Here is a 62,739-nt window from a genome sequence, read left to right on the forward strand (position 1 = left end):
CGGGCACTAAGAAGTTGCCAGACTATCCAGATGTCCTATGGTAACAGTCCATAAGATGCTGTACCAGATTATCCATGGTATCAACTAGTAAAATGCTGCATCGGGTGTCCCATGTTGCCAGCCCAACCATATGGATTTTTCACTCACAAATCTCCACACACATACAACCCTACATATCTAGGTGAACTCCCACCCCCTATAATCATACTCTTTCACAACTTTAGCTACTTATACACCTTTCCACAACATATATATATATATATCTATTGAAATCAATAACTTTTCAAATTCATTTCACAATATAGAGTTCATGCTAAAACTCATAAATTCACAATTTAACATTTAACATTCACTTTTACACAGTTATAATAGTTAATAAACATGATAAACTATATAGTTACCTCAACCCTTCTGTTCATTAGAAAGGGTTACCCGTGTAACTTTAACCCTTATTCAAGCTCTTCTCTTATAATTCGTGTATCACACACTAGAATCTACATAGAATTGGCATTCAGAGTCAATTCCTATGTTGACCAAAAGTGCCAATTATCGCAATTAAACACTTAATTGCTACCAAAATCACATTTCACACTTGATTATGCACCTTACCACTAATCACCTCTCATTTCAAGCTTTAACATTGTTTAGCAATTTTTCTCTCACTACTCTCTCTCTCTTTAGATTAGGGCAATTCTTGCCTAAAGCTTCAAAACTTATCATTTCGACTTTAACTAGTTACAAAGCACTAGCTTAACTCCAGAGAACCCTTTTCTTACTATTGGGTAAAAAATCAATTCCTTAAAACTCTCCAAATTCACTTTCTCCTTGATTAAGACTAAGAGAAAATAGGGTAGATTCAGAGGTTAAAGCAGTACATGACTTACTCGATAAGTAACGAGTCAAAAACACCATCCTTGCTCCTGATTTAACTTGCCTTAGCACAGCCTTAGATCTTCTCCACACTAGACCTCTCCTCCCACATTTCTCCCTTCTATTTTTCAAGCTGGACACGTCCCTATTAATCTAATTTCTACTCCATGCACTGTGGCGCATCTGCCACCCATCCGGCACATAGCACAGTGAGGAAAATCCTTACTATACTCACACTCTCTACTTCAAGACCCTGCTCTCCTACTCATATCTGTTCATATAACATCCTAATGAGTCAATATATCACTTCACTACTCAGAACTCTAATCCCTACATTAAATCACGATTCATCCCTAATCAGTCATTAACACAGGATTAGAAATTCGGGATATTACAACACATAATAATCTATACAATTAAGGCACTCAGAGTTAATTTCATTATTGACTAAAAGTTGTAATTATAACAATTTAGGTATGTAACGATCCTAACAATCAGTTCTAAGTTCATTTCCACTGATTGGACCCAATTACTTCTCATTTCAAGTCTTAACATGTCTCTTTTAAACTTTTACCCATTTCTCTCTCTCTCTTTAAAGCTAATTGATTTAAGCTTAAAGTTTCAAAGCTTTATCATTCCAACTTAAACTAGTCACAAAGTCCAAGTTCAATTTTAGAAAATCTTTATATTACTAAAGGGTAAGAAATCATCTCCTTAAAACTTCTAGGTACAATTTCTCACTAGTTAAAACTAAGAGAAAATAAGGTAGAATCAAAGGTTAAGGTAGTACAAGACTTACTCAATAAGTAACAAGTTAAAAACGTCGTCTTTGTTCCTGAGATCGCTTTCCCTAATAGATCTTCTGTTCGTCTCCACCCACATACTCTCTTTTTCTTCATTTTCTTTTTATTTTCTTGAGCAAGACACGGCCTTATTCAATAAATTTATGCACCATAAACCGTAACGCATCTAGTTTTAGTTGCAGTGCGTGGCACAGTAAGGAATTCCTCATCGCGCTCATACGCTTTGCTTTGCAATGCGTTTTGCCACTTAAATTTGTTCATTTTTCATTCTAAAATTTCAAAATAACATTCTACTATCCAAAATCCTAACCTCGCATTAAATTACTAATTGACCTCTTAATTAGCATTAATGCAAGAGTCAGAAATTCAAGATGTTACAACTAGCTGAGAAGAAAATCATGAGAACTTGACACCCCTACTTGATCAACTTCTTTGCTTAAACCAAAGATAAAAATCTAGACTGCTTGAAAGAATTTACTTTTATAGAAAGTATAGGCAAAGAAATTATCTTCCTGTCATAATCCTATATAACATTATTAGCCATTAACCAATCCATGCCAATGATCACATCTATGCCTTTCATTGAAATACAAATCAAATCAATAACTTATACCTTATTCTTAAACGTTATCTCCATATTCATACTGGTTTGCTTGTTATGTTAGAAGATCTCGATGGCATTGATACTTTGTAATAACTAGTAATTCTTGCAAAGATAATCTCAATCTATATACACATTCTTCAAACACAAAATAATGCAAAGCACTAGAATCAAACAAAGACTCTATTTCTTGATTATGAATTAGAATTATACCTTGAATTAGGTTCGACAATGCTATGGCTTCCTCCTTAAGTCAACAAATACTCTTCCAGGAATGGTAGATCACTACTCAGCAATCTTGACTCTACCCTCTAGACACTATCTAGCTAGATGACCTATCTTGCCACATTTATAGCATGCTCAACAGTTGCCCATATGAAATCTACTATAAATGTTACACTGTGGCAATCATCCCATATTTAATATAGGAGAAGGTATATTGGGAGTTTGCCTCAAAGGTTGTGGAAATCTAATGCTTATTCCACTACTTCTTTAAACTAAACCTCTGTAAACTAGTTGAGACTGAGATCTTTTAGTAAAGCGTTTTGTAGAGTTTCTTTTTTCACCTCGCACTTTACTTACACATCCATACTTTATATTACAATTACAGCACAATTATAAAGATATAAGCCCTTTATTTGTTTTTAAAATGTGGGATATCAATTTTGTTTAAAAATATGTTTAACATAAGTTCATAATATAATAAGAAGGGCTTACAGAAGCATAGATACCAATCCACGCATCAAAGAATACATAAAAAATTTTTCTAAAAAATGTGCCATGCGCTGCGACATGTGGTATAGAGCTATGAGTCCTTGCTTTGTGTCATGCACTACGGCTAGCATACCATATGCTGCGGCACATGTATCAAATCTTCTATCACAATATATTTTTTATATGAACTTCTGCCATGCTCCATTTCCACGTCCAATGTTTGATTGGAGTAATTTAAGTGCTCACACAAAGCTTATAGCATAATCTTTTGATTAGACAAGTTCATAAATGATTCAATAGTCCATTCATAAATTAGACATCTACATGTAAAAAGTTACTTTTTTTTTTCAAAACTTGGCATCCTAGGTGTTCAATTCCTACAACTTGCCTCATTAGACCATTTTAGGTCCATAACCAAGTCCAAAAGGACTGAATATTGGATAGGGGGAATTCAGTAAAAATGTTAAAATCAAAATTTAGAACCCTGATCATGACCACAAATCAATCGAATTAATTTAAGTAAAAATGGATAGAAGAAATACCTTTTCTAGCATTGAATTTCTCAAGTTTTCTTCAAGAGTTTGGACCTTAGAAGCTAACAATGTAGATTGGCTTCCTCTATCAGTATCTACACGAATAGGTTTCTAATACAAACAGTGTGCTAATGCTTCCAACTTCTATCTATCAACCGGACACTCCTTTTATTTTCTAGGGCATTTTTTAAGCTCTTAAAGTTTTACCATCAAGAGACTCTCCCTAACTCTATTCTCTTAAGAAGCATGTCCTTCTTTATAGATTATAGAGATTAGGGTTTTTATTGTCCTTTATGAATTTTTGAAAGTAATCATAATTATTTTGAAAATCAAATATTGAGCCAACAAAATAAAATTTAATTTATCTGATAAATTAAATCTATGATATTATATCTCATTTAAATTTATCTCATAAATTCAAATTACATAATTGATATGATATCCTTTCATATCATGTTAGTTATTAAATTTAATTTATCATATAAAACTAAATTTAAAACTAACATAACATAACATAGCATAATATATTATAATACATATACACATATATCAAATATATATACACAAATACATATATTTTGAATATATATATAATAATATATTTTGAATTTTATATTTCATATGCATAAATATATATAAATATTTAGTAGATAAATATTCAAATACATTTATATATATATATATAATTCGTTCACCCTAAATAAATTATTATATTCATTAAATCTAGAGACATTCCAAATTTAATGAATTGGGACATATAACTAAAGCTGGGCTGTTCTTATGTGTGACCCTATAAGCCCATATGATGTTGGCAGTAGGCCAATAATGCTATTAATGCTATTATCCCACAAGTCACAAGTGGCATTTAGTAAGACATTGTGACCATGCAATTCATTTGGGGATCAATGATTCAATGTAACTTATCATATAATCATATCACATCCATATTGTCACGCAATATTTCGGTCAAGTGTGAGACATGGGATTGCCATTCTCCTTTACCTGACCATTACTTACACAATCTCTAAGTAGACTAACTATAACAATGGAAAAAACCTTTTTCATTGTAGTATGACTATACATTTTCTCAGTCTTCCTCATCGAGAGGCCAACAATATCTCTCAATTAATATGAGGGATAAATTCTATCTTGACCATTCATATTCCTTTGCATGAATATCACTAAACTCAATCATAGCCTTTATGATCACTTAGTTAAAGGTGACTTTTGATTAGGTCAAAGTTTAATGGTCATCATGTAGGAATCCATGATGATCTTAGGTCAAAGGGCTTAGTAATATAGTTACATATGATATTAGTTTATGACTTATACAATGCAGCTTTCTCATAGTGGGTCGGTCCAACACCTAGAACCCTTTCAAGTGCATATGACTTTGATTTATATCTCTATAATTAATCAAAGTCATACTAATCTTGTTTCATGTATGATCCCTTATAGATGACCAATTAGGGACAATTAGGACAATTGTAACACTTGCCTTGAGTGTTATCCAAAAATCACGCAATTCAAATAAATTAAGTGTGGTTAAAGAGTTGATTCAAAAACCAACTTAGGAAACAAATCATTTAAATCACTAAATAGATACACCATCATAAAATAAATATTTAAAACCTTTAGAAAATTTATAGGCTCTACCTATAGCGCACAGAAGCAAGCTAGGCAAAAGTGAGGTAAAAAATTGCTATCATGACAACCCTCCTAAGCAATTTTTGAGAGGTACTATTTCATCGTCCAGCCTCCAATCGAAGTAATTTTAAAGCTCACACATCCTTCTTAATGATTACTTGTCGTGCACGAAATTTCAAAAAGATCTAATAGTCAGATTAAAAATTGGACACGTTACAATTTTGTCATTTTTGCCGTCATGATAGCACATTCAGACTAACTTTTAGAGTGTGCCATTTCATCATCTGACCTCGGATCAGAGTGATTCTAGAGCCCACATGTCACATTCAAAGGGTACTACAAGTGTACAAAAGTTCAAGAAGATCCAAAAATTAGATCAAAATTCATGCATGTTACAAATTCAGCAACTTTGTTGTCATGACAGCATTAAATAACTATTATGACAACACCTCCGAACTAACTTCTGGAGTGCACTGTTTCTCTATATGATGTCTGATCGAGGTGATTATAAAGCCCACATAAAGATTATAAAAATTTTTACTTATGACCTAAATCTCAAGAAAATCCAACAGTTAGATTAAAATTTAGACACCCAGATGTAAAAGTGCTGCTTTTTTAGTAAAAACCATTTTCAAAATTATCCAAATCTTATCATAAAGGTTATAAACTTGGGGGAATACTTTGGACATGTCAAATAAGACTAAGAATACCTAATAGAAAATTCAAATGATGAAAAGGCCCCATACATTAAAATTTGACCACCCGGATGCCATTTCCTAAAATGAACTCTAAACCCCCAAAATGCACAAATCATACAAGAGTGGTCAAAAATCAATCCAAATACCATGTATTCATATAAATGCACATGCAAAACATTTTCACTTGGCTTAGAGCTCCCCCATGGGGTCCACGCACCCACTCTCTCTATCCAACGTGCATGTATGCCTATAGTACACTATTTGCAATGTAATTACTTTGCGTTTGCTTGTAGAATCACATATATACCAAAATAAATATTTTCTTATAGTGGAAGCTTAGTCTACTAATTAAATCCATCAAAACCACACACCATAATCAAGTTTCCTAGCCACGAGTCTACAAGCAAACAAAAATTCATACACAAGCCATACAATCCACACATACTCATACACATATATACATAATCACATCCTACTAGCACCCTAACCCTAAATACATTACAATAGATTTGCTAAAAAAAAGGGTTGCAGTTCTTTACGATCTACAAACAACTCTTAGCTCTGTTCTTTTCCCCTTCCACCACTCGTTCCTTCACCTAAACTTGAAAATATTGAAAAGAAAAGGGTGAGACAACCATAGTCTCAGTAATAGAGAAATCTACATTAAGTATTACCAAGTAAGCCATAATCGAATAAACAAATAATAGATTCAACATAGTATATAATTTAACCATTTTAAATGCATGAATGCATGACATAGGCCAGTATGGCCTTTTCTAACTAACAGAATGCCCCCTAGCACTCTTTAGCTCGTAGGTAAACCTTATACCTACTTGTACCTCCATAGGCACAAAAAATAATCTAAGGCATGATCGAATCCCCCTAATTGCTTGTGCTCCTTCAACGTGAATCCTAAGCAGCCGAAGCTAACTCCTTCCTAGAGCTAGCCCAACTTACTTTCCATGTGAGGGCTACCTTGACTTAAGCACTCAACCTCACACTTTATATGTCAAATTCTCTCCCCTACTAAGAGGTATCAAACACTCAATCCACTAACTACTTTAGTGCATTAAGCCCACAATACGAAAGGCAATATTGAGTACTGGTAGTATACCATAAAATATCACAAGTTCACATCTCCTTATTGGTAAACTCCCACCGAGATCATGTCTTTCACTCTTGTCTACCTTTACCAAGTATTGACCACTTTAACACTCTAAGGTAATATATCAAATATCACTCCTCTCTTAAGCGGTTCCTTAGCCTCTCTAAGGTACCTAATTCAATTACACTTCCTTAAGTGTAACTTCCATTCTCTATAATTTTAATGCATGTAAACAACCTCGTTTCTATAAAAACAATATTGTTAAATGAATAGAAAACATATATGCATTATTATCCAAGTAATCCCCATAACTCTTTATAAAACACAATTAATTGCATTTAATTATTTAAAACATGTAATGCATGATAGCTAGTAATATTTATTCAAAAATAGCTAAACAAAGTAATAAGAAATACAAATTCCCTTGTTACCTCAACCCTTCATACCAAAAGGATTTTCCCTTGTACAGAATGAAACTTAGCTTGTTCTTTTTCCTCCAATTAAGTTCCACTAATAATTTCCTACAACATATAAGTGATCCATATCACTTTTCATAACAAACAGCATTAATGAAGACTATAACTCATACCACACAACTTAGGTCAATAAGCCATAATCTATCCTAATGGTCCATATATTAAACTAACCATTCATATAGTATCACTTAACCACCAAAATCATTTATTAGCCACCACTAGGCCAATTTATCATTCAAGTTTCATTATAGTCTACACCATGAGTTTGGGTGAATTCTTTTATAACCAATTGTTCCTTAAAGATGTTTACTTTATCATCCAGGTTAGTTTTCTCCTTAAAAACTTATTTATACCCAATGGTTTTTATACCTTTAGGTAGATTGACAAAGGTCCACACCTTATTATCATATATGGATTGCATTTCAGAATTTATGGCATTGAGCCATTTCTTAGAATTTAGTCCTACTATGGCTTCTTTAGTAAGTAGTTACCTCATTGAGTTCAATGAACAACACATCATGACATTTATTGATAAGAAAATCCATATCTCTAAGCCTGATGCCTTATCCTATCAGACCTTCATGGGCCTTGTGTTACTTAAGTATGCTCAATTACTTTTTGTGAGTCTTCTCAATTTTCTATCTATGGTTCTATGCTATTTTGTGGTTCTCAAATTTTTTCAAGATGTATCTTGCTCCTATTGGTCCTCTTAGAGATAAATTCTCTTTCTAGAAAGATACCATTTTAAATTACAACTAATTTGTTATCGGTGGTATTGTAGACATAATATTCCTTTGTTTCTTTAGAATACCCCATAAAAGGCACTTTGTAGATTTGGGTGCTAACTTGTTAAAGGCTTTTTTCTTAACATATAGCCCACATCCTCAAATCTTGAGAAAAGACAAACTAGATTTCTTCTCAGTCCACATCTCAAATTGTGTCTTTTCAGCTGCCTTAGATAGAGCATGGTTCAGTGTGAATGCAGCTATTTCTAGTGCATAGCCTTAAAAGGATGATAGAAGATTTATTTAATTCATCATGAATCAAACCATATCTCTTAGCTTTCCATTTACTATCTTCCTGCTTGTGTAAATAAGTCACAAACTTGGAGAGCTAGTTAAACTTCTTCATAAATAACTCCTCATCCATGTCTTCCTGTTAGAAAGCATAAAATTTTGCTTCCTTCTCATCTCTGAATGCCATAGGTAAGTGATAGTCAAAGAATTTTTCTTTCAATTGTAACTAGTTGAGCTGACTACCACTAGAGGGTCTCATCGAATGCCACTAATGCTTAGCATCTTCAATCAGTTACACTGTGGCCAATATCACTTTCTGCTCAGAGGAACAAAGAGTAACCTCAAAAATGGTCTCTATTCTCTTTATCTAGTCCTCTGCATCTCCCTCTCTTATATTACCATTGAAGGTTAGTAGATTCAACCTCGAAAAAGTCCTCCAAACCCTATCCATAGGAATCTACTAATCTTTCATATCGATCATTGGCCTACTTCCAAAAGGATGGGAGGTCACTAGCCTACTAAGCTGTGCCTCAAGTTATTGCTCAAGCTCTATTCTCTCTTCAACCTCAAGCCTTACCTCTTGTTCTGGCCTTAGCTCCTCATGATCCCTATTACAATTCAGGGCATCATGCTAGCTAGATTCTGTTAAATATTTAGCATAACCTCCAGCATATGTGAAATGGAATTCAAATTCAAAATCTTAATAGAAGATTTTTTTGATTATCAAATTCAATCAATTCCATTTTGAAATTTAGAAATATATAAATATTAATTCAATATTCAATATTCAATATATAGAAATAATTCTAAATAATAGAAACAATCTTATTTAATATATTTTCTTAAAATGAAATTTATTAAAATAAATTTGTTTTTATTAAAATAAAAATAATGATATACATTTTGAATATACAATAACATGAACATGGAAAAAAAAATAAGTTCTTTTGAATCTACATTTTCAAAGTGACTCGATTTAGAGACGAATCATTAAAAAAAAAGAAGAATCACATTCTACCCAATATAATATTATATACTCTTAAACAAAAGATTTCTCAAAAAAGGGAAGGGCAATCTTTATTATGATATAAAAAATTTTATTTTCTATTCAATCTATTTAATGACTATTTAATGAAAAATTGTAAAAAAAAATGCAAGTATGAAATTTTTTTGAAAATTCCCTTCTTCTAGGCATTATATACGGATAAGCTACCCAATTAGATAATATCTGTGTAACAATTTATGTTCTAGGGTTTACGTATACTGGTAATTGCTGTTATAATTGAAATGAGATTTTTTTCTTGAAAAATAAATACTGATTAGTTATGTCTCAATTTGGATTTTCTTATCTCATTAGAAAAAAACCATTTTTTCTAATAATATATCGAATCGTGGTGGGACTTTTTGAGATTTCATCTAATTTATTGGCTTATTGGAAATTTGTATATCTTGTTTTGGTATATAACTAAATAAGTATTCTTTTTACAAATATTATTTTTCTATTATAGACAATTCTTGTTATCTAGATAGAAATAGATAATATTGTTTTCTTATGTTATAAGGTTCTATTATAAGGTCATTACCCTAAGGTTGTTTGATGGCACCTCCAGATCTTGCACATCTTAAGCATTCTGAGCCCATGTATGCCCTGGAATTCTACCACACCTCTCATAGCTACTGTTAAATAACTATAGCTTCAAGTACCTTTCTCCCCTCCTAAGGAGTAAAGTTAGATGAAGTTAGTAAATAGGTGGTTAAACGTTACAAAAGAGTAATGAACGTATAAAAGTTGCCAATTAACATGATGCAATGCATGAAGAGACCAAAACCAAAGAAAACTAATACAAACTGTAAAGTCCCTACTCAATCCAAACTTCACCATTCCCAACACACACATCACTATACAATCACAATAACATATCAAAGTAATAGCCCTCAATTCACTTTTAAAATGTAGGATCTTAACTTTGTAAAACATATGTTTAAACATGAGGCCTAATGGAAGCGTAATACAATTCTATAACTTAAAAAGCACACATTTTTCTCTTGGAAAAAGTGCCATATACCATGGCTCACACCACCATCTGTTGTAACATGTGGTACAGAGCCATGATTTTGTTCTTTTTTGTTCCATGTGGCACGGCGCATATGATAGCAATGGCAATTCAAAGGGCAAATTTCTGCTGCACACCATTTCCACATCTGATATTCGATCAGAGTGATTCAAGCCCCCACATGAAGCTTACAATGTAATCTATCTAATGAGATAAGTTTGGACTGAATCTGATGGTCTGATTTAAAATTGACACCCGGGTGCAGGAAGCTACTTTTCTTTTAAAAACTTGTATAAGTGCTCAATTCCTTGTCCCACTAGACCACTTCGAGCCTTAAACTAAGTCCAAAAGGACATATACACCTGATTGACACTTATAATCGCATATATCACATCAATTACTCAATTTGACCTCTTAATGCCATATTACACACTTGTGGACTTATATGATGAAAAATCTATATAACACATATGTACATAGACCTGTTCCATTTTAACCATCTGACTCTTACATATCAATGCGTTATGGTGCATGCAACTTCTGCTGCAGCGCATAGCATAATGAGGTCAATCTCACTTGTGCTCGCACGTTAGTCTCGAATTTCCATTCTATCCTCCAATCCTATCAATGTAACAACCAACCAACACAAACTATCAACTCAACATCCAAAACATAATCAATTCACTAATTACTAATTTACCCTAGATTAGTAACTAGTTTTTTGGATTAAAATTCAAGATGTTACAACGTACAACAAAAATTGACAAAGTACATTTTATGTCTAGAAGATGAGTGGTCAGTTAGATTTTTGACATTCATTTTAGTTTGGGAGCAATTAAATAATAAGTCAATATTTTCTTAAGTGTCTTAGTTTGACTTAGTTTTTAGTTTACCTTTATGTGAAAATTTTTATATAATTTTGTGCAACCTGAAACTTGGTTATTTTAATAAATTCTGCCTTCTAGTTATGAATTTAATTATGGATTTTAATTAGATTTTATAATGTTACAAGCTATTTAATTGAATTATGTGATTTATGTGACACAGGTAGTATATGACTTGTGCATCAATTGAACAATTGAAGTCAACATTCCTTAAGGTAAGGCCGATGCTTAGATGTGTTTTAGGATATTTTTTGTGGACTAAATTATTTTAAAATGTGGATGACACATGGGATTAATTTAACACACATTGGAATTGTCTACAAGTAAATAGAAGGGTGCCACCTTGCAAGTATGACAAGGCTCCCATTTTTCTTTTTATTTTATTCTTATTTTTTAATTAGAATTTAGCTAATGGAAAACAAGTGAATCACACCATTTCACTCTAATTTCATATCATCCATCCCAATTCATTCATCTCCCATATTCTCTCTCTCTTTCTTGTTCATAGTGTTCTTCATTTGCTCTCCATTATTCTTCATTTTCTAGCACTATATCTCCTATTTCTAGCCACCAAACCTCCAAAAACACACCATTATTCTTCTCTCCTCAAGCATGCCCAATCCTTTCCATTTTCACAAGGTTTCGAGCTCATTTTCTTCATCGTAAGTGCTATGGATTTCGACCACCAAGCTATTCTCCTAGGGTTCTTAAAGATGACGAAGATCAGCTAAGTTTCTTGGTGGAATCCTAGAGAGATAAACATAGATAATGACTCTTAAGCTTCAAATTGGCTAAGTTCTTTTGTTTCCTATCCTTTTCTCTTTTTACTAGATGATTAGATTCCTTAATATAGGGTTTAATCATCTTAACTTGTAAATTCTAATTTGAATTTGATGTTGATGTAAAGAGAGAGGATTGTTTCCTTTAATTTCTTTCTTTGGGCAATCATGACTGATTCGGTCACTTCTTAACTAGAACATAATTTTGTATTTTTCATTTAGTGATTTACCCGTGTTAATGTTAAAATAATTTTGTGACCTTAATGTTTGAGTTGTTAAGTAGCTTGACATAATCTTGCAGTTACTTAATTCATGACTTGTCTTTGGCACTTAAAGGAGAATTTTGAGTGATTCACTTGACTAATTTTTACACCAATTGGTTAATTGAACTAGGAAATTTAATCTAAGACCTAAAGAAATTAGCTAATTAGGTTAATTGGCTAAGGATAATCTTCTTAGGTCAAGAGAGCTTTAGTTAAGAGGAAAGGCAACCTTAGTTTAGCCTAATCATAAGAGGATAATGAGGCTAAAATCAACCAATCTCTAAGGTTCCACTCTTTGAAAAATGAAAGTTTATTTTACTCAATTTAGCTAGCATTTTAATTGCTTGTTAATTAGGCAACTAGTTTGGCAATTAGGTAATCAAATTTTCAACTTGGGTGACTTATTACATTAGGTAACCTTTAATTAGACTAATACTATTCCTTGATAGATGACCTAGGGTTGGCCCCAATCATTAGGGTTAACTTAAGTTTAATTTTAAGGGTAAGTGACTAATCCCGATCACCTAGTGGAGCTAAGCTCTTCCTCCTATCCTTCGTGCTTCTTTCCCTTTTTCTCCTCTACCTTCATATGCTAATCCACGTATAATTAATCAAAATTATGTGCCATGCACCATGGTGCATGCAGTGTATGTTGTGGCACATGGAAAAAGGAGAGCATTCTCATTGTAACTCATATGCTTCAAGCTAGATTGCAATTCTTCCACTCTATCCTATTCATCCAACATTCCAAAAGGTCAAAATGTCAATTCACCATCTAAAATCCTTATCATTCAATTAATCCACTAATTTACTAATTTATCCCTCATTAACAATTTGTTTTTTGGATTACGAATTTGGGATGTTACAGGTGACATGAAAACATTTCCCTAAAATCTAAAAGACATGTAAATATTTCTATTACAAAAAATCATTTTTATCTAGTACAATAAAAAAATGAGACTTCGCAAACATGAACATATAGTATAAATATCCGAAGAAATAAGAACGTAAGACAAGAGCTTTTCAATAAATATACTAAACTATAATCAAATCAAAACATCCAAATATTTATAAATTTGGAACATAAAATGAAAAGCTCAGATAAAAGAAAAATCCTCAATGTTAGATAGCCAAATCTTTTGTGATCAAGATCTCAAAGCATTTGTGGCATAGCAATTTATGTGGTCCATAAAATATAATTCAAAAAACTACAACTTATAAAATTGAATACAACAAATGCCAACTTTTGAAAATAAAAATCATTAATATAAGAACAAACAACAAAAGTCATTTTCAATATCATCCACCTTCCTACTTGTGCCAAAATAAGCTTTGAAACATTTTCATCATACGTTTAAGTAATATCTAATATGACTCTAGCATAATTATAACAAAATGCAGTAAATTAAATAGTTTTGCCAAGCGAAGTGATGGCTAACCATTTCATGTGCTTGTTTAGTCATTGTGAAATAACATTTATTTCCCTAAAATATGCCAAATAAAATTTATTTGTTCTAGTTCTAGGTAATTTAGGATGTGATTTGATGAAATATAATATGCTAAAACCAAAAGTAAATAAATCCTCACCTCTATGGTCTTTCCATATGAAGTTGTGACAATGTCTTCAGGCTTCATATCAATTCAAGTAATCATATTCTTGCAAGCAGCAACTACAAAAGGAACTTGCACATGCAAGTGTACACCTATCATTTAGGAAAAATTACATTTAAGAAACATGGCATTTTGCTTGTGAACCTTTAAACTTTTCAAGTACTTAGAGATTAAATTTTAAACATTTGAGCATAAAATAAGATATCAAATGCAAGGAAACACAAATGAATGAGATACCAAAATTGTGTTGGACATAATAGTTTGTGACATTATGTTTAGCTTAAGTTTTAATGATGACAAATATAGATGAGTTAACTACTTATGCCTAATTCTTTTCATATATATAGTAGTTAATTATGACTATAAAACAAGTGCTTTAAAGTGTTTCTACTTATGATATTTCATATTACATGAGATTTGAAAAAATGATTTGTGTGCATGAAAGTTATTTTATGCTATCATATTTTTTCTTATCTTAAATTGATTCTATATCTAAGAGTGATTCATAGTATTATCTTTTACAACTTGGATATATGCTTATTGACACTTGGACTAACCATCTTGTTCATGGTATATCATTTAATGTTATCCAGAGTAAAGATGAGAGTAAGCATGAAAAAGAATAAATTTGAAGTCATTATTTGCATGTTATACTCATTATTGAAGAACATAAAGATAAAGAGACGGATGATCCAAAAAGAGCTTAAGAAGAATGAAGACATCCTAAGAGCCTGGATATACCTTGGAAGCCCTAGACTTGATAGGTATAATATAATTAAGCTATAAGTCTTTATATTAAACTCAGTAACTTAGATATGAAGTATTGGCTAAAGAAATCTTAAATCAAAACATGTATTTTAGCTCTTAAGAGAAAGTGTGAGATATAATTTTTTATAATAATGGTTTTCATCTTTCATCACATATGTCTCATAAAGATTGAAATGTTTTGTTTACTAACTCCATAAAGTTTTTAAAGTTGTTTTATTTACTCAAAATGGAGTTAAGTTGAAAAATTCATGAATACTTAAAGTCTAAGTTTTGAAATGTGAATTGTGCAGAAAATTAATTTTGACCTTTGATCATATTTCATATCATATCTCTTACTATAAAGATCATTTTAATATAAAACATATCTTATTTGAAAATAGACTCTAATAGCTTTTCAATGATAGTTTATTTATTCAACATGGAGTTCTATTGAGAAAATATAAACTTTTGAATTTGAGTATTGAGATATCAATTTTGTATAGCCTCCAGTCTTGACCTTTATACACTCTTTTAAGGGAGAATGACAATTAAGGACCTGCTAAGAATATTAATCCCAATTACGGACCGTGAAATTTTGAAATCCGAGTTAAGGACCATGGTCCTTAATTGTGATAAAAAAATGAAATTTGTGAGGTGGGATTCACTAACGCGACTTGGGAATTCACTAACCCAACTTGAGAAAATTACTAACGTATATTGTGAAAACATGAAAGCTCACTTGGAAATGGAATGTTTAAAAAAGCACCACTTGAAAATTCACTAACTAGACTTGGAAAAATTTCTAACGTATATTGTGAAAACATGAAACTTCACTTGGGAATCGATTGTTTAATAAAAAAACACCAATTTGGATAAGTCACTTTTTATTAATGATTCTCAAGTGGGGTTTATTTTTTCACAATATACGTTAGAAATTTTTTCAAGTCTAGTTAGTGGATTCTCAAGTGACGCTTTTTGTTAAACATTCCATTTCCAAGTGGGGTTTCATGTTTTCACAATATACGTTAGTAATTTTCTCAAGTTGGGTTAGTGAATTCCCAAGTCGCGTTAGTGAATCCCACCTCACAAATTTCATTTTTTTTATCACAATTAAGGACCATGGTCCTTAACTCGAATTTCAAAATTTCACGGTTTGTAATTGGGATTAATGTTCTTAGCAGGTCCTTAATTGTCATTCTCCCCTCTTTTAATCACATCTCAAAATATATGTTGAATTTGAATGTGAAATTTTTCATTGAAAACTAAATTTCAAGACCTTTCCAATGGTATATAATTTTTCACATTTGGAGTTGTATTAAGTGAGTTAGGACATTATGAAGTTTTGCACAGTAAAGTCACAGAATCATGTATGAGAGCTGCAGTCAACCACATGTGATTTTGCACCACTGTAAAAAATCATGTGAGAACACTTCTTGACCACACGTGAAAATGCACCCAAAATTTTATTTTCACACTGAGTAGCTTTTGAACGCTCAATCATGTGTGAAACTACTTATGCACACGCAAGAAATGACCTCCAAAAGCCTTATTTTCATTGAATAAGTTCTATAAGTCAAATCATGCCTGAGGAACTTCCAAAACTCACGTGATATGTCATTTTTAATTGAGAAACCTCTAAAACATGTGTGAATTAGCACTAGTCACTCACAAGAAAATGGTCATTTTTTGTGTAACATCTATAAATGGTCATTTAATGTCTCTAACAGTTATTTCACTCCATAAGCTATAAATTTAACACTCAAAACTAATCTAAATGTGAGATTAACCTCAAAAATCATTGAGTTATGAAGTTGATGATCATATTACTCTTGTTATATAAAAATTATTGTTCTTGAGCCAATATCATCTATATCTTCATTATTTGAGTATTAGAGCTTCATTGTACTCATCATTGCTCTTAGAGAGAGTTTCAATTGAGTGATTCACATACACAAAACTTTTGTAAAGGTGAGGAAGAGATTTTTCTTGGAATCAAGAAAGGTTGTTTTTTTTTGGGAAAAGAATCTTACTAGAAAAGTGAGTTATTGTAAAGGCTCATAAATGCCTAAATTGAACTTGTGAATGTACCAAGGTGGCAAGTACCCGCTCAAGCTTTTGTTTTAGTGAAGAAATCTCAAGTAGTTACTTGGAGACCAGATGTAGGCTCAAGAGTTTTGGTGAAAATATCTGCTAATTACTTGGTAGTGGGCATAAATTCCAACATGATATCCTTCTTTTGCATATGATCTCTTAAGAAGTGATGCCTTATATCAATGTGCTTGGTTCTTAAGTGTTGAACATGATTCTTTGCCAAGTTGATGGTGCTAGTATTGTAACATCTGATTGGAATCTCTTTGAAATGAACTCCCAAATCTTTCAATTATTGTTTTAACCACATAATTTGCACACAACAACTTCTAGCTACCAAGTATTCTGCTTTACAAAAGGATAAGGACACATTATCCTATTTCTTACTAAACCATGATATTAGTGAGCCACCAAAAAACTGATAAGTTTTACTTGTGCTCTTCCTACCTGTCTTGTATCCTTCATGATTAGCATCTAAATAAGTGTTCAATTTAGCCTTTTCTCCTTTAAAAAACCAAAGTCCTAGCTATAGAGTTCCATTCAAATACTTGAAGATTCTTTTCACAAGCTTTAAATAAGATTCTCTTGGATTAGCTTGAAATCTTGCACACATGCAAACATTAAACATGATATCAGGTTTGCTGGCAGTTAAGTAGAGAAGTGACCTAATCATTTGCTTAAATTTTGATTGATCTTCCTTTTTCCCTTTTTCATCTTTATCCATCTTGATAGATGCATTCATAGGTATATTACTTGGATTTCAATTATCAAAGATACCATTCCTCATTTGCTTAATTTGTAATTCGAGAAAGAAGTTCAACTCTCCCATCATAGACATATCAAATTCACCTTGTAAAACATTAGCAAATTTCTCACAAAGAACCTTAATAGTATCTCAAAAAATAATATTATCAACATAAATTTGAACTACAATGATATCAATTCCTTTAGTTTGATAGAATATAGTTTTATCCACCATTCCTATTTTGAAGTTATTATTTAATAAGCAAGTACTTAACCTATCATACCAAACTCTTAGTGCTTGCTTTAATCTATACAATGCCTTCTTTAATGCAGATATGATTTGGCATTGATGGATCCTCAAATCATAGAGGTTGCTTTGCATAAACTTCTTCGATGATTAGTCCATTCAAGAAAGCACTTTTAACATCCATTTGATAAAGCTTAAAATCTTCAATGCATGTAAAAGCAAGTAAAAGTCTAATGGCTTCCAGTCTAGCAATAGGAGCAAAGGTTTCATTATAATCAATGCCTTCTTTTGATTATAACCTTTAACTACTAGGCTAGCCTTATTTCTTACTACATTACCAGTTTTATCAAGTTTGTTTCTAAAGACCCATTTCACCTTAATTACAGGATGATCACTTAGTCTAGGCACTAAGTCCCAAACTTAACTTCTTTGAAACTAGTTTAACTCTTCTTGCATTGCTATAAGCCAATATTTATCAGGTAAGGCTTCTTTAATATTAGAAGGTTCAATATTAGAAAGTGCACTGAAATGGCATACTTCTCTAAGTAAACCTCTTGTTTTAACTCTATCACTGACTTCTCTAATGATTTGATCAATACGATGTTACTTACTATATCTCCAACTCTTTAGAAGATAATTTGTTTCTCCATTTTGATCATTAGTTATGGTATTATTGTTGGTTTTATTTTCTTTCTTTTCTTTTAGTGAGAGATCATCAAGAGGAAGATTTATAGTTTCTTCTTCCTTATTCTCGCTTAATAAGGATTCATCAAATCTAACATGAATTAACTCTTCAAGTGGTAAGGTTCTTTTGTTAAAGACTTTATAAGCTTTACTTCTATTGGAATAACTAAGAAATACAGCTTCATCACTTTTAGCATCAAATTTGTCTAAATACATGTTGATGAGAGACATTAGGCTTTCTTCCCTTATAGAGCTCATATTGGGTTTTATTCAAAATAGGTTGAATGTATGCTCTGTTTGTGATATAACATGTTGTGCTCATGGAATCTATCCAAAAATATTCTAGGAGTTTCTTCTCATTCAACATGGTTCTTGCCATTTCCTCTAAGGTTCTATTCTTTCTCTCAATAATGCCATTTTGTTAAGGTGTTCTAGAAGCTAAGAATTCATGACTAATTCCTTATTCTTCACAAAAGTCAATGAAGTTAAAATTGTCAAATTCTCCACCATGGCCATTTCTTATCTTCACAATTTTCAAACCCTTTTCATTTTGTACTTTGGTTATAAATACCATAAAATAATCAAATGTTTGATCCTTGTGAGACATGAAAATAGTCCATATGAATCTAGAATAATCATCAACAATAACAAAAGTATAAAGATTACCCCTTAGGCCTTTTACCCTTGAATGACCAATTAAATCCATATGAAGCAACTCAAGAGGCCTTGATGTAGAAATTATAGTTTTACTTTGAAATGTAGTCTTGATTTGTTTTCCCTTCATACAATTGTCATATAGATTGTCAGCTTTGAATTTTATCTTTGTCATCCCAATGACAAGTTCCTTCTTTACTAGCTTGTTCAATTGCTTTATCTTTACACGAGCTAATCTTTTGTGCCACAGCTAGCTATTGTCATTTATAGAAATGAGACATTTTGTGTCCAATAAGTCATCATCACAGATTGATTGAGTATACATTATAAACTCTCTTCCCTTCTAGGATGGTTTTTGCTATTTGTTCATCTCCCACAATGCAACACACAACATTAAATATAACCTCATAAGCTTTGTCATATAATTGACTTATGCTCAAGAGGTTATGTCTTAAACCATTAACTAAGGAAATATTATCAATACATAGAGAGTTGGATGAATTCTTACCAACGTTACCTATACCAAGAATTCTTTCCTTTTTATTGTTTCCAAAGGTGATAGTTTCACTATTTTTGGTTTTTGCCATGTATAGGAACATTGAGCTATCACCAGTCATGTGCTTAGAGCAGTCATTGTCTAGATACTATTTTTCATTTGTGACTCTCCTTATTACATGCATAATGATCATATTTTCTTAGGTACCCAAATCTATTTAGGTCTTGATAGGTTAGTAAACCACTTTGGAATCTACTTCATATTTTTACTCAACCCTTACTTCCTATGGATATATGACTTAATCATGTGCCCTTTCTTGTTACAGTAGGAATAAGTGGATTTTAGTAAGTTAGACATAGTGGTAGGAATAAAGAAGTTCTTATAATACTTTTGCTTTTTATTCAGTTTATAGCTTATGCCAGCTTTATCAAATACACTTCTTTTTTAGCTCAAAATTTTGTTCAAGTTATTTCTACCATTAACAAATTTCCCAAGAGTATTTTTCAAATCTTCCTTTTCTAAAACATAAAGAGGACAATTAGCACATTGAGTTTCTTTTTCTAAAACAGAAATATTCTTTTTCAAAGAATCATTCTCAGTTTCAAGAAATATATTTTCCTTTTCAGAAATTGCTAGCTTCTTCTTGACTTGGGAATTTTTTTCATAAGAAGATAATTCTTAAAAAGCAATTCTTCAAAAGCAGTTTTTAATTCTTAAAAAGTGAAATCAAATTTAGAGTTAGAGTCTAAATCATTTACCTTATCAAAATTACTTTTGGCTATTAGATAGAGATTTGCCTTTTCTTCTTCTGTGGACTTCTTATTGCTATTACCCCAGATTGAAGAGAGATAAGCTTTAAACTTCTTCTTATCATATTTGTAACTCTTACTCTCTCATTTCAAAGGACAATCAGCCTTAATGTGTCTGGGCTTTTTGCACTTATAGCAAATTATTTCTTTTTCTTTCTTATTTGAGAATTTCTTTCCAAACTTCTTCTTCCCAAAGAATTTACCAAACTTCTTGACAAATATAGACATTTCTCCATCAAAATCTTTACTATTACTAGCCTTAGAATCGGATTCTTCCTTTGTCACTTCTAAAGCTAGTGACTTCGTCTTCTTGTCTGCATCTTCCTTTAGCATGGATAGTCTTCCTTCATGCTCAACAAAACTTTCAAATAGTATTGCCACAGATCTCATGGAGTCACTTTTTGCTTCTTCAATGGAAATAATTTTAGGTTGCTAATAACCTATCGAAATTAATGTCAATTCAACACATTTTCCTACAACTTATTTGATAAATTAGATTAATTATGAATATTTTGGGTTTAAATATAGGAAAATGAGCTTTAATTCAGATTGACCTAGAAAATAGAATTTATTGAGAATTTTGCATAGACTCTTACCTTGATTTTAAACTTTAAAAGGTCTCATAGCTGTATCTACCATTTCAGGTAATTTATTTTAGGTAATTTTGAAGATAGATAGCCATTGATGATTGAAGATGCATATGGAAACATAACAGCAGAAGAATTGAAGCCAAAGGCAAAGATTAGAGGCTTTGTATCATTTGCGGCAGTGCATGCAAAGTGCGCCATGGTATGTGGTATAGAGACAGAGTTCTTGAAGATGCAAGAGCTTCGCGGTGCAATTCCAAATTTTACTATATGCACTTCGGTGCACTGACAACACGCCATAGTGCATGGCCTAAATTTTGCTGTGTGTTTTGAGTTGCAAAATGGAAAAATCAAGGTACATAAGTAATAAACACGCCTCCAGACAATGGGCTGTGATTTTTAGAGATTCTTTAAAGCTTACTCTGCTATAATTTAGGCTTCTTGAAGGAGATTTGGCTAAAGATTGAAGATTTGAAGAGCTTCAAGTAGATTTCCTTTGGTTTTTCTTCTTCTCTTCCCTTTTCTCTCTTTGTTTCTGATATGGATGCTATACATTGTGACATTTATGGCTCTTTTTTCAACATAGGTAGCTAGTTCTCTTGTTCTAGGATTATTTCAACCCTTTGTATGGATTAAAACTTGAATATTCTTCTCGTTATTTTATATAGTTAATGATATATATGTATTTATTCTATCCTATGCTTAATGCTTTTAAGTGTTTGATCACCATTTAATTATTTTGTTCACTTGAGTTGTGCTTGAGAGAGCTAATTTAGGTGTAGAACTTGAATAAAATAGTGTTGGACTTGAAATTTATAAAGATAAATGGATGGTTTTTTTGGTAAAATAGAGATATTTTACTAACCCTTTATAATCACATTAAAATTGGAGCTTAAAATTTGTTTTCACTAATTATTTTCTAGAGATTGCAAAATTTTAGTATTTTCAAATATACTTGATTTTAACTTGGGAAAACTTTTTCAAGTGAATTGGAATCTCAGACTAACATTTATTTTAATTAAAAATCTATTTAAGAGGAATTAATTTAAGTTTTATAAAATACAAAGGGGAGAGATAATCCTAGATCCTTACCTCTGAAAGTCAAGGTTTTAACAAGTTTTAATTGCTTTAAAATAATTTTAATCCAATTTTCATTAATTTCACACAAACTCTTGATTTTGCTCAAGCTTCATAGTAAATTTTAACCCTTATTTGCACAAATCCTTGTAGGAATGATAACTTTGGAATATTCTACACTTGTGATAACCCATACACTTACGGTAATGCTTGACGGCAAACAATTGCCATTCAGCCAGGAGACCTCTCATAACTTTTACTGAAGCATCTTATGAGTGGCAAAACAAAAAATAAAAAATATTCAAACATCAAAGAAGAGCATGGCAATGCTCCGATATCTCCTAGGTCATAATCCTTCTTTATTATAAAATCAACCTAATATTCAGTTAGTGATGTGCAGACTATTATATAAACAACAAAGCAAGAATGCTTTGCAAAAAGAGAAAAAGAAAAACAAAACATCAGCTAAACAGTTCTTTTAAAACAACAAAACTAAACAAAAGGAAAATAAAACCTAATTTAAAGTAGGTAAATAAAGGACCAAATTAAAATAGAGAAGGGAGATATTAGAAAATTTCATATGATGTGCCAAAAACATGTCAATAAAAGATAACTTATAATGATCTCAAGAATGGATAAATGAGCTACATCTATATGCAGTTTATGTAAGCACAAAGTATAGGGTTTAAAACATAATTAGGTCTCATGTAGATTGGCAACATACTATTTAAGGATTAATGACAGTGAATCAAATGTGTAAAAATGAAAATGAAATGTAACCTTTGTACATGAAATCACACAAATGCAAATAAGCATAAAACATAATCAACATAATGGAGACAAGCCAAATCCAGGGGTGTGTAGGCAAAGCTACAAAGAAACTAATAGCAATAGTAAGCCATACCATAGAGAAAATTCCTATAGCAAGTTTTGAGATTTTCTAGCTTCAATGCTATACAGACAAGTCACTAAGTTAAGGGAAATTTAGAATTTAACTAATAAAAAAGCATAAATAATAAGTCCACTACTTACATCATAGACCACAATTTTAAACAGGGTAATTGTAGTGAGTAACAAGCATAGGCTAAGTAAGCAACATCTTTGCTACCACAAGTATCATTCTAAAATCAAGAGATATGAAAATAAAATATTATCATCACTTAAATCTTCTATATCATACAGAGGGTCTAAAAAATAAGCTATGGTACTTGTTATAAATTTTATTTATTATATTTATTTGTTATACTGTTTTTTTAAGCTGGGCATATAATAAATTTAAAAATCAAAACAACATTATAGAGAAGAAAAAATTATGAGGAAAATGATGAAGATAAGAAAGAAAAAAGAAGAATTATTGTCTTATACACTATTACATATTTCCTACTTATCAAGCTCACTTGCATAAATTCTACTAATGATTTTCACTTACCATACCTTGGAAAACAAGTATCAAGTTCATAGTCATTTTCTTTCATTTTTGTGTGGCAAAACCATACTGATATGCCTAATCATTACCCTAAGAACAATGTTTCAACAATCAAGAGTGGAATATGAGGGATAGTTACATAAGAAAGTTTTCAAGTTCTCAATTAATCCTTTATGCATGATATTATAGAGAAGATCAAGTTTGATACTAAGTCTCATGTTATTATCCTAGATCCATGCTATCATAGAAGAAATTCTTCTATTTTAAAATGATCAACTATCATTTGCAAAAACAAACATCTATCTTAAAATTACCACAATAGACAATGCCAGTGCAAATCTGTATATGAATCTAGCAAATACTTTTCAACCAATTTATCATATAATGTTAGGAATTAGAAAATCCTATGGGGCTATAAATATTCGTACAACCAAGTTTCAAGAAGGGATTCAAGGACTATTTGGCCGTGCTACACAAGCAATACCATTAATACCTATAGAAAATCTTGCAGCTCTTTCAATTCAAAGGGGCATTTATGTTCAAAAATTATTCATATCTACTTATTATGATTTTGTTTTATAACAAAAGCACAAATTCCTTGTTTATCTCTTAAAAAAATATTTAATTTCTTGTGATGGGAAAATGCAAATGGTACTCAAGAAACAACATTTATTCTTGGCAGCATGGCCAAAATAGGCATTATGAAATATAGTTATTCATTTGTATACACAAAAATAAATAAATCATCATTACAATTTTTTGTTTTGTCTATACTGTACTAATTAGTGAAATAAGTTAAGTGAATATCACATAACTAATAGAGAGCTCAAAAAAGTACCCACAAACATTGAAAAAGTACAAATTATCATACCACCAAAAGTTAGAATTATATACATATTGTTTGTATTGGTTCGGCAAGCACCTCCCATCATAGGTTCAAGTCTTCACTCAAGCAAGCTTCATTGACCTAAATTGGCACAAAAAACTTTAAAATAATTCTAACTATAAGAAGAAAAGCTAGTGCAAAGGAAAAAGAAGAAAAAGCCTATTTTGACATTGTCTTTTCTCAAGGATTATTCAAAAACAGTAGAAATTTACTCTATGGGCTTCCAAGCAGCAATTAACTTCAGAATTATATAAACACTTTCCTAGATAACCTACGATGAATTAACAGATGAAAGAACTAAAATTTTAACACTTTACTTATTTTCATTCCAACAAGAAAAAGAAAAACACATCCTAAGAAACCACCGATGTATGTCAAGTTATACTTAATACCTAAAGCTTTCTTGGATAAGCATGCTTTTATAGGCTAGAAGAGAATGGCCTATTCCTACACCCATGTTCCTTAATATAGTTGAATTAGTCAAGTACCACTAAAAAAGTTTTTTTTTTAAAAAAAAGATTGTTACTTCTAATGGCAACTTAAAATCAAACTATCAATGCATGGTTCACTGCTATTTAAGGGTACTAAGAGATTGATAGACCAATGTAGCTAACACAAACATGTTTTTCACAGCATGATCAAACAACATATACAAGTGTTATAATATGCGCACATACCACAATTCACACTTGTTGCGAACCAAAATCCAAAAAATTAAATAGGTAAACTGATATAAAAAGTAGAAAATGTTGGATCAAAAAAAGTAAATTGATATACATGTGTTCTATTATCTACATACCACCATAGCTTATATTGATTCCAATAAGCCTAACTAAACCCTGAAAAGTCTCAAAGAGACTGACTTGAATGCAACTACGACAAAATTTTAAGACGGATTTTTACCAATTTTTTTTATCAAAACCATATGTAAGCTAAAAATCAATCTAGAAGTTAAACGTATTCATCAAATTCCTCCAAAGCAAACACAAGTTAAAGATGATTGGAGTTCAAAACCTCAAGGTTTCTAGTTTAGTGAGATTTAATAATAGGGTAGAATCTAAACCTTGTAAACCTCCTTCATTGATGATGTTGACAGAGGGGACGACAATGTTCTATTAGCAAAAATGATGAGGATGGCAGAGGGTCTGTAGGGGTAAACCTCCTTCCACTTCTTTAGGAACTATAGCACTAGAATGGAATGAAAAAAGTTCCAAGAGAAAACATTATTAGCAGACAAGGAGAGGGACAATTTCAATTAGGGCTGCAAAATGCAGAAGCTTGGAGACCAAGATAAGGAAATGAAACCACTATGAAGCAAATAAGAACATGGAGAGGGTGAAGATGTGGAGAGGAATATAAATTTAGGTGTGAAGATAAAGGAAAATAGATGCAACTCACAACATCATCGGGATCTGATAAGAGGGCATTTTTTATATGTGCAAGTCATATATACAGCTATTCAAGTACTATTCATGGTTATCTAAAGTTTAGATAAGAAATTGATGATGATGATGATTTCCTTTCAACAACCCCATTCATGACAATTGAACCAGGGGACGTAACGCTTTGATTAGGTACCTACTCATTGCATGTGCTTAACTAAGAGACCAAAGAAATTTGGAAAAAGAAGACAACCAGTGACATGAATTTCAACATCTAAAGTGTATCAGCACTTTAGATACAACAATTTAAAATTATAGTAAAACTAAGAATTTCTAAAATTCACACAAATACCAATAGAGGGGTAGACATTTCAAATATAAATCCATTTCTTAGAATTAAAAAGAGGACCTGGGCAAGTAGAATTGGAATGAGGTGAGCAGCTTCAATCTCGACTTTTGCAACTTCAAACTTTAAGAGAGAGAGATAAAGGGAGGGGACGAATGGTGAGGAGTTATAAAATGTTCTAGTCGAATGACAAAAGGCGGGAGGGGGAATGAAAGAGTAAAATGGGTGAAGGTTAGAAAATAAAAACTTCAAATTAGGAGGCGGGAACCTAAATTGCCCTAGAAAGAATTTCTAGACGCGTGCTTAATTTTTTCTTATCTTCTGGTAAAAGCCAGACTCCAATAAAAGAAAAAAAAGAAGTTGGATTCCAGCCATTGAGGCACTTTTATCTAAAAAATTTTTACATACGGTACCATATAAGTAGAAAATGACAATTATTAGGAATAATTTTATCAGTGCACCATTCAAATAGTGTATTTAGTTTTTTAACTTTTAGATATAGAATTCACTAGAATTGATGATTGCAAATATCAAAATTTCTCTCACATTCATCGTCATATGGTTTAATCTAATAATAAACGAGGAGAATGATAGAGAGGTCTCAAAAAGACTAATTAATTAAGTTAGATCCCAAGTATTAAAATTTATGAATTTACAATTCAATCTCTCAATTTTACAATTCTGTTATGATAAATTTATAACCTATTGTTTGGGCTAAATATGAAACATTGCTCAAATAGATCACAGGGCTAATTGGGCTGAGTAATTAAAGCGTTAGACCCAATATAAACGAAAGGGGCTGGCCCCAAGCCTCAATAAAGGCCATAATAAGTAAACATGCCAAAATTTCATTAGCTACAAATATTAGACCGTTGGCATGAAAGACACGATTTTAAGTAATGCCGAAATCTACGCCCAAGTATCTTGGTGAAACGAGTGCATACCTTCTTTACTGCCTCAGATGCTCCTTATATGGAAAGGAGAAGAGGTAAAAGTGGTCTAGATTGAAGATAAGCCATTCACAGCAGTCATTAACTTTGTGGATGCAAGGTATTACAATGCTAATGTGAGCCCATTTACATTTCGAAAGGCTCAAGGAATCCTTTCATGCAAAACAACAACGAACATTGTAGTTCCTCTAACATCGCAAAGATGCAAGCCCATCATAGAACTAGTTGATGACTGAGACAAACAAAAGAAAGGCCATAACAGCCGCGGCCATTCAAAAGCTATGGTTGCATAATATACAAGAGAAACTAGAAGATTACGGACCTAAAACCTTTGTGGCCAAAGTCGTGTATGAAGGTGAAACCCAAAGGGTAACACAATTGCACAAGCTAGACCCTGTACATCTAAAATTTAAGGACATAGCTCCAAAGGTCCAAGATCTACTAGAAGAAGTAAACCTTAGATCTCCAAAAGAGTTGAGGATCACTTTTATTAGATCATTACTAGATGAAGAACAAAAGAATGCTATCAAGCAAGTACTATTGGAATTCAAGAATTACTTCGCATGGGACTATGATGAAATGCCAGGGCAGGTGAGACAACTGGTTGAACATAGGCTTCCTATAAAGTCAAACTATAGACCATACCAACAACCCACTAGGAGAATGTCAGTCGAAGTAAAGTTACAAGTAAAGGAGGAGATCAAATGCCTCCTATGGGCCAGATTGATACGGCCTTACAAGTATACTCAGTGGCTCTCAAATATAGTTCCAATAATCAATAAGAATGGGAAACTGTGACTTTACATAGATTTTTGAAACATAAACATGGCCACACCTAAAGACGTGTATGCAATGCCTATTGTAGATAGGTTAATAGATGATGGGGCTGAAAATGCTTTATTATCATTTATGGATTGCTTCTCCGGATATAATCAAATATTTATCACAAAAGAAGACATTCACAAGACTACTTTCAGGTGCCCAAGCTCCATTGGAATATTCAAATGGGTAGTCATGCCATTCGGTCTGAAAAATGTTAAGGCCACCTATCAGCGGGCTATAAATGCCATCTTCCACGATATGATAGGAAAACATCTAGAAGTGTATATAAATGATATAATGATTAATCTATAAAGGCACATGATCATATTTAGCATTTAAGGATGAGTTTCCTCCAAATGAAGGAAGTCGGCCTTAAATTAAACCCACTTAAGTATGGTTTCAATGTAACTGCAGGTAATTTCCTTGGATTCCTAGTCTACAGAAAGGGGGATTGAAGTAGATTGGAATAAAGCACAGGCTATCTTAGAGGCAAAGGCACCAAGCAACAAGAAAGAGCTTCAAAAGTTCTTGGGATAGGTCAATTATCTCAAGCGCTTTATCCCGAATCTTGCAGGGAAGATGAAAGAATTTTCTGAGTTCCTAAAACTTAAAAGCACTGAGGAATTCACCTGGACCAGACATCATCAGGCAACCTTTGAAAAAATTGAAGAACACTTGACAAAACCTCCAGTCTTAGTAACGTCGAGGGAAAACACCCTATTTTATTGTATTTAGCTTCTACCGCCATATCCATAGGTTGTATGTTAGCTCAAAATATTGATGAGGGACATGAACAGGTGGTCTATTATTTGAGTAAGTGTTTAACTCCTATAGAGACCAGATACTCACTATGGAAATAGCGTGTTTGGTGCTATATTATGCTTGAACCAAGTTAATGTATTATATAATAAATGCAGTTGTGTATGTGGTTTCTCATTCTGATTTAATTAAATACATGCTTAATTGACCAATCATGACAGGCCGTATAGGGAAGTAAAGCTTGACCTCGACAGAATTCTTATTAATATTTTTGCCTCAAAAATCAGTAAAGGGCCAACGTTAGCAGATTTTCTGGCTGATCACCCCTCAACCGGGTTCCCTGAAAAGGAGCAAGAACTTATGTGCTTAAGTTTGATGGATCTAGTACTGAATAGGCATTTAGGGCCGGGATAGTAATAACCTCTCCTCCTAGGATAAAAATGATATTATCTCTTTAATTAAATTTCAAGTATACTAACAATCAGGTAGAATATGAAGCACTACTCACAAGGCTTAGGATTCTTCAAGAAATGAAAGCTTGTGATGTGCTCATAGAAGGAGATTCTCAGTTAGTCATCAAACAATTAACTGGCGAGTATAAGTGTACGAGCCCAACTCTAGTAATGTATTATGCTGGGGCTTCTCAGATTCTAGAAGAGTTTGAGATGATATTGTTGACTCACATTCCTCAAGCTCAAAATTGGGAGGCCAATGAACTGGCTCAAGTAGCATCAGGGCTAAGGTTGTCACATAAACTTACCAAAAAGGTAATTATGGTGGAATGGAAAGAACATCCTTCAGTTGCTCAGCGTGGTTTGATAGTATAATGTGGCACGGTCTCACAAAGGTTAGCTCAGGATTAGCAAGATGATTTTAAGAGTTATGTACAAGAGCCTAGTCAATGATACCCTTACAAAATGAGGATATGCACTCAACACTTCATTTTAATTAGAGATGAATTATACAGGAAAGGTCTCAATGGGTTATTACTTAGATGTTTGGCCTTCACTGGCTATATGGAGGTCTTAAGACAAGTGCATGAAGTAGTATGTGGAGCCCATCAATTAGGGCAAAAGATGTAATAGTTCGTGCATAGGCATGGATATTATTGGCCATCAATAAAGAGAGATTGCATCGAATATGCTAGAAGGTGCAAGAAGTGGCCGACTCACGGGCCAACACAACAAGTGCTAGCATCAGACATGCATCCAATTATCAAACCATGGCCTTTCTAAAAATAAGCTATGGACGTAATAGGGAAGATCTATTTGGCCTCATCCAAGGGCCACTCATTCATCTTAGTAGCCACAGATTATTTCACTGAGTAGGTAGAGGCCATCCCTATAAAGAAAGTAGAGCAGGACGACATCATCAACTTCATGCTTGAATTAATCATGTTTTAGTTTAGGATTCCTCCAACGATTATAATAGACTAAGGGACAATGTTCACTGGAAGTGACTTCAAAGCCTTCACTAAGGAAAGTAGGATTAAATTATTGACATCCTTGCCATATTACCCTTAGGAAAATGGATAGGCTAAAGCTCCTAATAAGATCATCCTCAAAATTTTAAAGAAGACAATCAAAGAGAATCCTAGAGAATGGCATGTATGATTGCTTGAGACACTATGGGCGTATCGAACATCTAAGAGGGAGGCTACGAGCACAAGCCTATATGTGTTAACATATGGGCATGAGGCCGTTTTGCCTATGGAAATAGCAGTCCCTTCATTACACATTGCGAGGAGTCTTGGAAGATTGTCTGATGACTACAACGATGCTATGATGATGAGCTAATTTAGTTAGATGAAATTCATTTACAAGCACTGGATCATATGATTGCCTAAAAGAAAGAGGTTTCAAGGATATAAAATAAAAGAATAAGAAGGAAACACTCTCAGGTGGACGAGCTCATGTGGAAACTTGTGTTGCCACCTAGTTCTAAAGACCGAATGCTTGGTAAGTTTTCACCTAACTGGGAAGAACCATTCAGGGTAAATGAAGTACTTAAAGGGAACGCGTATGTGTTAGCTAGCATCAACGGGATTCCGTATAAATGAGCCATAAATGGAAAATATTTGAAGTGGTATTGGCTGTCATTATAGTGAAAAGCAATAAAGGACCCAAGGTCTAGAATGGCTCAAGGCATACAAAAGATGCACAATAATAGAAAATTGTTTACTCTTTATTACATTTGAATCGTGTTACAAAGGGTATAGAGTACAGGAGTAAAGAATAAAGAATAAAGAATAAACAATGAAAAAATAAGATACATTATTTACAAAGGCTATATATGGTCTCCCACATGGCCAAAGCTGAGTCCAGCTCTTCAGAAAGGGTCTGATGGTGAGTAAGGGCCACCTCGAACTCAAACATAGAATGAAGCTTTTCATCCAAAACGGCTTGTTTCTCATCTAGAGCCTTAGTTGCAACCTCTAGTTTAGACTCAATTGGACCATCTTCAGCTTTAGCTTGCGCCAACTCATCTCCAACTATTGCTAGTTGGCGCCTTAAGTCCACCACTTTAGCTTGTATTGCCTGGAGGTGATCCACACAAGGGGCAATCTCCTAAACCCTATCTATAGCAACAGTCGTTTAGGTCTTGGCAGCAAGACGCTTGTCCCTCACAGAACAATTATGTTTTTAAATATTCTGATAGGAAGGGAAGTTCTTTGCGGCATCGGCTGATGATGCTATAACATGTTAGGACTTGAGCTTGAAGGAGTGCCAACTTAGATATGGAGACTGCCTTCTCCACAGCCTCAAGAGCCTAGATCATCTCCTCGTAATTCTATTGAGGAATGAGGAGTGGATCTCGACTGAGTTGGAACTACACAACCCTCTAAGCATTCTACACCATGTCTATTTTGGGGACACGAATGCGAGCTAGAAGGGTATCAGTAGGTACCGCCTCCAATGAAGCCAGCTGAAGAAAACAAAGTGAGGTCAGTAACGAGAGATAAAAAGAAGGAACTAGAGGGATAAGAGCAAACAAGCCAATACCTGAATTGGGTCTATGAGTACTTTGTTTTTGCTTGTGGATATGTGCAAACCACACTACTGAGCGCAGGGCCTTCTCCACATGGCTTGTAAGAGTGGATGAATTAGTTTGACCCCTCACCGAGACGCCTTAAGTGGAGGCCAAGGCAACTAAGGCATTATTCACAATTATTGCCTGAAATCCCTTCAGGGACCTCTCAGAGCCCCTGACTTCTTGAGCGCTTGATGAGGTGGGGGGTGGGATCAAGTTGATGGGGGAGACTATCCTGGGACCTTTGGTGGAAGCAAGACCTTAGACTTCAAGCTCCAACTCACCACTCGGGGCTACAACAAAAGCCTCTTCTTGGTCAATTGCAGCCCCGATGTCTTCCAAACCAGTAGTACCACCTGGCACTACAGTAGACATAGCAACTTCCAGATCTTCAGCATGCTCCATCACCTTTCGGGCTACCTTTTGAGCAACTTCAGTCAGATCCATAGGTATTGGCTTAGGATTGGCAAAGGTGGGGGAAGTGATCACTTGGGGATCTAGGGGCTAGGTCTTCATTTCCTCATATTGAAGAGGACTCACCCTACCATCATTAAAATCTGCTAACAAGATCATCATTCGTCGATGCTTGTGCGTGCGCTTTTCCTTCTAGGGAGTGGGGCTAGATAGGAGCGAAGCAGAGGAAGGTTGGTCGAGGGAAAGAGGTATTGTCTTCTTCCTCCTCTTAGCATCAGGTGAAAGAATGGAGCTCGCTTCCTCTTGTTAGGACCATCCCCTTTGTTGGGACGACTTGAGGAGATCTTCTTAGCCCCAAGCTTCCTGGGGATTGAGGGGCCGAGACTTGAGATGAGGCATCATCGTGCTAAATCCCTTGGACTATAGTCCTCAATGAGGGGACCTAAAAGTAGCGAGGGCGTCAATATTTCCCCTTAGGAACATCATTAACACATGAGATTACGTCCAATCATGGCCTACAAAAATAAAAATAGGATTAGACTTGGGTATGGGGTAAAAGAAAGAAAACTAAGACAAACACAAGAGGTAATACTTACTGGTGTGGATCTTTATTATGCACCTAAAACACTAGGGCCACCATTTATTGAAGTAGAGGCAGGCATCTTTATTTACAAGTTTCACCTTGCATTGCCTTTGAGTGGTGTATGGAACGGCTATTTGGTAGATAGCTTCCCTATTTAGCAGCTCCACACTGATCTAGGGGGACAGGCCTTAAGGGATGCACTGGCTCAGTCTAAACTAGCCCGCCACCAGTTGAGGATGATAGGACTCTAAGTAGACCCTTAAAGACTTGGAGGAAGAGCCAGTGTATGGCAGCAACATCTTCCTAAGAGTAGTAGCCGAGAGGAAAACCTCATCCCTTAGTAGCTTAGCAGGCTTATTCTTCTGGTCCACCATGTGCTTGTACCAGGTGGGGAGGCGACGGTTCAAAATATTAAAGGCCTTTAAGGTCCTCCCCAAGGACTAGCTTTGCTTACAAAAGAACTCGAAGAAGTTCTTCGAGTCAGTCAATAGATGACCATTAAGGAGATAAGTGAAAGGGTGGTTGGTGCGGGAATCATCTGGGAAAGGCTCTCGCCATAGAAGTAGAAAGTAGGCCGTCGTCTATAACTTTAGAAATTAGATGAGCCCATAGAAGTTGTTGAAAGGTTTCTTCATTAGTGACTCCCTCATGCCGTCATAGAGGCGACATAGAAACATCATTCTTAGGGCCATTTGATTGTCGCAGATCATGGACTGGGCGATCCTTAAGTACAACTATACAGGCTTCCCTCCCCTCGAGGCTAGGATCTATTAGCTTAAAAGGATCCATATGAAGACCAGGTGCTCCGTGGCAGTGATAGGCTCAGTGACTGGTTTCTTGGAGAATAACTTTATAATCTTCATGTAGGAGCCCGCACTCCTGATCTTGTTCTCCAAATCGGTTAAGAGGGTGGTGTAGGAGTCATGCTTATCGAGGATTGCATAGAAGTTCTCCTCCTCGGTGATGGGTAGCCCCAGGAACATGAAAACGTCCCATAGCATGAGGGACACAGGGCTGAGCTCGAAGATGAAGGCGTTACAACTCGGAGCCCATAAGCTTAAAAGGGCCGTTAGAAGCTCAACTGGGACGTTAACATCAGTTAGAGATAGTTGGATCAGGTTGTAAAGACCCATCTCCTTCCACTGAGGCGCATACTCTGACTTCAAGCGCTCACCCAATTGACCCAAGTGTGAGGAGATCGGGGCCAGTTCTTGAGTTTTCTATAGGATGGCTTGGGGAAGGGTGAAGTTATCCGAGCCAAGACCAAGTTACGAATGGAGGTCAATGGTCATGGATTTGGCTAAGTAGGGGCTATGACTTTGGACAAGTCGAGATAGATGGTCAGGTATCCAATATTGCTTTTATTGGAGATTTGAAAGCTCCAAGGAGAATTGTTAGAGAAAAGCAAAGCATAGTTAGTGTACTTCTCCAATAAAACAGAACAGCTAAAACATGAGAAGCGAGAAACTTACCAGAAAGCCTCTGATTTGTGGAATGAATAATCCTCTTGTAAAGAAAACGAACAACTATTAGAATGAGAAACCAATCTAAGGAAAAGAAGAGTTTTCAGACCATTGAATATGTACCATCACAAACCCGTTAAGTGGGGTTACGAGATTTCGAATAGTTGCCAAAAAATCAGGTAGACTCTTAGCGGAGGTGGAAGATGGAGCGGCAATAGAAGTGGCAAAAGTGGAGAAAGCCATTTGAGAGCTAAGGTAAAAGGAATGCAGAAGAGTGAATGCTTGAAGTTTAAGAAATGGTAGAAAGGGCAAGAGAAGTAACCAAAAGAAAGAAATGAGTTTATATTAGCAAAAGGGTGCTAAAAAATGAAGCGACGTTTCAATTTTTTCAAACGTGCCACGTGGCTTACATTATCAGCTATTGGCATGCGGGGGGCATTCTTTGGGCTAAATATAAAACGTCGCTCAAATAGGCCATAAGGTTAGTTGGGTTGAGTAATTGAAGCGTCAGGCCCAATATAAATGAAAGGGTTAGCCCCGAGGCTTAATAAGGGCCACAATAAGTAAACATGCCAAAATCTCGTTAGCTGCAAATATTAGACTGTTAGCACGAAAGACACAATTTTAAGTAATGTCGAAATCTATGCCTAAGTATCTCGGTGAAACAGGCTGGTTACCAAAATGAAGAGCATGGAATAAAGACCATGTCATGAGTTTTGTGAGATTGCAGATTCTTTGGCAAAACATGCTAGGTTTCAAGAAGAAGCTACTGCTACTTTGACACTATAAATAGAAAAAGAAAATACAGAAGAAACTAGTCAACACTCAATCATAGACTTGCAATTTTACATTTGTTAGTCCTTTTTAGTTTTCAATTTTAGGTCTATAATCTTTTCATATTTCAATAACAATCAAACACTTATTCTACCAATGTCTTGTATCTTTTTACATTCAAATAAACTGTGGTAAGGGAATTCGGAATCCTTTTATTATCAATTGAGACTCAGCGTCTTTGACACACTTGGTATTTGTTATTGACCACGAACACTTATATTTTGAATTTTAATGAAAAAAATAATTTTTATTTTTTTATATGTTAAAATTTAAAAAATAAATTATAAATTTATTTAAATATAATTACAAAGTTAAAAGATTAAATTATAAATTTTTTATATTTAACATTTAAACTTAACTTCAATTATTTCATCGCGTTTGTCATTCTCCCTGACAAACGTGGCCGGCACCACGGACTTCCGCAACTAGTCTTCTACACCATTTGAGGCTGGATCAGAGCCATTTCCCTCAACAACCCACACCGCTCGCATTCCAGCCGCATCGAATCCCAGATGGCTCCACCGTCCGGTCCTTCCAACCAGTAAGGCCGATCACTTAGTCTAATTGGATCAGATAATTTTACATTTAATATCATTGATGAGTTCATCTCTCTAATGGTTGTTCTTCTTTTGGATTTTCTGTGATGGCGTTAATTTCTCGTTAAAAGGGAAGATGCTGTAAGGCGGCAAACCAAGAGAGCCCCTTTCAAATTTCTGGTTCCTCTCATATACGCCCCCGTTCTTCCTTTAAGTGGGTTTTTTCTTTTGACTATCCCCTTCGCCTTCGCCAATTTCATTCATTTTTTTTTTAATTAGGTTTTCAATCTGGGTTTTGTATTTTTCAATATTTAAATTCAATTTTCGCTCTTTGCTTTTGTTTGTTTTTCAGTTCGTCTTTCGCTCCGGCATAGACCCGTTTTAAGAGATCGTTTGTTCACTGCTGTGCTGGCGGGGGCGTTTGCTCATGGCTTTTATCTAGTGTATCCTTTTTTGACTTGCGTTGTATTGTTATCTTTCTATAGCTGGGACTGGAATATTTTTATTAAAATCATGTTAAGTATAACTCATATGTTATGAGAAGATCATTTGCTACAGATCTGTGCCATAATCATCCTTAGTCCCACAACATCAATTATATTTAGAATGTGTAGCTATATGTACTGTTATTCTTCCTTTCCTTCTAAGTCCACTTACTCCCCCGGTTTTTTGGGGTTGAAGTTAGTTTTGAAAGTTGGTCTAACATCTACTGTTAATTACAAGCTCCAATTACTTAGCTCAAATTGGAATGGAAGGGCATTAGTAATTTACTATAGAGAAATGAGGTTGAGAAAATTGGGGAGTTGATTGAGTTGAGTTCCATGTAAGCCCTGCAAGCTGGGTTAATGTGATCTGATTATGGTATTTGTAAGGATAATCATCAGCTTAGGTTATATTTTTTAGAGGATATCCTGTTTGATACTCGAAGCCTTAATGTTCTGCTCTTAAGGATTTTACAATTTTGGGATTTTGTATATTTACTGAATTTCTTAATTATTGTCTAGGGTTCTTGAGGCTGCTTCATTTCTAGCTAACGACACATGTTTCAAAGCTTTTATTCTATCATATAATATGATAAACTATATATCGTGCTGGTTATATCTGACAAATGATGACTATTGATTGCAAATGATTTTGATGACCTAGATTTCACAAGTTAATGTTCATTTGACCTGACTTGAAGCATAAAGCATTTGCCCTGTTGTGTATGGTGAAGTCTGGGCAAGTTTGATGGGTTGTGATTATTGATGACAGGTACAATTGATTTGAAAATTTTGTATAATTAGACAGACTAACATTTATTTGACTTGACTTGGAGCAAAGCGTGGGTACTATGAACTTTGGCAAATTTGATATCCATGGACATTTATTGGCTCTTTCTGTCTATGGAAAGGTTGTTTTTGTGAATGTTTAGGCATATTGGTAAAGATATTATTAAGATCTATGGTTTTAGAGGAAGGACAAGCAGAAAGTGAGTATTGTGAGGGAGAGACTCTAGCCTCTTAAACGCTAGGGAACTAGTGAGGGTGTCTGTATTTTCTATCATTTTTTCCCTTTTCGTAATTTTCTTATTAAACTTGCACATTTATACTGTCAGATTGTTGCTGGTTTTAATATCAAGTTGAGATTGTTTTCCATCAGGAGCTTGCTCCCTATGCATTTCTCCTTCTAAAATCTTATTATAATCTAATTCGGTGCTGCAAAAATCACCAGTAGTCCAAGTTAATGCTTTTGAAACTTAAAATAAGGAAGGCTAGTGTTATTTATTTCTCTATTTATTTGAGTGAATTTGTGGGGGAAGCGAGGTGTTTGTAATTGTATGTTTTATAAATTTCATTTGAGGTTCTGGTGTAAATTCAAACCTAAAGGGGTTTGACACTTTGAATTCATGGAGAATACAAATATAATACCGGGAAGGACATATTCCAACTAGAGAGATGCATAGGATACTAGATGTGTCACTTAAACTAACATGTGTACAATGCATTACAATCACTTTGTAATGCACACAGCGCCACTTATGCAAATAGAGATAAAATGGGACAGCGAATAGAAACAGGGAGGGAGAGAAGGGGAATGAAGAACAGAGAAGGAGGGGGAAGAGAAAGAGACATAGTGAAAGATCTGGAGGGGAAGCTATCAGAAAATCACTCAAACTGTTTTGTTCATCCAAGTCTACCTTCAAAATACAAGAGAGCTTCTATTTATAAGCTATGGTTTCCTTCCCACCACCCACTTGCTGTTAAAATAATTAGAAACATACCACTTGCATAGGTTTCTTTTACAAGAAGGAAGCTTACAGTCTTTTTATACAAAGCGTAATTAAAACACAGACCTAGAGTTGACCTTACTCTTCTTACTATTAAGGAGAAAGCTATACAGACTTAGAGTTGACTCAGGATGGTGTTAGGTCTGTTTTAGCAGAAAGTAATGTTGGATATTGTGCAAGGTGCTTTTGGGGTTTATAGTAGTTGTTAGTGTCATTTGTAAGGTAGGTCATATTTTGTATTCTGGGTGAGGGGGGACTGGCCTCTCAGAAGCATAGTGAGCATTGCTGTGTTCTTGTTGTTTGATTGTTGTTATGGGACATTTCATTGTAACAGGGAATAGGGTTTGATTTAAATCACTGGAGAGTCTTTGTAATGACTGGTTCAGTTTTTCAGTTTCAGATGTAGGCAAGGGAGGTAAAGTGCTTTCAGGTTTTGTTTGGGGCTCATTTTGGAACTGCTGAAACTAGAACAGAGCTGTTGGGTTATGATTGCAAGAAGGATACGAACATCATGTATGTTTAGCAACAGGCAGGTTTCACTTAGAAGTTGTGAAATATCTTTATTAGAGAATTGGGGGTTACAAAATCTTCATGTAATCAACATTCAAATAATCAGAAGGTAATTGCAAAAGCTTAAATTTGTAAATCACAGATTCTGTAGCTGGCTAACTGCTGCTTATACGATTATTCTGTGCTCCTTGTTGTCTTGTTTGTGTGAATGTGATATAATTCATCCACTTCTTTTCATCTGCCAATCATCCTCCCCATCCTCAAGTCCTAAAACACAGAAAGAGGCAAAGCCAGGGATGCTAGTGGCAAAGCCAGCTACTGTACCTATGGATGCTGCTACCAAATTCGAATATACCCAAGATAGGTCACCAAGGGTGAATTCTGTCGTGTCAATTGTTCTTCAGGACATCAAAGTCCGTAAGCTACAGTACACATGAACTTCATTAAATCTCATATCAGCATAGTTGTAATCCTCATCACTCAATTCAGCTGCTGTTCAATTCCTAAGTGAGCTTATCTTGATCAATTTCAGTTGCCTGTTCAATGAGCCTTGCTGGAATTGGAAGCTGAGTGCTTTTCTGTGTGTTACTGATCTATATAACTGATGAATATGGATTATTCAGGATCAACCTTCTAAAAGAGCCTAATTTGGTTAGGTGTTTGTCCATTCTGCTAGCCTTTTGTGACTTATGCTCCACTTGACCTATTTACTCACCCTCTGCCCTTAGTATCTTCCTCCTCTTCTGTTAACTATTATTGTGGACCCTTGCTCCTTTGGCCTCCCCAGCAGTTCTCTCTCTCATGATATTCTTCTCCATCCTCTTTTGCCCTTTTGCGTTGAGGAGTTAAATTTCATTCTAGTCTTCTGAGGCTCAGCTCCATCAATGGTGGTTGGGTTTGCCTCTTCTGATTCGTTCTTGCTAGCAAGTACAGCTACAAGATCGGTTTCAAGATCATCTCCTCCAGAATTATCTTCTCCAAACTTCCTTCCGTAGTTGTTACTGATCTTTATTGGCTTCCAACTCATTCAGGACTACACAAAATGATGATAAATCTGATTGATGGTTTCTGGTAAGTCCCAACGACTTTTCCTCATGGACCCTCATGTCCGCTAAACTGAGGTGGTTCGGACATCATAAATCCCCTTCCCTCTCTTCTATCATCTTTCCTTATTTGTTTCTATTATACTCCTCACTAGGCCAGGATTCGATGGACATGGATTTACCAAAGTATAATATTGTAATTGTTCTCATAGAAAGTGGAAGGTCCTGTTTTGCTGAATTCAATAGATCTCTCTCTTTGATATCTGTGTAATTGTTTTTATCCTTAATTGATTATATCCAGAACTGATCTTTACGACATTGAGAGCAAGTGATTCTGTGGGGAATAGTTCATACATCTGGGCCGGCATTATCCACATAATTTCAATAAGTTTTTGACCACATTGCTGCTAAACCATTCAGGTAGCGCCTTAATTAGCATTGGTCAATTTTGGTTTTGTATTATTATTTTTCAATTTGTTATGGACAGTGCTGTGCTTTGTTGTATTTTTTTGAGAATTGAATTCTTCGTTGGCGCTTAAATTTTCATTGGTTGTATAAGTAAACAAAGTTGATTAGTTTTGGAAGATTATCCTGTCAAACTGAAGTTTGATGGACCAGCCTTAGATTTAATTTTTAAAGGTTATCATAAATCTATCTATTTATCACATATAAGGATTTGTAAATCAACTCATTTAAAAAAAAAAAAATCTTGTAACGGCCAATAATCTAGGTTGGGCAATGTCACTTCTAATTTTTTACCCAAAGCTTGAGCACAATGAGACTAGCACGTTCTTATTAAAAAGAACATGTTAATCAATTTAATTTAGGAATCTGTTTACATGTTTATTGCACCAGCACTAGGTATTAAAACAGGGAGAATTTCAGTAAAGAACTAGGAATGTAACTTATCTTCAAATCATGCTCAATAAAATTTGAAATTACATTGCAGGACGTAGACTAAATTGAAATTGTTTTTGAAAAGAAATGATCCAAAAGTTTTTCATTTATTTAAAAGGAAAAAAAAAAAAAACCAACCATTATTGCTGAAGTGCCACCATTGGTGACAGAACTCTCGTTGCGACAATATTCAATGGATCTTTGTAGTTAAAGCTTTGATTGTCAGCTAGTGGTGCTAAGAAGATTAAATTTTTCAAAGGTGGCTAAGGGTGGGTTTAAAACCCATAACCAGGCTCACTAAAAAAAGAAAAAAAATGGGCCTCCAAGTTATTGGACTCATTTAATTATATAATGTATAAAATTATATATATATATATATATAAATTTTATTTGCAAACCACTTGATTATTATGTTACTTGGTCATGTTATAACTTTACTTGTTAATATTTTAATAGGCTTGGCTAATTATTCAACTTTTCTTGTTAAGTCAATGATTCCCGCAACAGAATTATATTGTTAATCGTATAATTTTACTTGTTAACACTTTAATAGGATTTGTCAATTATTTAACTTTTCTCGTCAAGTTTATGACTCCCACAACAAAATTTCATTACTTGTTAATTATATAATTTTACTTATTAACACCTTAATAGGATTTGTCAGTTACTTAACTTTTCTTGTTAAGTCCGTAACTCTCGCAAAAGAACTACATTATTTGTTAATTGCATAATTTTACTTGTTAATTCCTCAAAGATATTTATTAATTACTTAACTTTACTTGTTAATTTCATAACTCCCATAATAAAACTACATTACTTGTTAATCATATAAATTTACTTATTAATTTTTCAACAGGACTTATTAATTACTTGAATTTACTTATGAAATCTGTGACTCTTTTAATTGAACTGCATTACAAATCACATAAATTTATTTGTTAATTTTGTAACTCCCTTAAAATTATATGTATAATAAGTAGACTTGTTAAAAGTCTTATGTAGCTCGTCATTTATTTAATTTTACTTGTTAATATTATTTGTTTTTGGGTATTGCTCTCTCTCTCTATATATACATATATATATATATATATATAATTGAGTATCCAATTTGATGAATAGTGATAAGAAAAACCCAAACAAACTCAATTTTTTATGTAAATTATATGTTCATTTAACTAGTGAAAATAGGCATTTAACAATTATTGTTGAGGAATTAACAAGTAAAACTTGTTATGGTATTAACAATGGTTAAACAAATCTTATTATGTTATTAATAAGTCAAGCTATGCAATTAACAAGTATGGCTACGAAATTAACAAGTAAAGTTATGCAATTTTAACAAGTAATGTAGTTCTATTGTGAGAGTCATGAACTTAACAAGTAAAGTTAAGTAATTAACAAGTTCATTTAAGAAATTAATAAGTAAAGTTATATGATTAACAAGTAATGTAGTTCTGTTATGAGAGTAACGGACTTAACAAGGAAAGTTAAATAATTAACAAGTTCTATTAAGGTACTCACAAGTGTAGTTATGCGATTAACAAATAATATTAGTTTTGTTGTGGAGTCATGGATTTAACAAGAAAGTTAAGTAATTGATAGGTTCTGTTAATATGTTAACAAGTAAAGTTATGTAATTAACAAGTAATGTAGTTTTGTTGCGGGAGTTAGGGGCTTGATAAGGAAAGTTAAGTAATTAACAAGTTCTGTTAAGATATTAATGATAGAGGACACGAAAGCGGAATCGTACTAGTTTATGGATAGAATCTTTAAAAACAACAAAACATAAGAACAAAAAAAAAGGGATGAAATTTATGATAAAAACAAAGAAAGAAATGAAATAAACAATGGAATAATGATTAAAGACAAGATCTTCTAGAGCACCTACATATATGAACCTAACTTTCGAAGACAGCACAATAATTGATTATACTCTTGATCATGTTTATTTTTCACACGGGATGCCACCATAAAGCACTAAGGCTCACAAGAGTTATAAACTTTAAAATGAATAATTTCATTCAACTTTTCTTTCTTTTATAAGAAGGAGCATGCCTAATATATATATAGGCTCATACAAAAATACTATTTCTTAAAATTAAAACCCTAATTTCCTAATACTAATAGGAGAATGAAAATAATATAAAATAAAAAAATATTCAGCCACATAATTAAGGAGATGTGATCCTAAAATTATAATATGATTAATCCTAATCTTTGACTATACTCAAAATAGAAAACTATAACTAGTCTTGCTCTTTAAGAAAAAGAGTCAAGTCAAAGGACTACTAAATTAAAAAATAATTAAGGAGACAATCAAAGGATCATAAAGGACTCAAAATCACATGACCCTTGACCTTTTTACTAGGGTTTCATGCCTTCTTGCTTGTAAGAGGCTCCACTTGTAGTCTTCCTTGCATTGGGTCAGGGTTTTCACCTCTTGGGCTTGACTCTTCATAAATTTGGATTTAAACACATTATATACACCTAGATGCTCTTTTTTAGGCTTGAGAGGAGTGCTGCAACATTCTCTTAGCTCTTGGACTTCTTGCATAAGATTGAACAAAGCTTGTTTCATGGCTTTAGTTTGGACTTTTGTCATTGGATCTCTAATATATTGTAAAAGGTCTTTAGGCATGTTGGATTAAAAGTGTTGGGCTCCTTACTCCTTACTTTAGGCTCTTAGCATGCCACCATGCTCATGCTTGCCATCCTCAAGCATCACTGTCATTAATGCAATGTCATTCATGTCATTGGGTCCATCATTCCCTTCTAGTTACAAAGAATTTGTCCTGGAATCTATAGAATCCTATAAAAATAGATTAGAAACATTGAATATGGCACTAACATTGACATAAGAGCTAGGAAAATCAATCTTGTAAGCATGATTATTAATTCTTTCTAAAACTTGTAATGTCTATTTCCTCGGGCTTAAAGTTTGGATTTCCTTTGACTAGAAAGTCTCTCTTTCTTTAAATGTAACCAAACCCAATCTCCAGGTTCAAAGATTACATGTCTCCTACCTTTATTAGCTTGCTTGGCATATTGTTTATTCTTTCGCTTTATATTTGCTCTAACTTTAGCATATAGGTCTTGCACAAACTCAGGTTTTCTCTTGCTATCAATGTTAGCACGCTCAGAAAAAGGCAAAGGTAAAATATCAATAAGAGAGAGTGGATTGAAACCATAAACAATTTCAAATGGAGAATAAAAAGTAGAAGAATGAATAGCTCTGTTGTAAGCAAATTCAATATGAGGTAAACAGTTTACTCCATTCTTAAAATTCTTTTGAATTATTGTTCTCAATAGTGCAGTCATAGTTATATTGACTACCTTAGCTTGACCATTAGTTTGTGAATAGGTGATAGTGAAGAAAAGTAACTTAGTCCCCAATAAGAAACTTCACATCCTTGTCACTCACAATGGTCTTAGATAAACCATGCAAACAAACAATCTCCTTAAAGAATAACTCAGGAATGTTAACAATGTCATTAGTTCTAGCACATGCAATAAGGTGTGCCATCTTAGAGAATTTATCAACAACAACAAATATGAAATTTTTGCCTATAAAAGATTTAAGTTATCCAATTATAAAATCCATAGAGATATGTTCCCCAAGATGAGAGGAATGGATAAAAGAGAGTAAAATTTATGAGGTTGGACGATTTTTCCTGTCTATATTTAATGCATTTATCACAAATAGATATGACATCTTTCCACATATGAGGCCAAAAGAAATGATTAGATAAATAGCCACAATTTTCTCTACACTAAAGTGTCCTATCAAACTATTACCATGTGCTTCTTTAGTAAGCAACTCATGCATAAAACACATAGGAATGCACAATTTGTTTTTCTTAAAAAGAAATTTATCAAATCTAAAGAAATCACTAGATCTATGATTTTCACAAGATTTCTAAATGCTTTCAAAATCAGAATCAGATAGGTTTATAAAGATCTTTCAAAATCTTGAAGCCAAGTAATTGAGCATGCAAATAGGAAAGTAATGTATTCCTCTTAGGTAAAGTGTTAGTAATGTTTTTCCTTAATCACATAAGGAAAGGTCTTAATAAACTACATCCAGCGAGCATGTCTTTTGTTCAACTTACCTTGAGACTTGAGAAATTTTAAACTCCCATGATCAGAATGAATGATGAATTCCTTGAGCCATAAATAGTTTTACCAATTTCTATGGCCCTCTTCAAAGTATAGAGCTCTTTGTCATAGGTTGAATAATTTAAATTTGTATCATGTAGCTTTTCACTGAAGTAAGTTATGGGCTTAGAATCCTAGATTAAAATAGCACCAATACCAATACTAGAAGTATCACATTGAATTTCAAATGCTTTAGAAAAATTAGGCAAAACAAGTAAAAGGGCATTAGTCAATTTATCCTTTAGGGTTTGGAAAGCCCTTTCATGTGTCTCACCCTATGTGAAAGTCGCATTCTTCTAAACAAGCTCATTAAGAGGGGCAGCAATACTAGAGAAATCTCTAACAACAAATATCATATAGAAGCTTGCTAAGTCTTGGAAGCTTCTTACTTCACTTGCATTCTTAAGGTTTAGCCATTCATGAATGGCCTTGTCTTTCTCCTCATCCACATGGATTCCTTGTGATCCAACAATAAATCCAAAAAGTATTAGGAGCATTTCTTAAACCAAAAGGCATAACTAACCATTCATATAATCCAAACTTAGTTTTAAAGGCAGTTTTTCATTTATCATCCTTTTTCATGTGAATTTGATGATATCGGCTTTTAAGATTAATTTTAAAAAAGATAGAAGCACCATGCAACTCATCAAGCATATCATCAAGTCTAAAGATATGATAACAATATTTTACAGTGATTTTGGTGATTACTTTACAATCAACACACATCCTCGAAGAGATAACTAGGATAGCACAAGGGCTGAGGCTCTTACCCACAAAGCCTTTCATCATCAACTCCTCTATTTGCCACTAGATGTCCTTAGTCTCTTTAGGGTTAGCCCTATAAGTAGGCTTGTTTGGAATAGTAGCTTTAGGTAAGAAATCTATCCTATAATCAATTTCTTCTAAGGGAGGAAGTCCATCAAGAACCTCATCAAGGAGTAGATCTTTATAATCTTGCAACAAAGTGATGACACTAGAAAGCAAAGTGGGGTTAAGAGAGTCAGTAGAAAAATAAATATTTTTGGGAATTACAGTAAGAGCTTGCTCACTCATCAAAGCCTCTTGAATATGACTTTTTCCATATAATAATATTTTTTTTCACTATTTTCTTTCACTCCCACCATTCTAATTTTCTATTTCTCTCTTTCTCACCACTCTTTTTTCTCTCTTTTGATTCATTCTCAAGTAAAATAATACTCTCTTTCTTTTCTCTCTCACTTATGCCACAATCAAGGTGATCTCTCCTTTGCTTGTAATCCTAAACAATTTTTAGTTGCTCTTCATAGGCCTAGTTAGGTCTAAGAGGATTTAATACAACAGTCTAGTCTTTAAAAGGAACTTTGTAACAATTTTTGAAACTATTATGGGTAGCCCCACTGTAGCAATTTACTGTGTAAAAATGCGTATATTGACAAAACGAGAATATATAGATATATACAAGTGAGTTTGTGACTATCTCTCCGGGAATCATGGAGCTAGAATCAGATCTTGGTATTGCACAATATCTCCTAAATAAATACTCAATTATCTCCCTGATATCTACCCGAAATATACTCATAATAATATATACAATTAATATTTATCTGACCATACTCTCTCTTAAGTTAGATTATAGATGTTAATCATATCCAACTTGCTTATACAATTATCAAATGATGGCTTATGGAGACCCTTAGTTAACATATCAGTAACTTAGAGTCTAGTTGGTAAGTAGATGAGGCACACAACTCCTTCTTCAACCTTTTCTCTTATGAAGTGTCTATCAATCTCCATGTGCTTAGATCATTCATGTTGAATTAGGTTTAATGCCATGCTAATTGCTGCTTTGTTATCATAGTAGAGTCTTAATGGAAACTCTACTTGGATTTGTATTTCCTCTAAGACACGTCTTACCTATAATATTTCAGTGATGCCCTGAGCTAAGGCTCTCAATTTTGATTTTGCACTACTTCTTGAGACTACTCTCTTTTTGACTTTTTCATGTAACAAGGTTGCCCCATATGAATAAGCAATATCCTGATGTTGACCTTTTATCTTGGTATACTCCTCCCCAGTCCACATTTGTATAGATCTCAATAGACCGTAGGTTTTGTTTCTTGAATAATAACCCCTTTCCAGCCGTTCCCTTCAAGTACTTCAAAATTCTATGTATAGCTTCCATGTGTCTCTTTCTTGGATCACAAATGTACTGGCTTGTAATGTTTACAGCAAAAGCTATATCTGGCCGAGTGTGTTGGAGATAGATTAACCTCCCTACTAATCTTTGATATCTTTCTTTGTCTACTGGTTCATTTTCTTCCTCATCCAGCTCTTCTTCTAATTCTTCTTCTTCCTCTGTATCTTTCTTTTGTTCCTTTTTCTTCCTTTTTACTATAATGGGTGTATCTATTGGTTTGCACCCCATCATGCCTGTCTTAGTCAATAGATCTAGAATATACTTTCTTTGGGACACATAAATCCCATACTGTGATCTTGCAACTTCCATGCCCAAGAAATATTTTAAGTTGCCAGGATCCTTCACTTCAAATTCTTGACCTAGAGCCTTCTTTATTTTGGTTACTTCCTCCTCATGATCACCTGTAATGATGATATCATAAACATATACAATGATTATGCACCTTTTTCCACTTTCAGACTTTACAAATATAGTATGATCAGATAACCCTTGCTTATACCCTTTAATTCTCAAAACCTTTGAAAATCTATCAAACCAGGCCTAAGGTGATTGCTTTAAACTATACAAAGACTTTTTCAATCTGCACACTTTGTTGGGCTTTCCTGCATCAAAACCTAAGGGCAATGTCATGAACACTTCTTTTAGATCACCATTCAAGAAAGCAGTTTTAATATCCAATTGGTGCAGCTGCCAGTTCATGTTTATGGCTATAGAAATCAAAATTCCGATGGTGTTAAGTTTGGCTACAAGCACAAATGTTTCTTTGTAGTCTAAACCATAGGTTTGAGTAAATCTCCTTACCACTAATCGGGCTTTTAGCCTATCCAAGTTACCTGCAACATCATATTTAGGGGTAAAAACCCACTTGCATCCCACAATATTCTTCCCTTGAGGTAGCTCTACTATCTCCTAAGTGCCATTTTGTCTTAAGGCATTCATCTCCTCCATCACAGCATTCTTCTACTCTGGTATACTGAGTGCCTCATGTATATCTTTAGGAACCCTCACCTTATCAAGATTAGTTATAAAGGCACGATACTGGGGAGATAAAGTAAGATAACTTTCAAATCCTTGAATAGGATGTTGTGTATAGGTTCTGGGTTTTTTAAGGCTGGCAAGTCCATATCACCAGATTCTTCAATTTCAACCCCCCACGTTCATGCAGGGGGCTCTCACTTCCCTCAGTCTTAGCTCTAGGAACCTCTATTGGCTTAGATTCTAGTTGTGCTTCAAGCATAATAGTTTCTTTATTCCTCTACATTTTCCTTGAGTAAACTATTAGTGTCTTCTCCAGTGCACTACCTGCATTCTTATTATGCTTTGAGAGACTTTTCACTTCAGTTTCTGGCTTAGAAGGTTGGATCCTAGGCTCAGTGGGTTTTTGGACAATTAAATTAGGATCTGTTAACTCTGGAAGGGAGTTTTCTGGAGTTGTAAGTGTCCTTTCTGATGTTGGAAGAGATTCAGGAATTTCAGAAATAGTATCCAAAAGCTGAAAGTCATTCACATCACTCCTCCTCTCCCCCTGACTTGAGGCTTTTGGGTAGAAAGGTTCAGTTTCGACAAACATGACATCCTTACTAATGTACAGGCATCGGGTATGAGGATCAAAGTGTAACATTTGAAAACTTCAAATTTGAAAAAAAATTGACTAATTAAGGGATAAATTAGTTAAAAATATGATTAATTTATTTAATTATGTTTTTGGGTTGTTAATTGGATTTTTGGGTTATATTTGGCTCTAAATTGAGTTAAGTTAAAACTCGGATCAAGTTGGATGGCATCAAGGGGAGCAAAATCAACATTTTGCTCACTGCGTCATGAGCCACGACTTGTATGGCGTGTGCTACGGCGAACGACACAGTAGGCAACTTAAAATTTTAAAAATGATTAGAAAAAAGTTAGTTTTTGTGGTGGAAACCTAGAGCATGAAAGGAGCAACTTTGGGCACTGCTAGGGCATCATTTTGGGAGGATTTTGAAGATAAATTGAGCCTTCAAACTTTTGAGTAAGTTTCCTACCCTTCTCCTCTACCTTTTCATCTCATTTTTCATGGTATTTGAAAGTTGGAGAATTTGCTCTGATTAGATTAAGCTATGGGTCTATGTTTTGAAGGTTTCTATTGACTCTAAAGGTTTGATTTAGGTTTATTAATCTTGGATATGTGGTAATATGAAGCTACTTTCTTGTTTGGTAAAAGTTGGATCAAGCCCTAACTTGATCATGAGGTTTTGAAGTGTGATAAGTTGAAATATTAAGTGTTATGTTGTAAGAGAGTTAGAGGGAGCCTTGAAAGGATGGTATGAACAAATTCTAATCTTAGCAAGCCTCTTTGTTGAGAATATGAGTGAGAAGTGGGAGAATTAAGAGGTTATTAGTAGCTAATAGTGTTTGTGTTAATTGAAAATTAACATATGGTACTTGTTGATATAGATTGTAGTGTGGAAAGACTTACCTTGACACAAGAAGAAATTTAGTACCATAGGTAACCCTTTTAGTAACAAAAAGGTTGAGGTAACTAGATAATTTGCATTATTTATTACCTTATATAAGTTATTCTCAAGTTATTTTTCTATAATTTGTTGAGTATATATGTATAAATTCTTTAAAGGTTAACTATTTTAGAAAATAAGTGGAGTATTGGTTTGTGAAATTTTATATTTTTGAAATAAATGGTAAGATTTATTATATTTTCTTGGAAAGTTATTTATGCATGGTCAAGTGGAGATATGTAGTGAATTGTGGCACATAAGAGGGTGGGAGGTCACACTAGTGGAGTTAGTGAAGATTAAGTCTATATGGCACTGCTGGCACCTTGGGACGCCACGTGTAGCATTTACTCTCCTTAGTGCCCAAAAATGGTTGCGGTGTTGGAGACTTACTCTCCTTAATACCCAAAAGGGTGCAGAGTTGGAGAATATACTCCTTAGCATCCGTAGGATGTGGTGTTGGAGTAACGACACCCCATTTACTTGTAATAGAGAGAACCAGTAGTCCAAAAGTGGTTTAGAACACCTTGGTCGGGTAGTCCTATCATGGATGGTGAGCTTGGGGACTATACATGTGGTTTGGTTATGTGAAATGGCCTATTGATTTGGTCGGGAGTATTGGAGGACCGAATGGTTAGGGATCATGTATGTAACTTGTGGTGATTTTATATGTTGTGCTTATTTTACTTGATTTAAGGCTTGTCTATAACTTGGCATGTTAATCAATAATGTAGATTATCTAAGTTACTAAGATTTTTATCTCACCTTATGTTTATCATTTTACAGGGCCTACCAATGCGATTAAGCTAGGGAAGGAATCGGGCAAGGGCTAGCATATGAGCTACAATCTCATTGTAAAGCTTGATTTTATTTTGAATCATGTACATAAACTTATATGGATAAGATTATATGTTGCCAACTAGGAATGCATATTATTTTGATTGGTTGCACTTGTTTCACACTATGTTATTTTGTATTTTAGCCCAATATTGTATATAATGTGAATATGTGGTAATTTTTGTGGTGATGGACTAAAATACTAATACAAGTGTAAGGAATGTTTTATCTATGTGGTGACAATGTATATGTAGTATATTATGTGGCAATATAAGCCAAATAGTGCATATAGTGTTGATTGTGTATTTCTGGCCATATTGGGTGAAAAGACTATTGAGTGACCAAATTTTATGCTTGGTATGTTTTGGTGTGTTTGAATGCCCAATCAAGTGTATTTTGTTCCATTAGACTTGATTCAAGCCTCATAATGGTTTAATGGTATAAGTTATGAGTTTTGGGTGCTTGGATGGTTGAAAATCGCTTTAAAAACTAACTTTCGCATCTGAGTGTCTAAAATTCTCATACAGTGTCAGATCATAATGAAACTTGTGCCATTAGTTAGCTTATTGAATAAGCTTCAAGTGGGTGCTTGAAACACTCTAATCGGACATCATATGTAAAAATGGTGTGCGTTTGAAGTTTGTCTAGAAAAGTCATCACAACGCATTTTGTGCAAGCTGCAATGCACGGTATAGCGAGAAAACTTGGCTTTCTGTGCCACATGCCGCAGTGTATGGACCATGAGCTGCGCGGCGCATGGACCAAAACACTCAAAAATGACATTTTTGAGTAATTTTTGAAGTGTTTTGCTTCCCAAAACTTTTCCATGCTTCCAATACCTTTATAAATCATTAAGTTTGAGCTCAAACTACCAATTTGAAGGGTTTTTATAGGATTTCAAATATTTGATAATTATTTCTAAAATATTATTAGTTTTAACCCTTATATATAATAATGTGATCTTAGGAGCAAGGATTGCTCCTAATTATGATTGTTTGTTGTGATTATGTGGTGAATTTTGGTAATGTCAAGGTAGACATTACACAAAGCATTTATAACCTTTTTGAGTTGATGAATAGCCCAGAAAAATACACTTTATAGCTTTTGGTTCCAATTTTTGTGAAAAGTGAGAGTGAACAAAAGAGGTACAACCAAATATTTTAAGAGGGAGATTGGTGTCAAGATGGGCTATGGAATGGGACTCTTTTAATTTTTCAAGAGGTGAAACATAGGAAAGGACACGGTGATGGAACACATTTTTTACCCACTTTTATTTGTCAATTAGGACCATTTTATTAATGATTTATCACCTTCAAGTGCACACATTGCATTAGATTTGGAACTTTGCCTAAGTTTCTACGATCAGTGCACTAGGGGCATTTTGGTCCAAAAAATGAACTTTTGAGAAAATGTACAAGAAAAATTGACAAAGTGCATTTTATGTCCAGTTGATGAATGGTGAAATTATATTTTTAAAATTCATTTTAGTTTGGGAGTAATTAAATAAAAAAGTCAACACTTTCTTAAGTGTCTTAGTTTGTCCTAGTTTTTGGTTTGCCTTTGTGTGAAAATTTTTATATAATTTTGTGCAGCCTGAAACTTGATTAATTTAATAAATTCTCCCTTCTAATTATGAATTTAATTCTGGACATGAATTAGATTTTATTATATCATATGCTATTTAATTGAATTATGTGATTTATGTGACATAGGTGGCATGTGACTTGTGCATCAATTGGGCAATTGAGGTCAACACTCCTTGAGGACAATGGCTGATGGTTTGCACGTGAATTATGATTATTTTGAGGGATTAGATCAGCTAAAATGATATGGATGACACATGGGAAATTAGGCACACATTGGAATCATCTACAAACCAATAGGAAGTTGCCACCTTGCAAGTGTGACAAGGCTCCCATTTACATTTTAATTTCTTTTTCCTTATTTTAATTAAGCTTCAGCTGATGGGAGACACCAAGGAGCACGCCATTTTAAGTCTCAAATGGGATCCAACACATATCTCATTCATCTTCCACATTCTCTCTCTCTTGTTCATAGTGTTCTTCATTTTCTCTCTTTTGTTCTTCATTTTCCAGCACCCTAACCTCCATTTTCAGCCACCAAACCTCCACAAAACTCATACCATTCTTCTCCTCTCTTCATTTTCGTTCCATCCCTTCCATTTTCACAAGGATTGAAGCTCATTTCCATCATTCAAGAGCTATGGAGTTTGGCCTTCACAAGCAATCACTAGGGTTCTTGAAGATGAAGATTGGCTAAGTTTCTTTGTGGAATCCTAGAGAGATGAAGATGGAGGATGAGTCTTGAGCTTCAAATTGGCTAAGTTCTTTTGTTTCCTATCCTCTTCTCTTTTTACTAGATGGTTAGATTCCTTAATCTAGGGTCTAATCATCTTAGCTTATAAATTCTAATTTGAATTTGATGTTGATGTAAAGAGAGAGGATTGTTTCATTTAATTTCTTCCTTGGACAGCCATGACTGAATTTTGCCACTCTTTGTTTGGCACATAATCTTGTGTTTTTCAATTAGTGAATTTCTTGTGTTAATATTGCATAATCTTGTGGTGTTAATGCTTGTGTTGTTGAGTAGCTTGACATAATCTTGTGGTTGCTCAATTTATGTGTTTGACCATGGCTGTTGAGAGAGGATTTTGAATGAATCACTTGGCTAATGTCTTCACCAATTGGTTAATTGAACTAGGGACTTTAATCTAAGACCTAGGGAGGTTAGCTAATTAGGTTAATTGGCTTAGGATAATTTTCTTAAGTCATGACAGCTTTAGTCAAGAGGAAAGGGAAGCTAAACTTAGCCTAATCATGAGAAGATAATGAGTCCAAAATCAACTAATCTCTAGGGTTCCATTATTGTAAAAAGGGAAGTTCATTTCACTCACTTTCACTAGCATTTTAATTACTTGCATATTAGGTAATTAGTTTAGATAATTAGCTAGATAACTAAATTCCTACAAACTTTGGTTGATTTATTTCACTAGATAACTTTCAATTAGACTTAAAACCATTCCTTGGGAGATGACCTAGGGTTGGCCCTATATTGCATTAGGGTTAGCTTTAGTGTAATTTTGAGGATAAGCGACTAATTTCCTATCAAAATTTTGGCGCCGTTGCCGGGGAATGGTTTAAGTTTAATTCTAAGGTTGTTTAGTACTTAATTTACATTTTTAGTGTTCCTGAAAATTTTTTTGAAAAATTATAAAAATTTGTGTTTTGTGTTTTGTTTAGTGTTTTTTGTGTGTTTTGAGTGTTTTTATTCTGTTTTGAAAAAGAAAAAAAAAATTAATGCAATTTTCGTTGGTTTGGTGTAGAGCTGAAAATACTCTGTTTCTAGTGTCTCTGTCTGAAATTGAAAAATTAACTGGGAATGAGTCTGAGGGAATTTGAACTTGAAATTTATTTCATTGAAAGCTCTATATCCTAGCTTCACTTTAAAATTGGTTTGGTCAATTTTGGACGTGGGAAGTGTCCTGTGGAAATTTTACAATCTAACAAGGTCCAGGGAGCCATTACAGAGGATTTCCAAAACCCTGTTTCAACTTTGAGTTAGCATATCTTCCTCTTTGTGCGTTCAAATTGATTGATTCCAGTTTCATTTTTCTTATCGCTGTCTTATCTTTGTTTCTTGTGTTTAGGATTTTCTTCAATTTTTCCATTTTCCTATTTGAAAGTTTGTTAGAAGCTCTGAAGGTCTTCTGGACGAAATCCTGTTTCTCCAGACTTGAGGACCAACTTGTGAAAAATTCTGGGAACGATTGGGCAGGATTTTTAATCTAAAAGTTTTATATAATTTTCCTGTATATCTCTTGTGTTTCTCATAAAAGTTTCAGGGGAATTTATCATGTGGATTTGCTGATAGAAAATTCACAAGTTCACTGTCTCCAGAGAGCCTACTGTGCGAATTCCAGAATTGCCAAAGCTTCTTGATTGAGCATTTCTAACTCTCTTTCTACTTGTTTGGTGTTATTTTTTTTTTCATTTTGTTGCTATTGAGTTTAATAAAAAAAAATAAAAAAAAATTATTTCTCTTGCTTTTGTGTGTTTTGAATTGTTTCATGTTGATTTGCATTTTAGTTTAGCTTGTTCTTTGTTCTTAATTTTCTTGAGCTTGATTAGTGCATGACCCGAAGAAAACATACCTCTTTTGTTGAATTAGATCCAGAAATTGAAAGGACTATTTCTAGATTGAGAAGATCACAACCTATTCTTGATTCTCATTTGGTTTGTAATTCAACAATGGAAGGTATCTTAGGACATGAGCATGTGCATAATGAGGGCCATGGGAATGGGAATGAGAATTTGCATGATGATGGCCATGTTAATAATGAATTTGAAGGCTTGCATAACCCTAGAGAGGAGAGGAGCATTAGGCAATTAACTCAACCTAATTGGCATGATAATCCTTATGGCTTATATGTTCCTCCTACTAATGTTCAATTTGAAATTAAATCCTCCTTGATTAATGCATTGCCTAAATTTCATGGGTTACCAGGAGAGGATTGTCATAGGTTTTTGCATACTTTCCTATTGGTTTGTGATACTATGAAGCCTATGCATGTAAATGTTGATGATGTTCAAGCTAAGGCTTTTGTATTTTCTCTTGAAGGTTTAGCAAAGGAGTGGTATTTCAACTACCCTTCTTATGTGAAAGTGAGCACATGGGCCGAGCTAAGAAGACTCTTCTTAGATAAATTCTTTCCAAATTCCAAGGTCACCAATTTGAGAAAGCAAATCTATGGGGTCCAACAAGGAGAGGATGAGAGTCTCTATGAGTATTGGACTAGATTCCAAGGCCTTTTGGCTAAATGCCCACACCATCAAATTTCTAGTGAGAATTTAGTCCAATATTTCTATGAGGGCTTGATTCCAAGAGACAAAGTTAACATTGATGCCGCTAGTGGTGGATGCTTGATTGACCTCACTTCCTTAAAGGCTTGGGAACTAATTGACAAGATGGCTTCAAGTGGTGCTCAATACTCTACAAGGGAAAAGAGAAATGTGAATATGGTAGGTTCCTCAGTTCTTAATGATTCATATGTGGACTTGCTAGCTGCCAAGATTGGGAGAATGTTGGCTCCACAAATATCTCAAGTGAGCAATGTAAGTACTTCTCAAGCACTTGTCCCTTATTCTTGTACTTTTTGTGACTCACCTATGCATGTAGAAAGCAATTGTCCTATTAAGTTTGAACAAGTAAATGCTATCTACAATGGAAAACAATCCTATGGTGGGAGGCAAGGGCAAGGAGCTTATTCTAATACTTACAACCCTTCATGGAGAGACCATCCTAATTTCTCCTATTCAAATCCAAATGTGGCTTTACAAGACAATCAACAAAGAGGATCCTATCAAAACACCTTTGGCCGTGACCCTCCACCTCATTTGTCTCAAGGTAGCTCTTCTCAAAGCTACAATCCAAGTGGTAATTCTCTTACACCTTCTTCTAATTCTTATAGTGATAGGAGGCTTGTTCCAATTGAGAGTTCTTCTAATTCGAACTCTTCTAATGATGTGAATGTGTTACGTAAGCAGTTGATTGAAATGAACTCTTTGTATAAAAACATGTATGATGGCTTAGGGAACAAGGTAGAGAGTATGGGTAACAAGTGTGAGAACATGAACTCTAAAATTGATGCCCTTACTTCTCAAATGAATATGCTTGCTAACCAATTAAGTGCAGCCAATGCTCAAGCCTCTACATTACCATCCAACACCGTTGCTAATCCTAAAGCTAATCTTAATGCTATCACATTGAGGAGTGGCAAGGAGTTGGGAGAAAGAGTACAAGAAGACAAAAGACAAGGGAAGGCCGAGAAGCCCTCTTTAAATTCTTCAATTGATGTTAATGTTTCTAGTTCTTCTTTTGCTCCTAATGATGCATCTTTTTGTAGAGATGATGAGGATGAAAACATTGAGGAGATCATATGTGAGCAACCACCATCTAAGGTGGAAAAGGGGACTATGGCCGAGTTGTTTAGTAAGGAAAAAGAGGGAGAGGCCGAGCAAAGTGAAACAAGAAAGGAGAGTTCAAGGAAGGAAGAAGGAAAGCAAAGTCAAGAGATTATGAAGAAGCTTCCTTTTCCACAAGCACAAGTGGTCCCTAAGCAAGTAAAGGGACAATTTGATCAAGAGGTATATGATTTCTTCCACAAGATTCATGTTAATGTACCCTTGATGGATGTAGTTAAGAACTTTCCTAAGTATGCCAAATTTTTGAAAGATTGTTGTACAAATAAAAGAAAATTTAGGCCTAATGCAAGGGTACAATTACCCTCATCTGTGAGTGCTATCATGAAGCCTCAACTCCCTATAAAATGTGAGGACCCCGGTTCCTTCACAATTCCATGCAAGATTGGCAACACACATTTTTCTCATGCATTGATAGACTTAGGTGCAGCCATTAATGTTATGCCTCTTTCAATTTATCATGCCTTGAGTCTTGATTGCATGCATAAGACACCTATGATATGCCAATTAGCGGATAGAAGTGTTAGAAGACCACATGGAGTAGTAGAAGACTTGTTGGTTTGTGTTAAAGGTCTATTATTTCCTGTGGATTTCTATGTGCTTGATATGTCAAAAGAAGGGAGTGGGGATGATATTTTGATTTTAGGAAGGCCATTTATGAGGACTGCCCGTACATTGATTGACATGGAAAAAGGTAGTTTGATTTTGAAATGTGGAGAGGATCATGTTATTTTTAATATATATGAAGCAATGAAACATCCTTTTGAGGATTATTCTTTGTTAGGTGTAAGTTCCATTGAGTTATTGCTTCATGATGCTTGTGAGTCTCACATGCTTGATTCTTTCTCACATGTTGATGATGATTTGTCTCTTGTTACTACTACATGTATTGATGGATGTAGTTGTCCTATTTGTTTAGAGATTGATGCATGCTTGAATGATGCAACTACTTCTTCTCATGATTTGTTTAAAATATCTCCTATGCTTGATCTTGAAATGCTTGAGAAGGGTATATCTTCTTGTGTTGTAGGTACTAAAGCCATTAAGGCCGAATCTATGAGTTTTTCTCCACTCGAGCTTGATGTTCTTAGGATTCCCAAGCTATTGGAGGAAAATTCTACACTTTCACATGTCGAGGCCGTGGCTCAAGTCCAAGCACTTGAGGACAAGTTGCAAGAAAAGGGGGAGGCTGTAAAGAAAGAAGAGGAGAAATCAAAAACAAGTGAGAAGCCTAAAAGACAAGATAGTACCATGGAATATTCCACCAAATTAGACTTGAAGAAGCTCATTCCCTCTTGTGTAGAGCCACCTACCTTGGAGTTGAAGCCTTTACCATCCAATCTCAAGTATGCATATCTCATTGAGAATGAGAAGCTTCCGGTAATAATTTCTAACTCTTTATCTCTTGAGGAAGAAAATGCATTACTTGATGTGTTGAGAAAGAACATACATGCTATTGGTTGGACTTTGGCTGACATTCCTGGTATTGACCCTATTGTGTGCACACATAAAATTTTTCTTGAGGACAATGCTAAGCCCATTAGGCAACCACAAAGGAGACTTAACCCATTGATTTTAGATGTGGTAAAGAAAGAGGTTGTTAAGCTACTTAGTGCTGGGATCATCTATCCTATAGCTGACAGTGAGTGGGTGTCTCCAACCCAAGTTGTACCTAAGAAAGGGGGGATTACTGTGGTAAAAAATGAGAAAGGAGAGCTTGTTCCAACTAGAGTTCAAAATGCTTGGAGAGTGTGCATAGACTATAGGAAGCTCAATAATGTGACTAGGAAGGACCATTTTCCTTTGCCTTTTATTGATCAAATGCTTGAGAGATTGGCTTCCAAGTCCCATTATTGCTTCCTAGATGGGTTTAGTGGGTATTTTCAGATTCCTATAGCTCCTAGTGACCAAGATAAGACTACCTTTACATGCCCCTTTGGTACATTTGCCTATAGGAGGATGCCTTTTGGTCTTTGCAATGCACCTGGTACTTTTCAAAGATGCATGATGTCCATATTTTGTGATTTTATTGAACATTGCATGGAAGTCTTTATGGATGATTTTACTGTGTATGGTGAGTCCTTTGATTCATGCTTGCATTCTTTAGATAAAGTGCTTGGTAGGTGCATTGAAAAGAAGCTTGTGCTTAACTTTGAAAAATGCCATTTCATGGTAGATAAAGGAATTGTTTTAGGCCATTTGATTTCTTCCAATGGCATAGAGGTGGATAAGGCCAAAGTAGATGTGATTGCTTCTTTGCCATATCCTGTTTGTTTGAAAGATTTGAGATCATTTTTGGGACATGCAGGCTTTTATAGGAGATTTATAAAGGGGTTTAGTGAAATTGCTTTGCCTATGTCTAAACTCTTACAAAAAGATGTTGATTTTTTTTTGATGATGCTTGCAAAAGGAGTTTTGACACTTTGAAAAGCATGCTCATTTCCCCTCCCATTCTTAAAGCCCCAAATTGGTCTTTACCTTTTGAGTTGTCATGTGATGCTTCTAATTTTGCTGTGGGAGCTATGCTTGGTCAAAGAGAGGGCAAGTTATCATATGTGATTGCTTATGCATCTAGGACCCTAGATTCAGCTCAGGTTAATTACACCACAACTGAGAAAGAGTTGTTTGCTATTGTTTTTGCACTTGATAAATTTAGATCATATCTTCTTAACTCTAAAGTTGTTGTGTACACTGACCATGCTGCTGTGAGGTACTTGTTTAAGAAGACAGATTCTAAGCCTCGCTTGATTCGATGGGTGATCTTAATGCAAGAATTTGATGTGGAGATAAGGGATAGGAGTGGTTCTACCAATCAAGTAGCGGATCATTTGTCTAGACTACCTCATTTAAAAGCTACTATGGTAAACTCTAACCCTACTATTCCTTGTGATTCATTTCCTGATGAGGCATTGTGTGCCATTTCATCTAAGCCTCCATGGTATGCCTCTTTTGCTAACTATATTGAGTGTAGAGTCTTGCCTCCTTGTGCTTCACGTTTTGCCATTGAAAAATTGAAAAGAGAGTCTAGATTTTACATTTGGGAACCACCTTTGATGTGGAAGATTTGTAGTGATAAAGTGATTAGGAGGTGTGTTGATGATGTTGATGTGCCTTCTGTTCTTGAATTTTGTCACTCTCATGCATGTGGTGGTCATTTTAGCTCAAATAAGACAGCTAGGAAGGTTTTAGATTGTGGATTGTATTGGCCTAGCTTGTTTAAAGACTCTTATGAATTTTGTAAAGCATGCTTGAAATGTCAAAAGGTTAGTAGTTGGGGTAAGAGACATGAAATGCCTCAACAACCCATTTTATTTTGTGAGATTTTTGATGTTTGGGGCATTGACTTCATGGGTCCCTTTCCACCATCCTTTAGTTTTGAGTACATATTACTTGGTGTTGATTATGTTTCAAAGTGGATTGAAGCCATTCCTACTAGAACTTGTGATGCTAAGATTGTTTTGAAGTTTCTCAAATCTAATATTTTTTGTAGGTATGGAGTTCCTAAGGCCTTGGTAAGTGACCAAGGATCCCACTTTTGCAATAAGATGATGAAGGCTCTCTTGGCTAAATATGGGTGCATCACAAAATCTCTACACCATATCATCCCCAAACTAATGGCCAAGCCGAAGTATCAAATAGAGAAGTCAAGAAAATCCTAACCAAGGTGGTGAACACAAATAGGAAGGATTGGTCTTTACACTTGGAGGATGCTTTGTGGGCTTATCGGACCGCTTATAAGACTCCCATTGGCATGTCTCCTTTTCGATTGGTGTATGGAAAGGCTTGCCACCTCCTGTGGAGATAGAGCATAGGGCCTATTGGGCCATCAAGAAACTAAACTTGGATTTCCATCTTTCGGCTAAGGAGAGATTTCTTCAAATGCAAGAACTTGAGGAGCTTAGGTTGGATGCCTATGAGTCTTCTAGAATCTATAAGGAGAAAACAAGGATCCTTCATGACAAGCTAATCTTGAGGAAAAAGTTCCAAGAAGGAGATCAAGTCCTCTTGTTCCAAACAAGGTTTATTCATAAGCATGCCAAGTTGAAGTCTAAGTGGGAGGGACCATATCTAGTGACCAAGGTGTTTCCCTATGGGGTTTTGCAACTCTTGAATAAAGCCACGGTTCCACTATGCAAATCAATGGTCACCTATGCAAGCTCTACAAAGATGCCAAATCACTTCAAAAGGAGGAGGACTTCTCTCAACATGTTTTTGAACCACCATGATAAGGTTGTATCTCTCTAACCTTGAGCTTTTACCTTCCTTTAATTGATATATTTAATGATAGGTATAGTTCAAGTGTGGGGGAGATGAACCTAGTAGGAAAATTAGAGTTTATTTGCTTATTTGACTTCTTTGTTTTGTGTTTTAGTTTGAAAAAAAAAATATCTGCACCACACTTTTGTTATGCATTCATTATTGATCTCACCTTATTTTATCACTAGTCTATACATACATTGAGGACAATGCATGATTTAAGTGTGGGGGAGAGAAATAAACATTTTGTTTTGTTTGTTTGGTTTTGTTGGTTTTGCAAAAAAAAAATCAAAAAAAAAATTTCTTTGTTTTGTTTTGTTTGAGGTTACTTAATTACCTAGCTCTTGAATGGATATTTTGATTCTTGAGATGTGGTAATTTTTAGGATTGAATAGGTGTGAAGTGAACATTCTTTTACCTTGAATTAATGGATTAGAGTGGCATATTACCCATTCATGGAAGAGGCTAAACACTCATGTGTGATTAATTCCTTAGTGATGTTACCCTCTAGATTTGTTTCACTTCTTAATTAAGACCATATATCTTGCACTTGTTTGATAGGAGATGAGAGATGGCATTCATAAAAAATAGCCAAGAGCCAAATAGCCAACCTATTATTATTTATTATCCTTTGTTAGCCACTTTGAGCCTTTGGTTTGATTCTTAAAAAAAAAAATATTCACCCTATTTTTCCCCAAGGAATGCATGTTACACTTTTATATGTCTTTTTAATATTCATTGCATGTCCTAGATCAAATGAGTGGATGCCTATTATCATTTCTCTATCCATTACTTCCATTGTTTTCAAAGAGTTAGGGGCAACCAAAAAAAAAACAACAAAGATAGATTTGAAAAAAAAATTAGTCAAAAAGAAAAGAAATAAAGTTGCTAGAAAAAGAAAAAAAAAAGAAGAAAAAAAAAGAAAAGAAAGAAAAAAAAATAAAAATAAAAATAAAAAGTTGCCTAGCTCATCCATTCCATTTGTTTTATTATTTCTTATCATTTCTTTCCATCCTCATTGTGTTAAGGTGTTCACTCAATTGAGTTAGGTTATGCTTTGCATATTAAGGGGATATATCTTGATTTAGCATTATTTTGATGCTAACCCTATTTTTTTTATATACATGCATTTCTTAGACATCCTTTCATTACCTATATCACAACCTAATAAAGTCCATTTGATTCTTGATTGCAAGTGCTATTTAGTGATGGAGATGTAGAAGGGTTACAAATTCATAGTAGGGTTTATCCTAAGAAATTTTGAGTGAAATTTAATACCTTATACACTTTGAGTGATGAGAGCAAACACTTAACCTAGAGAGGCTTACTCTTTGACATTGATTCTTGGTAAGGGTTTGTTTGTGATGTGCATAATTCTTTCGTAATTATTGCCACATTGATTGATAATTTGTAGAAGTTCATGAGCTAGTATTTTAGTGACTTGAAACAATGTTTTTCTCTTATTTCTTTGTCTTATAGTTTCTTTTGGGACCTTTTTCACTTGATTTTGCCCGGAGTGCAAAAGCTAAGTGTGGGGGGGAATTGATAGACACATTTGTTACCCACTTTTATTTGTCAATTAGGACCATTTTATTAATGATTTATCACCTTCAAGTGCACACATTGCATTAGATTTGGAACTTTGCCTAAGTTTCTAAGATCAGTGCACTAGGGGCATTTTGGTCCAAAAAATGAACTTTTGAGAAAATGTACAAGAAAAATTGACAAAGTGCATTTTATGTCCAGTTGATGAATGGTGAAATTATATTTTTAAAATTCATTTTAGTTTGGGAGTAATTAAATAAAAAAGTCAACACTTTCTTAAGTGTCTTAGTTTGTCCTAGTTTTTGGTTTGCCTTTGTGTGAAAATTTTTATATAATTTGTGCAGCCTGAAACTTGTTAATTTAATAAATTCTCCCTTCTAATTATGAATTTAATTCTGGACATGAATTAGATTTTATTATATCATATGCTATTTAATTGAATTATGTGATTTATGTGACATAGGTGGCATGTGACTTGTGCATCAATTGGGCAATTGAGGTCAACACTCCTTGAGGACAATGGCTGATGGTTTGCACGTGAATTATGATTATTTTGAGGGATTAGATCAGCTAAAATGATGTGGATGACACATGGAAATTAGGCACACATTGGAATCATCTACAAACCAATAGGAAGTTGCCACCTTGCAAGTGTGACAAGGCTCCCATTTACATTTTAATTTCTTTTCCTTATTTTAATTAAGCTTCAGCTGATGGGAGACACCAAGGAGCACGCCATTTTAAGTCCCAAATGGGATCCAACACATATCTCATTCATCTTCCACATTCTCTCTCTCTTGTTCATAGTGTTCTTCATTTCTCTCTTTTGTTCTTCATTTTCCAGCACCCTAACTCCATTTTCAGCCACCAAACCTCCACAAAACTCATACCATTCTTCTCCTCTCTTCATTTCGTTCCATCCCTTCCATTTTCACAAGGATTGA

General features: G+C 34.2%; 1 protein-coding gene and 1 non-coding gene across 2 annotated transcripts; one reads left to right on the forward strand and one right to left on the reverse strand.

Moving 5' to 3' along the window:
- Nucleotides 1-35,470: 35,470 nt before the first annotated feature.
- LOC129309952 (uncharacterized) lies at nt 35,471-40,070 on the forward strand. Its single transcript, XM_054951739.1, has 4 exons — nt 35,471-35,623; nt 35,750-35,832; nt 35,971-36,061; nt 39,742-40,070. Exons 1-4 carry the CDS (start codon nt 35,595-35,597, stop codon nt 39,770-39,772), a joined length of 234 nt encoding a protein of 77 aa, XP_054807714.1. The 5' UTR covers nt 35,471-35,594; the 3' UTR covers nt 39,773-40,070.
- A 14,672-nt stretch (nt 40,071-54,742) lies between these two features.
- On the reverse strand, nt 54,743-54,849 carry LOC129310216 (small nucleolar RNA R71). Its single transcript, XR_008593054.1, has one exon. It is a non-coding gene; the product is annotated as a small nucleolar RNA R71 (small nucleolar RNA).
- Nucleotides 54,850-62,739: the final 7,890 nt, after the last annotated feature.

The sequence above is a fragment of the Prosopis cineraria genome, unplaced genomic scaffold (assembly GCF_029017545.1).
Source record: "Prosopis cineraria cultivar Desert tree isolate PC_DT_omini unplaced genomic scaffold, ASM2901754v1 PC4, whole genome shotgun sequence".
Taxonomy (NCBI): domain Eukaryota; kingdom Viridiplantae; phylum Streptophyta; class Magnoliopsida; order Fabales; family Fabaceae; genus Prosopis; species Prosopis cineraria.

Bases quoted from the DNA above. Each gene is read 5' to 3' on its own strand.
- LOC129309952 (XM_054951739.1), top strand. From the start codon at position 35,595: ATGGCTCCACCGTCCGGTCCTTCCAACCA. The intron at 35,624-35,749 runs GTAAGGCCGATC...TCTCGTTAAAAG, and splicing joins CCGTCCGGTCCTTCCAACCA to GGAAGATGCTGTAAGGCGGC. The intron at 35,833-35,970 runs GTGGGTTTTTTC...TTTGTTTTTCAG, and splicing joins CGCCCCCGTTCTTCCTTTAA to TTCGTCTTTCGCTCCGGCAT.